General features: G+C 44.9%; 5 protein-coding genes across 10 annotated transcripts; 1 reads left to right on the top strand and 4 right to left on the bottom strand.

The window, feature by feature from the left end:
* Nucleotides 1-31,935: 31,935 nt before the first annotated feature.
* Nucleotides 31,936-39,936, bottom strand: trmt11 (tRNA methyltransferase 11 homolog). Of its 2 annotated transcripts, none has more exons than XM_029130317.3 (13): nt 39,781-39,936; nt 39,040-39,105; nt 38,801-38,874; nt 38,543-38,624; nt 38,349-38,441; nt 38,081-38,215; nt 37,756-37,912; nt 37,560-37,640; nt 37,302-37,466; nt 37,109-37,181; nt 36,838-36,972; nt 34,022-34,142; nt 31,936-32,303 (listed from the first exon to the last, which is right to left on the bottom strand). In XM_029130317.3, the coding sequence occupies exons 3-13, from the start codon at nt 38,821-38,823 to the stop codon at nt 32,163-32,165; spliced, it is 1,206 nt and encodes a 401-aa protein (XP_028986150.1). In that variant the 5' UTR covers nt 38,824-38,874; nt 39,040-39,105; nt 39,781-39,936; the 3' UTR covers nt 31,936-32,162. The 2 variants fall into 2 exon arrangements, with proteins under 2 accessions (XP_028986150.1, XP_028986149.1); XM_029130316.3 differs by lacking the exon at nt 39,781-39,936 and adding an exon at nt 39,495-39,616.
* Nucleotides 39,937-40,016: 80 nt separating this feature from the next.
* si:dkey-29b11.3 (actin-binding Rho-activating protein-like) lies at nt 40,017-41,355 on the top strand. 3 transcript variants are annotated; one of them, XM_029130281.3, is made up of 2 exons: nt 40,017-40,361; nt 40,496-41,355. In XM_029130281.3, exon 2 carries the CDS (start codon nt 40,534-40,536, stop codon nt 41,035-41,037), a length of 504 nt encoding a protein of 167 aa, XP_028986114.1. In that variant the 5' UTR covers nt 40,017-40,361; nt 40,496-40,533; the 3' UTR covers nt 41,038-41,355. The 3 variants fall into 3 exon arrangements, with proteins under 3 accessions (XP_028986114.1, XP_028986116.1, XP_028986115.1); XM_029130283.3 differs by having other exon boundaries at nt 40,017-40,214; XM_029130282.3 differs by having other exon boundaries at nt 40,017-40,200.
* On the bottom strand, nt 41,296-43,675 carry hint3 (histidine triad nucleotide binding protein 3). Of its 2 annotated transcripts, none has more exons than XM_029130284.2 (5): nt 43,482-43,675; nt 43,078-43,195; nt 42,917-42,986; nt 42,381-42,507; nt 41,296-42,119 (listed from the first exon to the last, which is right to left on the bottom strand). In XM_029130284.2, exons 1-5 carry the CDS (start codon nt 43,617-43,619, stop codon nt 42,072-42,074), a joined length of 501 nt encoding a protein of 166 aa, XP_028986117.1. In that variant the 5' UTR covers nt 43,620-43,675; the 3' UTR covers nt 41,296-42,071. The 2 variants fall into 2 exon arrangements, with proteins under 2 accessions (XP_028986117.1, XP_028986118.1); XM_029130285.2 differs by having other exon boundaries at nt 43,471-43,610.
* A 1,084-nt stretch (nt 43,676-44,759) lies between these two features.
* LOC114843650 (nuclear receptor coactivator 7) lies at nt 44,760-48,388 on the bottom strand. Of its 2 annotated transcripts, XM_029130440.3 has the most exons (7): nt 48,230-48,388; nt 47,495-47,690; nt 46,616-46,762; nt 46,385-46,537; nt 46,183-46,278; nt 45,993-46,066; nt 44,760-45,811 (listed from the first exon to the last, which is right to left on the bottom strand). In XM_029130440.3, exons 1-7 carry the CDS (start codon nt 48,253-48,255, stop codon nt 45,673-45,675), a joined length of 831 nt encoding a protein of 276 aa, XP_028986273.1. In that variant the 5' UTR covers nt 48,256-48,388; the 3' UTR covers nt 44,760-45,672. The 2 variants fall into 2 exon arrangements, with proteins under 2 accessions (XP_028986273.1, XP_028986274.1); XM_029130441.3 differs by lacking the exons at nt 47,495-47,690; nt 48,230-48,388 and adding an exon at nt 46,933-47,040 and having other exon boundaries at nt 44,761-45,811.
* A 2,599-nt stretch (nt 48,389-50,987) lies between these two features.
* Nucleotides 50,988-57,145, bottom strand: cmtm8b (CKLF-like MARVEL transmembrane domain containing 8b). The gene is made up of 4 exons (XM_029129397.3): nt 55,789-57,145; nt 54,650-54,823; nt 54,386-54,505; nt 50,988-54,012 (listed from the first exon to the last, which is right to left on the bottom strand). The coding sequence occupies exons 1-4, from the start codon at nt 55,912-55,914 to the stop codon at nt 53,926-53,928; spliced, it is 507 nt and encodes a 168-aa protein (XP_028985230.1). The 5' UTR covers nt 55,915-57,145; the 3' UTR covers nt 50,988-53,925.
* Nucleotides 57,146-69,165: the final 12,020 nt, after the last annotated feature.

Genomic DNA, 69,165 nt, shown 5'->3' on the forward strand with positions numbered 1-69,165 from the left:
CTTTTACTGTCTTGTTTATGCTTTCATGATGTCATCTCCTATGAAACTGAGGTAAATTGAGGTGAACATTACTGTTGCTCATTCATTCATGTGTTACAGTAGCTACTACACAGGAATATTTGAAAATTGCAAAAAAAAAGTGCACACAATTCTTAGCAAACGTTTGATGGAATGTAATGACTTCATCATCATATTTGTATTTACTGTATCAGTCTAACCATCTTTGGTCTGTGGGAGGACATCAGAGGAAACACATGCAGAAAACTGACTTAGAATCGCACCCAGGTCATCAATCCGTGCAAAACCTTAAGGTAAAATCCTGTGTGATATTTTAAATATGTCCTCACACTGTCACATGCACCAATTGGCTAATGAAGAACTTGACCTTTGTTCCCTTTGCTCTCTGACCAGCTGTGGGCAAAGGGCAAATGTCAAAGCTATGGGAAGGAGAATCAGGTCATCGGCTGTCAAGTCGGTAAATTCTCATGAGATGTAAAGGAAAACTCCTTTAATCATCTCTGGTTGTAAATAAGAACATTTTGCTGGTCTGTGAAAGGAGCCTAACATAAACTCTGGACGTTTTTTCTAAACTACGATTATAAATGTAAGTGGATGTAGTTTGAATTTAGTTTCAAATTTAATCATTATTCCAACTCAGCAGCTCCGTTCTGACCCCTAAAGCAGCTGGTGAACTCATGCTGTCCATTTCAGCCTCCAGTATTATTTAATCCTTTACTGTGAGCTCTTTGTGATGTCTGGTCCATAGCGGTGTAATGTAAATACATGCAACTTACTTGCTCTGTTTTGCTTCCTCCACCTAATCCTCCTTGTTCTTTCCTCCTACCAAACCTCTATGTCGGCGTGTTATGAATCTGAAGAAGCTATAAAAAAGGAAACACGGCGCTCTCAGCCATAGCAGCAATGCATCCCTGTGAAATCCTAGATGGCCATTAAGCTAATGGGGCACTCTGGCCCAGCCGGTGGTATAACTCAGCTCGCGAGCTCCAGGGCCGGGACCAGCCACAATGGGGCCCCGTGTTCCAGTGTGTTGGTGTAAACACTGCACAACGTGTCAACTTCAGAGAGCATAAAAAAGACTCGAATGGGCAACTCTCACGTAAACAGAATGAAACACAGGTGCGGCTCCAAGGCTCGCCACAAAATTATTCGCAAATATAAATTTACTACATTTCCTATGAGGAGCAATTTGTGCTGAGACTCCCCACAAATGCTGGAAGGAATGAACCATGAGATGGGAAGAGCCCATCCAGGACACTCAGCATCCACGCTCATCCCCATCCATCCTTGGGTGAGTTGTGATTTCCCAGTGTCCGTCTGAGTCCTGCTCGCTCCCTCCTCGTGAGAAAAGGCAGCTTTTATAGACAGGACCGTTTACTGTGTTTACCCAGGGTTAGCAGGCCAGCACACACACACACACACACACACACACACGCACGCACGCACGCACGCACGCACGCACGCACGCACGCACGCACGCACGCACACACACACACACGCACGCACGCACGCACGCACGCACGCACACACACACACACACACACACACACACACACAGACGCACAAAGTTCAGGTGATAGCAGAGCACCCCCCCCCCCACACACACACACACGCTGTCTGCCTGCTCAGATTGTTTTTAACGGGAGGAGAGGGGATGATACCATCCTCAATTACAGGGGAAGTGCTTTTTTATGGGCCTCTCTGGCAACACACGCAGACGCACAATGTGAGTGTGAACTCGTAAATTGAAAACAATGAAGAGTTCTTTACAAAGGCATTTACAATTTTCAGGGGTCAGTAGAGGTGCTCTGCTGGTCACCTCCACTGACCCCAGTACACTGACAACCAATGATGGGGTTCATCCTATTTCCAAGAGTATGGGTACAGGGGTTATTATGGGTAAAGCCAGGGGTGTGAAGCATTCAGAGAATTCTAAAGGTAGAAAAAAAACATTTTGTTTAAAGATGAGAAATAGAAGGTTTCTCCTTTTCCTTGGCAGCATCCAGACTGGGGGGAGTCAGTTTAATTTCTCCTCTTGTGTTCTCCCCCGTCCCCTTCTCGCGTGTTGGCGTACTGCTCCCATCCTCCTCCTCAACAATGGGAGAGTGGAGGAGTGTGGATCCTGTCTGTTCTCAGGGCCTGGAGTGTAAATTCCAGCGAAGCCCCAGGGCTCCGGATAGAAGGGGAGATTGAGCTCCGTCTGCCCCCACCTCCTCATGGCCCTCAGGGGACTGGAAGGTAATGAAGACTAGGCAGCAGGGGCCCGTAGATCTGGAGACGCTACAAGAGGGAGAGTGTGTGTGGTGTGTGTGTGTGTGTGTGTGTGTGTGTGTGTGTGTGTGTGTGTGTGTGTGTGTATTAGGGGTTTTGTTATTTCTTTGCAGAGCTGAGGGAGGGGATTCCAAGGCCTGCTCTTCTCATCACCTCTAGTGACCATGGGCTAATTACACAGCATGCTACACATGCTCACACACACACACACACACACACACACACACACACACACGCACGCACAAACGCACGCAGGCACGCACGCACGCACGCACGCACGCACGCACGCACGCACACATGCACACAGTGTTTGTGTCTAGAGTTTTCACCTGATGCCATATTTTAATGCCTAAATTGCTGACCTGATGCTTCCCACAATATTAGTTCTACATCATAATTGCACGGATGAGTGATAGCAAACAATAAATAATGCACCACACACACACACACACACACACACACACACACACACACACACACACACACACACACACACACACACACACACACACACACACACACAGAGTCACAATAATATCCCTGCTTCCATAAAATCGCATTAACCCTAATATTGTGCTAACATGCTAGCCTCCATAGGTGGCCTTTGCATTGTTAGGGGGTGGCAGAGCAGAACCAGCAGCTTTAAATGCATTTAATTACTACTCACACAACTGTTTACTAGCAGGGAGCAGCACCTCAGGCCATCGCCAGCATGTAGACAGACAGACATGCTGCACACATTTGCGCATTAACTCATTGCAGTCAGAGTGAACGTGCAGCGTTCGGCTGTACTGCGGCTGCATCTCTGTTCGTCCACGCGCAGACAGAAGCCCACACACAACCCCCACACGTTGGGCCTACAAGGCTACAAAGCAGCAGGAAGGGCACTTTTACATCTTTAACGTGATTAGCCCATGAGGGTGTTTGTGGCCTGGGAACACCTACAGTACGAACCTTTACAAGCCCTGATGCGTCACTGTGGAACAGTAGGTCAACCTACAGTACATGTAAGTGGAAGACAAATGTGTCCTGTCCATAGAAATGATACCTGTGTATCAGCGCTGAAGGTCATTTTTTTGGAATAGCTGCTGCTTAAAGAACACGTACACTATTTATGTACAGATTATATACTGTATCAAGAAAGTATTTATTTTTTAGCTTTATTGGCTGATTGAGCCTTTTTTATCTTAATGAAAAAAAGGGTTCACTTGCTGTTTTCATCAAGTAGTTCGCAAAAAAGTAATAAAGATTTATATATTTATTCAAAAACCTTTCCTTATTCCAGCTTCATAAAATGCAGTTTGCTGGATTTTCTTCCTTTTGTGGATGATTTTGAACTCATACCGTACCTGAAAACCATAAATATCGGGCCAAAGAATTCGTCCTGTGCTACGGACCGACATCTGTGATCCATATAGATAGCGTCCGGTGAGTACGTGAGCGGGGTAGTCATGCCGTGTGGTGGGGCCGCCCATGTGAACAGGATGAAGGCGAGGCGACGGGCAGGAGGAAGTGGACCTGCGGTCGCGCCCGCATGTTGCCGTGCTGCAACTCATTTGTCCCTCACAGTTTAAAGCTCTTCTTTAAAATGGTCACGCACGGCCTGAGGTGAAATCAAACCCCCCATTTATAAACACGTGCGATCATCGGCGATGATCCGAGCGCCTACGACCTGGAGCAATAAACCGCTGCCTGTAAAATTTGTTCTGCTGTGAGTGGTAGGAGGTGTCTCTGCTCAGGGAAGGGGGGGGGGGGGGGGGGGGGGGGGGGGGCAGTTTCACACACACTGGAGTTAAAGCATTTTCTAGCGTGTGGTACAACCACGGAACACGTGTGTGGCCGTCACGCTCATACAGTCACATGCCCTACAGCTGACAAGCATACGACCATCGAGCTCTTAATTTTGCCCACGTATCTGTGCCTATGTACATGCAGCATCACTTCCATTTTGCCTTTAAAAACATGATGAGCGCCAGAGGCTCTGATGGATGAGGTGGAGGCCGGCGGAGAAATCCCCCGCCTTTTCACTCAGGTGTTTATTTTTCTTCCAACGTCTGGGGAGAAAACAGGAAACAGGTACCGAGCATCTTGTGAAATCCTGTGTTTCCTGCGCGGGGAGCGGAGCCGGTCACAGCGTTCGACTGTGATGCTGACACTGACACTTTTAGCTCAGTTCATACACACTGGACTGCCCTCAAACACCACCACAGACCAGATGAAACGGCGTGTGTCAGACGCAGACACAAACACACTGTCTGGATAGACAGAGTGGACAAACATGGATGCAGATTGTTGGACAGACAAGTGCAAGCTGAGAACCAGATGTACAGATGTAGGTGCATACACACATGCACCTACAGCATGTGTGTATGCAGGAACAAGCAAATTAGGCTATACTACTCATAGAAGCACAACAGCGTCAATACTTCAAGTGTAACATGGATTTTGACCATAAACCAAGCTAATAAACCTGCTGTGGTTTGTATTAGGAGAACACTTTACTGAGGCGGGTGGGTTCAGAGTCACTGCAACCCGGAGGGAAAAACCACCGGCGATGAGGCAGGATAATATCTGAGTAATAAACGTAGCATAAAGACGAGGCGAGCGGAGGAATTTGAGGGGAGGCAGCAGCGAGGAGCCCTTGAAAGGCGAAGCTGGGCCCGTCTCTGTGACCACGCAAGCCATCGACGACAAGGCCCAGATGGCACCTGCTGATAGAGGCTCATGAGCACCTTTTATTGAATGGGCCACAGATAAGGGGGGGGGGGGGGGGGGGGGGGGGGGGGGGGGGGGGGGGGGGGGGGGGGGGGGGGGGGGGGGTGTATGAGGGGCTAGCTTGAAAAAGTTTACTGTCCATCCATTATCAGCTGATCTGAGTTTAGCCACACACACTGATCAGTGAAGTGAAGTTAGTATGAGGCAAGAGGACATTGGGGCGTTCGTTATTAATCAAATTAAATGGTAATCCAATCTGCAGCCCTTCGTTTTGCCTTTAATACCACATTAATACATCATCGAGAACAAGTGCAAGTACAAGTGTTTAAGAGGACGTTAATAATCCCAGGGGGTTAAAGAGAGAGGCAATAAATTACACCCGGTTGACAGACGAGGGTGGACAGGCCTACAGATAATGTATGGGATGAAGGAGCAGCTGGTTGGTCATTAAGTGGTCATGTCTGAAGTTTACAAAATGCTCGTCCGAGTGGTCAAGCCACATTTTAATACCTGCAGGATTCTCTCTTTCATTTATATTTTATATATATTTACTGTATATACATTTATATTCATTTATATCTTATTTGCATCCCCATTTCTCTGTCTTACCCGTCATCTCACTGACACATCTGCCAGCTGTGCCTTCAGACAGTTTCTCCACACGCAAATACAATTTGCATTGGTGAATACTTTAAAAGACAACATCTTTTTTTTTTAGTCTGGATGTGAGCTGGGAAACGTCTGCTGAGTTGGTGCAAACAAAGTGTCCACAATAAACAATACCATCGTGGGCAAGAATAAAACATGACTTATGCTTAAACACACACAACAAAACCCACTGTGGCGCTCTGAAGGCTGGAGTCCTCCAGTGTGCTCTGCTATTGCACATTACAAATCAAAATTCCCTGGCGCGCCGCTGGAAGGCTGCTTTCTACACGCGGTTTAAACAAACATGACTAATGCTTGCTCGAATGGAAGGCGACCAAGAGCATCTTTCGCAGTGTAGGTGTAGTTCAGAGCAGCATGTTTCCCAAATGCTGACGAAGCGCATGGGACACACACACACACACACACACACACACACACACACACACACACACACACACACACACACACACACACACACGCTAAACCAACTCAGCAGTTGTGTGTCCAGCAGTGATCGACTGAGCCTTCAAAGCAAACCAGGATGATGATCTCAGATACAGCTACTCGTTTTTATCATACTTTGTTTTTTATGGTATATGAGGTTCTATGTTCATACTTTTCCAAGACCAGAATCTCTCTCTCTCTTGCTCTCTCTCTCTCTCTCTCTCTCTCTCTCTCTCTCTCCCTCTAACCCTTTCTCCATTTTCCCTTAAAATAGTTTTTTTAAACAAGTGGTTCTCTCACACAGCCAACATCAACATCTAATAAAGCCCAAAGATAAACACGGACTTCGGTCTTCAGCGGAGTTGATTTCATCCCCGGGGACCGTCAGCCAACTCCCGTCCATCTGCCCAAACACAAACCTGCTGCTTTTTACAGGGAAAAGCAGAGGAACATCAAAACAATGCTGTCAGATCAGGAGCAGTCCAGCTCTTTAGGAATACGATTACGCAGCCGTTTGTGAGTATCAACCACCAGGGCCTCTCCTCCACGTTTTACCTCAAGGAGACGTCGTCACATTTATTCCTGGACATGATACGTTTTACAGCAGTCAAACAAATCGGGTAAAAAACGGACAGTAGCCAGGAACAGACACAGGATTTCAGTGAAGTCATCTCTAACACAGTCCTTGACTCTTTAAGAATAAGAACAGGAAAAACCTTCCTGTTGGACTGGACCACAGCGCAGCGCGTGGACAGCAGGTGTTCCGTGTCATCCCCAACAGTGGAAAACGGTTTAGTCAAAGATATACAACATTCACAAAAGAAAAGCATGGGTTGAAAAGAAAAACATGAGTGGGAGAGGCTTAATAACATATTTAGTCCTGCGGGTGGGCGCCAACTGGATCAGTATCACAGCTAAAACAATCACATCTGGGTCCTGGAAATTACGTGATAACCTTTCGCTTGATTTGTGGTCTTTCTAACCCGGCGTTGCTTTCGCGTTTTGGCGTCGTAGTTCCAGAGAAAGAGCAACTTTCCGACAGTGTTTGTTGTGCTTGGATTCGCCGTTTTCTTTCTATCAGGCAGTTCTAGCGCGGGCCAGCGGTGGACGGGGGGGCGAGCGTGACTCTCAGCATGCTCTTCCAGTTTACACCTCACCGCGTCTGGCTTGACTTACAGCGCTGAGCACCTGCCGCGTGCACGGCGGCGAGTGTTCCTGAGCGGACTCGTGTCACTGCATGCGACCATGCACACACACATGTTGTGCAACTTAAACCTTTGTCTGTCTCAAATGCGCTGCCAGTGGGGCCTGTGTGTTCTCGCTGCACTTTTACTAATGCGCAACAGGCCTGTTGCCGCTCGGTGCCAGCGCACGCATGCACGGCCACTGTCCTCACAGAGGTTTGGCTGGAGGCTGCAAAGACAAGCAGAGAGAAGCGTCGGCGCAGAACGACAAGCGCGTGTCGTCAGAGAGACGAAAAGAGTCTCCCTCGCGACTTTTACCTGTATCATCACAGTATATGAAGTGGAGGCATTCCAGCCTAAGCGCAAAACCAGTGTAATTCACCATTAGGCCTTTCAGGGGAAAAAGCTATTCACAGCTACTATATTAAACAGTTCAGTGTACTGGTTGAATAAGTAAAACTACAGCCACTAATACTTAGAGAATGACCTCTTACTATTATAGACTGTCGTCTATATTCTGTGTTACAGTATAGTAGATTGACTGGAAAAAGCTGGTAAAATCCTCACAAGACTAAACAGCACCAATATCAAAACATCATCCACCCATTTATTTTTTACTCGCTCTCTTCTTGTATTCTCTGACATGTCCACGTCACATACACATTAATGGGAATCCGTGATGACAGGCGGGATAATGAGGACCATTACTTGTGATTGAATGCAGGATTGATGAAAATAAATTGGAGATTGTCGCATGCTAGCGCTGCCTTAGAGCCAACCTGGAAGAAGGAAAACAGATGGAAACCGAAACGCCGCTGACTTCGTCTAAGGCAAATGTCTCGAGGTGTCATAGTTCCCTCAAACCCAACTTTACAAAAACACCCTAATTATGTTGAACGCACACAGGTCATAGCCTGGACAGGCTGCAAGTCCATCACAGAGCCAACATTGAGGAAAGATGAGTGTCCGGTTAACCTTCTGTAACTAGTCACAGTACGGCACCAAACCCTCCCCCTGAATGTTAAGCTTCATAACGAGCAGGCGACACCAACTTCAACACATTTTCAAACACTGCTGTTGCAACTTGGGAGGAATTCTAGTCATGAGTCTAGTGATTTTGTATTACATTTGGTCAGACAGACTCAGTGGCATGAGCCAACGTGGCACCAGTAGCCTACAGACACCCCTAGTGACTGCCAGGGTAGAGTTAAGTATGCCATCTCCACTTTTCACCTTCTCCCCCCTTTTCCTTCCCACTTTCTCATTGCCGCTCTCAGTGTGAGGTGCATTGTTGTGTTGAGCTCATGCGGTGCCAAGGACCAAGCGGCCCTCCTTGTAAAACCCCATGTCCAATTTCAATTCTCCAGCTCCTTCCACCTTTTGCCTTATCTAATTAAATCTGCACTCAGTGGGTCTTGAGGACTGGAAACTGCATTGTGGGGTCCCAGGACAAGCAAAACAAATGGAGACCCCAGCGTTTGGAGATTAGAAGCAGACCCTCCATGTGGCTTTTGTGTGTACGAAGAAAAAGCAAGATGGAGGGTGAAAACTGCACGGGAGGAGGACTGAGGCAGACAAGAGGTGGAAAACTTCAGCATGATAGAAAGAAAGAGAGCGAGAGAGAGAGAGAGAGAGAGAGAAAGAGGGGGAGAGAGAGGGAGAAAGAAAGAGAGAAAGAAAGAGAGAAAGAAAGAAAGAAAGAAAGAAAGAAAGAAAGAAAGAAAGAAAGAAAGAAAGAAAGAAAGAAAGAAAGAAAGAAAGAAAGAAAGAAAGAAAGAAAGAAAGAAAGAAAGAAAGAAAGAAAGAACATTAACATTAATCTGCTTCAACACAAGCGTTTCCCTATCAGTTCATATCCAGCTGTGTAAATATGTGGATGTTAAATGAAGCACAAGCAAAGTGCCCTGCATAAGGGTATCTGCTGAGCAAACAAATAAACACAGGCACTCCGACCTCATAACCTGCTGTTATGTTATGGTGAGCACACACACACACACACACATACACACACACACACACACACACACACACGCACACACACGCACACACACACGCCCACACACACGCACACACACACACACACACACGCACACACACGCACGCACACACACACACACACACACACACACACACACACACACACACACACACACACACACACACTGTACTGTGTGAACAAGCATCCCAGCACTCGCGTTCACATTCACAAACAAAACAACTCGGGCCTGTTGGTACCAAACAGAGGCAGACACCGGTGCAGGGACACACGTGCGCACACACACGCACACAGCCGTGCTATGCGTGTGTAACCAGATCAGGCGGAACCGTGGTTTCTGTGGTCGTGTTTCTCTCAGCCCATTACCTGTCTAAACAACAGCTCTCTGTACGAACTCACAGCAGTCTGTCATTCCAGAGAAGATTTTCTAAATGTGTTCAATCCTTAAAATTGCTGGAAATAATAGATTTTGGATGTTTTTCTAACTAATCTGACAAATAGTTACAGTAGCAAAATATCCTAATTCATTATAGATGTGAAAACACTTTTATCTTCTCTGCAAGCAATTACAAGAAACCTGCTTATTTGTTGTGTCTGTGTGTAAAATCTAGGTTCACCGGCATTTTTGCTCATGTTTGTGTATAATAGAACATCAGCCACAACAACCAGCTCACCTGTTGGAGCTCAGCGAGGCTCTGATGAGGCTGTGAACGGGGCTGTGATACTCTGACCCCTGTCCACCTCCATGCTAAAGCCACCAGCTGGTGCTAATGTTATGATCGAGTGCCGCATGTCTCATCTTTCCCGGGCAGAACCCAAACAGGTCTCTAAAAGCCAATGAAATGTTTCACTAAACCCCTGATGTCATAAAAAAACGTAGGGCCGCTCTTAGCGGAGTTTACAACTTAGCTTGAACAGGAATCAAATAAAAAGGGAGAGGAAATAATTGAAATGTATTAGCGAGAGAGTAATTAAACAAACGAACATGAAATGGTCGTATCCTGTTTTGGTGGCGAGCGCGGCCTTCCTGAGGTTTATGGCAGGACGAGCTGCTGTTCCCTGGCCAGGCTGTGAAAAAGGGATTAAATCCTTACAAATGGCAAAAAGGGGAGAAAGAAAAGCAGGAAAAAACACATGTGGTGGAATTTGCTGGTTTTGATGAATGTCTCTGGCAATTTGCAGCGCCAAGTCTGGTTAGTTTCACCCACATGTTCACTTTTTCATTCATTACTCTTTTTGTTTCTTGTACTATCTTTCCTGAAGCCTTTCACCTCTAAACACACATAATTCAGGCTGAGACACAGACACTTCCTTCCCAAAAAGATGATTGGCAGCCCAGGGATTGATCTTATCAGCATTTCTAAATTACTCATAGATAGCTCATTTTTCAGGATAATTAAGAGACACATTGCATTGTTGCATTTGTAGTTTCCTCTTTTGTTTAACAACTTAAAGATTTGGTCCTACTGTGATCTTCATGAAACAAAGAGACTGGATGTGTTCGTCTGCTGAAGGATTTACTGTAGGAGGACATCGGTCACCGTAGTGTTTGCTGTATCGCCCTCTACTGGTCAAATGCAAAACACTTTTTCTATGATGGGGCACAAATCAAAGTAAAAAAGACTCAGAAGACACAGAGAGCAATAGTTTGAAGTAATTCTAATTTGTTCAGTGTTAAACCTTTGTTTTCCTGTGAGAGCCACACGTTTTGTCACAGTATGAAAAGAATAATTAAAAATAAAGTTCAGCTGCTGTGATGATTTCTAGGAGTTTGTCTTTAAATAAACTGGAGTCAAGAGGCCATATCAGTGACACACGCATGCATCCATCCTCAGAGGGCGCAGCAGATCCATCCCCTCCTGCCCAATTAGTCCTGACATTAGGATTAAGGAAGGCTGCCTCCCTCGGTCACGTGAGCCCGTTGTCTGATACAGTTTCCCTCCAGAGACGCGAACAGCGCTGATAGCGCTGAAAGGAGCGTGTGCGTGCTTACTGTCGGTATGTGTGTGTGTGCGTGTGTGTGTGTAGACGAAGCATTTGTTTTAACTGTGTGGATCTGCAGACAAACCCTTCTCATGCATGTGCACCGGTGCGTGGAGAAAACATGCATACGTTACCCCCCTACTGAGTCCTCCAGACCCCTTCTGAGCATTAAATTACCACGTCATCCATCATCACATCAATACAATGCATTGGTGCGACAACGTTCTTCACGTCTGCAATGTTCAATATTTCAAATAATTGCTAGAAAGTGTGTTACAACTTTCCAAAATGTGGTTGTGATTGTACTCGTAGCCACGGTGCATTGGTAACACACTATCCATATTTCATTTCCACGTGGGTCAAGTTATTCAATACCTAATACCTGGTCAGGTCCGGGCCTCGCTGGACTTCCCTCATTTCAAAGCTGCCTCGGCGCGCATGCAGCAGATAATGGCTCTCAGTGTTGTCTGTGGCCGAGCGCCAACTATTTTGTTTTTCCATAACTGGAGAGGTGAGGGAGAGAAAGTCAAGGTGGTTACTCAACTATGTGTCAGGATGTAATGTATTACCTCCGTTAAGTGGCATAAATTGTTTATTAGAAGATAGTAAGTAATAGCAAAATCCAAATAGACGGGGGCACGGGGGGCGGCCTTCAGATACACAAAGCTGCCTGTCAGGAGGTACATGGACCCGCGCAAACAGTCGCTAATGTTGCTAGGCTGCAGGCGGGCAGGTGTGAATTTGAGCATCAAGCGTGTTCATAATAGTCACAGACTCGTTATGCGACTTTGAAGCTGAGAAACACCAGCGCCAGCTCACACATCTGCGCCAGGCAGCGTTTAACCCGATCGCGCCGGGGTCCGAACATGCAGAACGAGGAGGCACTCAGTCAAACAACTTTCATCAGAGATAAAAGGATTGAGTCAAACACTGGTCAGAGTGAGTGAGTGTCAGGTGCACGGGCGACTGGGTGATGGAAGACGTGTTCTCACTTCTCGCAGCTCGTAAATAAAATGCACCAGGAAAAACAAATTCTCCAAAGAAAACGGCGTGCGATAAAACAATCGCGGCGCTCTGACTGAACGCCGATGACATCGGGACATATGTTTGCATATGTGAGCATCGGTGCGCTCTTGTATGTGCTCCACATGTACAAGCGCTGTATGCAAATGCGTTCCACATTCAGCGGCGCATCTGAAGCCTGAGCACATGCAGGAATGCTTCTCCGTGTGTGTTTCGCATGGGGCGTGTGCGTGTCTGCTCTATGTGTCTGTCTGGGTTTATTCCAGGAGTCACAGGAGACTCCATTACAATCAGCCGCAGCACGGACATAAACACCATCCATTTCTCAGGCCCTTCAGCAAACGTGAGATCGTGTTTCTTATTTTAGTATGAAATCTCCCATGTGATGTGAAACACCCCCCGAGCTCCCTGAGCACCAGCCAGCACCGGAGCTGGACGGCGGCTAGCTGAGCATAAGGCCCGCTCCCTGAACCGTTCCCTGACCCTGACAGTTCGCTAATGAGGCTATTGATTGACTGTGTCAATGGGCCAGGCGTCGCACGGTGACATCTGTTAACAATGCTCCGTGATTAAATTATTATGTGGCTTGGAAACACAATCTCGTTCTCTTGGACCAATCACTCTGGACGTAGCTCTAATTGAAAAGGAAATGAACGCTCGCCGACTCTGACGAGATGCAACATGTTCAACTTGAGCATAAGTGAAGCAGAGGGTGAGAAATGAGAGAAGGAAATGGGCATTTAATGACCTCACAGTTAAATCTTTTTTCTTTTTTTTTTGCTTTGAACATATTGGGCTGTACATTACACTGTTACACTGGATGCTGATAACCTACAATAAACTCAGAAATAGGTGTTATTTTAACATCTGGGGTGTTTTAAACATCTGCTGCCAGTTACACCTCTGGGTCTCAAACAGCATTTTTCTACCAAATGGTAGCTGTTGGACCGGCTCTTGTCTCCTCATTCTTTACCTCTGACTTAGATTAAACCAGGAAATTGTTTTGTTTCCAGGATCTCATCCATCTTACTGTGCCTCATCAAGTGGCTGAGCTGGGGGTCCACACCAGAAACAAACGAGACCCGTCCTAAGACCAGTCCACTCAATACCTGTTTACAACAGAAACCTGCATGACTTCAGTTATGAAAGCACAGTATTTGTAACAGTATTGATCTGTAGACATAAAAATGTTTACTTACTTCATTGAAGCTGAACTAGGGTAGGGAGCGGATTGACAAAAACCAAAAGTACCCAATGACCAGTCTGAATTCTTAAATACTGCATAACGTTAAAGATGTTTTCAGTTTATCATTGGGGGTATTTGATACAGACTCAGGTCATTTCAACTTTAACCTGCTGTTTAATGAAATGTGCAAAAAGCGAGAGCGGCGTGACTCTTTCTGAAGCCACAGACCTCCCTCCTGTTTTGAGATCTGCCACACACCAGCACAGATTGCCCATGACATTAACTTGGAAACAGACTCTGTGCCAGATATTTGTCAAAGTGAGCATCAAGATGTTAGATACTAAAAATATGGACACACACACACACACACACACACACACAGACACACACACACACACACACACACACACACACACACACACACACACACACTGCAAATGTCCAAAACACCTCTGAACCTCATCCAAGGAAATTTTGCAAACTCTACTAATGATTTCGACGGAAAGAAAAAACAAACATGTTTTTTTCCTCGTGTGCCTCAGTGACAGACATTTGGGTGCAATTTTGAGCTATTAATACTTCATTTTCATAATTGTGGAGTCATCTCTGGGGTGTCTGGATATTTCTCAAACAGCTGGCTGCGACACAGAGTTTAGTCTGCTTTGCTGAGACAATCAAACCTCTGAGTCTGGTTAGAGTTACACCACCAATTCAAAGGTGATTTTTTGGCACCTATTTTAATAAAGTATACATAAAGACTGACAAGTGAGACGGAAGCGACAAAAGTAATTGTAATCTACTGAATCAAAGCCCATGTTGTTTATAGTGCAGGAGGAATTCTCTCTCAGTGAAAGTACAGCTTTTAGCTGCACTTTATTCTGACAGTTTAATTTATATTTAAAACAGAACATATATGAGAAATAAAGCATCAGCGTCCAACAGCAGCAACCAGATTGATTGTAAGGAAAGTCATGTGCTCTCCTTTGAATATAAAGGGTTTTTTTTTTAAATAAGAAAAGGTAGGAAATCTAAACCAAACCACCAAATCATCAAAACACTGGTTGTTTTCCACTCGGGGCTCCGTTCGGAGAGAGTAAACAAGCACACAGGCCTCGGTAAACTCTCATTAACCTGAGTGTGACTGATGACCCGCGGAGAGAGAAGGAGGACTGAATGTGAGAAATCCTGAAAAGCAGACAGACTCGTATTTCCCCGAACCCCATTTACAACTCAGCACGTCTCTACTAGTTGTCAGCATGGGATTGTTAAGTTTAGAGTGGCGAGGCCTGAAGGATCATCTGTCTGTCCGCCGCTGTCAGTCCGGGCTGGATGGATGACGGCGGACTGACAGCTCCACGGCTTCCTCGCAGAATGCGGCCGAGTGTTTTTGGGGTTCAATCAACCATCAAACACGGCCAAAGCCGAGCCGGTGCGGACGGAAAAACGAGCCGGCGAGCCCAAAGCCGGCGCTGCCACCCTGTAAGCCGCGCGTGTGTAAACACCGGGCAGGCCTCGTGACCCCGATGAAAGGCCGCTGTGAAGGTGGCACCATGACATGTGCTCGTTCGCAGACGCCAGCGTCTCCTCACGCCGCGATGCGCCGCCGCTCGTGCTTCGCATTCGTAATTTAGATTAGGATTACGTTCATTTATCCCGACCTGACCAGGCAAAAGGTGAAGAAATCCAACAGAGCCGTTATTCATTTCGACTGCACATATTACAAATCTCATAACTCCCAGTATAAAACCTGGAGGCAAATAAACGGCAATTAAATCACGGAAAAATCTTTTTACGGTACCAGGAAAGAGAGAGGGGGCTGATGTAAAAGAACACTCAGTGTTTCTTTCTTTCCTGCCTTTATTGCTGAATTAGAGCGCTGTAAAACGCTGTACCTTGCAGACAGGGTCTGCTTTTATATGTAACAAGTGTCCCCGACCTTAAGGCCTATAAAGTGCAAAGCAGTTGGCCTGCACTGACTTTAGCTCATTACTACAGAGAAGAAGAAAGAGAGCGAGGGCTCCCCAGGTAAATGATGAGCAAGTCTCACTAACTCCATTCCAATAAGCGCTATGATTTTCTGCACTTAACAAGCTAAAGTAGCGCTCAGAGCTATAGCATAGATGCAGACGTTTGCATTGTGGCCTGAGTTTAAACAACCTTCTAATCATCCGTCCACTGTGGGTGTGACCGGCCACCACTTCCAGTAAGAAAAGGAGGCCATTGCCGGAAAGTGGACGCACATTTACGCACGCGTTCAGACCGAGGCCCATTTTCACCGCGTTAGGAATATGGACACGGCGTCTCATACAGTAACAGTTATTGCTGCTCCTCACACCCCGCAGGCGTGGTTTCGTTCCTCCTGCAGCACCGAAGGAGAGAGGAGGAAGGGTTTGGGAGAGCACCTGTTTATTGCAATCATTAGCGAGCTATCTGAACATAATTCGTTGGGTTAAGTGCATCTGGCACGGCTTAATATAGCACGCAAACTACTGCGAATGCAAGTAACCATAAAACCACACATGTAGTAGTTAATATCCACCTCACTCCGTACCATTAAAAACTGATTACGGACTTCAAACGGCCTCGGATGCAGAAGCGGTCTTCTGCTCCGCGATGGGGGGAAAACACCGAGGTCTCTATAAACAGTTCTGGTTTGGACTGTTGTGGTCTGATTGGTGTTCTACAGAATTAATGTGGCCAGAGCCACTCATTATGACGGAGCTGTGCCTCGGCTGGAGTTCTGGGTGCTCGTATAGGAAGTATATGCCTTTAATGTGTTTCTCTCTTGTATATAAGCACACTGAGCGCACCACCGGATGGGTTTTATAGAGCCACGCCAGCGTTTGCAGGGGAGCGAGACGGTGACACAACTTTTAGTCACACACGGTCTAATACGATGTTGGCCGGCTTTTTAAGTCCTAAAACCACTAAGAACTGTCCTTCAAACCAGAACGGTAACAGGCGCCCTGTGTTTGTCAGCGTCCACGTCCAAGGCGTGAGTCTGAATCATTCATGGTTGCTCACTAAGATCAGAACAAATTCTGCCGTCCACGAGCCCAGATGGTACGTGGCGATTCCACACGTGCACCTGAAAATAAACGGAAACAGGCTTTAAAAGCTGCTGGATTCTAGGTGAAGCCAGGAGGGGCTCCGTGAACACGTGCTGGGTACCACTGCTGTTCTTCCAAAAGAACCTGCCCGTGCGGCATGCGAGACATCTGTAAGGCATTAGCAAAATTAAAAATAAATTAATAAATAATAACGGACGTCTGGGCCTCTGCCAGGGTTTTTAGTCCAGTTTAATGGCACATGGCTTCATGGTTTGGATTCGTTTAAGCAGGGCGTTTGGAAATGAGCTGAGATGAAAGGGGCTATGAATGAGTATCGCATATTTACCAATAAAAGGACATATCGAGGCTGGAGAGTGCTTCTGCTTCACTCTGGCCTCTCTATTTGAAGTGCAAGTGTATGCGCCAGGTTGGAGGTTGATGCACTCAGTTACCGCAGATGGGATCACATGCTGAAACATATTCCTGATAAAGGGTTGTGGAAATGTTCAAAAATAGTTTTTTCTCTGCTCAGTGTCGGTAGCAGCTGCCCTTTGTGCTTAATCTGCAACATAAATCAAATAGTGGCTAAAAGCTTTAGCAGTAAACTATAGTGATAAAAGTGGAAATTAAGAAAAGATCAAAACCCTCAGACAGGGTTTTTTAAAAGACTGTTAGAGTTGAATGTGTGTGTGTGTGTGTGAATGTTTGGACACAAGCTGTTGGACACAAGCGATTTAAAACTCATTTCCCACCATGCAAAAGGGCATTTTTGGTAATTAGCAACTCATTTGCTGGCCTCAACACATTTTTCTACTTGCTGCTTTGCTGTGATGGTGGCTTACGGCTCTGAACGCCGATCAAAGGCCCTTCATACACCATTAACCAGGAAGTGCTGCCATAACGACCCTAGGCCGTTGCCAGTTTTGACACCCTTTCATTCCTCCTACTGGAAGTTTGCCCTCTTTCCTTCCCTGACCTGCATAGACTGTAAGCAATAGAAACGAGTGGGATTAAATAAGCACAGCATGGTTATACTAAAAAGTTAAAAAGGTCCCTACTGGATCTGAAAGGGATCAGAACTGAGTTTCCTCCTCAGAGGGGTGAGTGCAGCTCTGTCACGCGGGAGGAGCCGCTCGGGGAGGAGCCAGCTGAGGTGGCGTCCCTGTTGGCCCTCCTGGACGTTTCCCTGGGGAGGTGTTCCAGCCATGTCCCATCCGTAGGAGGTCTCTCAGCTGGCCTGGCAACGCCTTGGGGTCCCACCAGTAGAGCTGGAGGAAGTGCTGGGGACAGGGAAGAGTTCTGCATGGATGGCACCTGAAATTATTATAAAATTTACCCCTCACATGTTATTCATAGTTTAAATGGTTTATTAAAGGTCAGAGTTCAAAATAAACTTGGTACAGTGGGCAGTTAATTATTCTAAATTCAATTCTGTTATTGGTTCTATGGGTCAGAAGAGTCTGTGCTCACACTGGTTTGCAGACAGTGGATTTACAGATTACAGCGTGACTGTAAAGTCCCATTGATGAATCACTTTTGTTTGCATGTTTGTTTTTTGTCAAACTATGAAATACTGCACGACTGCTACTGCTGCTACATTTTGACAGCCTTTATTCTCAAGGCCCAGAGTAAATGCACTTCATCAAACGCTGCGTTAATTACAAGCCCAATTAATCAGCGACGTTGCTATTTGAAAGGTTGTTGCTGGGTTTGGCAGCTTTGAAATAGAGAAGTTAAGGAAATGAGCTCCAAGAAAATGACCTTCCATGAAGAGGTTTGCTGAAAGAGAAAGAGAACTAGCGAGGGGGTTTGTTTGCATTCCCACATGGTGTTTATATTATCATGTGCCATGCAGTGCAGCCCTGCTCTCTAGGACCGTGTGTGTGCGTGTGTGTTTAAATCATGCATCATTCTCTTTAGGACTTGACGCGAAGTGAAACCATTAGACCTGTTGATCATGTGGATCAAGGGCTCGTCCTTCAGAAGGTTGATGTTTCTGCACATTCTCCTGGTAATGGGAAAGATTCATCAGCACTTCTCAAGGTCAGCGTCAGCAAAAGTACATTCTAACTATTCTTTGAAATATGTAGAAATACCCCCGGTTGGAGAATAATATGAAAAACCCCCCAAATCTGTCAAAGGTGGTCAAAAAGCGTCAGACACTTCTTTTTCCTCAGATGAACCACATCCACGCACCTATAAATCATGTATAACCCGCTTTAACTACCAGCCTACAACAACACAGCTGCAATAGCAAAGGCCAGTCCATTCCTACGGCGTCAGGGTCCCGGGGTGTCAAGAGAGCTGACCCCCAACACACAGGAAGTAAAAGTGATTTACTGCCGCTCGGCTGGCTGCAGCACACTTTATAAAACTGTCCTGGGCAGAGTTATGACCCAGGGGAGCAAATACATAGACACACATTAACAGGCTCATGCAGAGCACGCAAACACGCACCCAGAGCACGCTCGCCTCCGGCCTCGGGCTTCACACCGAGCTTGGAAACGATACGATTGTAAAAGCGATCGGACAGAGGGGCAGATGCATTGGAACGAGGCGAGACATGCGTGGGTGTCGCCGCTCGGCAGTGCCATGCTCCAGGGAAGGGAAGGGATGTACCACAGCGGAGGAGCAGCGTGTCAGGACAGCCTTTCTATTCATTTATTGAGCTGAAATATCGTCACAACTGTAAAATGTCACAGTTTGACGTCTGTTTCACCCGCTGCAGTGAATGACATTCACTTCCTGGAGGCTTTTACTTTCATTCTAACCAGAACGGCTACTTGCCGAAGCCTAATCCCCAACCTACCACAACCTCAACCAAGCCATCGCTCGTCACCGCGGTGATTTACATGTTCTCCTCCTGACTCCGCGTTGTTTTAACAACGTAATGGCTCCCATCACATTTTGCTGAAGCTGACCACCAAATACTAACAGATATACTGCAGCGCTTTGCTCAAGAGGACGATTCGGGTCGTGGAGGAAGGCAAATACGAGAAAGTCTCTGTTGAACCTTCTCCAAAACCAATAACCCACCGGTGAGGAGAGATTTAGTGCAATTAGTCCTAATGACACATGATAAACGTATGGGCTGACGATGCAGCTTCTGGGTTGTCGGTCCCACTGTTCTGCGTCAACGTGTGACGGAGCCATTCAGATGTGCATAGAAAACACACAAGCATCTCCTTCAACCACTGGAGAGCTGAAAATGAACTGAACACTATGTTTAGTAACACTTGCACATAATAAACACACAAGCAGCCATTCAACAAACCCCCTTTTTTCCACGATCCCCTTCCCCAAAAGAGCCAAAGCAAAGGCATCAGCTCATGAGTTTAAATCACCCACCATTCACACTCCCCTCAGCCGGCGCATCGCTCCACCCTCTGCATCGGTGGACGGCTGACACTGAGCAGATGTGCTGTGTTTTATCTTGTCATGACACAGAGCTACTGAAGGAAACCCATCTGGCTCAGAGGTTTCTGCCCGAATTTGATTTTCAGGACTACTTGATACGTCATCGTCTTCAGCATCGCGTGTAATGGAAATATAATAACCTGACGACAAAATGCCAGCAGTTTGACGTTGAGCAGACGACCGCTGGACGTGCGTCCGCCTCCTCGCTGTTAACGTGGAGGCACTGCATGGTCTAGAGAAGGCCAGACTCCCTCTGCTGCAGCACCGTCCCCTCTTTGCCACACTGACACTATTATACGACGAGGGCCTGAAACCCGCCAGCTGGTGGTTGACCGTGCTGATGAGTGCTGAGCCTGAGCGCAGGCGATGTGCTGCAGGTCAACCACACACTGGCCCTCACTACTTCCATGGCCCTGGCTGCCGGCTGCCCGCCGTGGGCCTCTGATGCCGCTAACAGTTTGCTGATTAATAGCACCTGTCAGTGCAGTAGGGAGCCGGCCAGACCCATTATTGTCCATTAACTCTTTCTTGCAGCGCTACTTAGAGAGAGACGAATTTACTGCTTAGAGCTGCTTACATATACATACAGTATGTTCAGGTATTTGATGCCTACAGCACATTTAATTATCGACCATGCAAACAAAAACAGATCCCACTGTCTGTCTATGAGAAGTGATCATGGTTAATTACTGACTGTTGTTTAACAGCCATCACCTTGGAGGTCTGCAGAGTTCATGCAAGCAGATAATTCTTCTACTTACGTCTGTTTAAATTGTAAGTTATGGTCCCATTTGTTTGTTCCGTCAACTTCACCATCAGTTTATTTGCATTTCCCTGGACGACAACCCTCCAAAACACTGTCCTCTGCTTCAATTACAAGTTTCCCAGAAGCTTTGGTGAATTCCCTTGGGAAGACGTTGCAACAACAGTGAAAGGCCACTGGTGAAAGGAGGAACTGAGAAGGTTTTCATGGAATGAAAACGCAGCCAAAGCTTCTGCAAAAACACAAGTAGTGACACTGGACTGACTGCTTTTACCATCAGGTTTACTGTGGAGGTTTGGACCTTCCCGCAAGGATGAACACATTTACACAAACCGCTATAACGCCATTTAAACATTTACACATCTGAAAAGCATCGTAAATTTCCCTGCTCGTAAATGAAAGAGGTCTGTGATCTTCTCTGGACATTGACGTTCGGGATACTAGAGTAGAAGTGCTTGGGACCTCTCCTCTCTCACAGGTGCAGCACCTATTCTGTTTCAGACAGAGGTCATTGTCACCCCCTCTGAGGGGGGTGGGGGGGGGGGGGTGAAGGGAGGAATGAAGCCACCAGAGGACAGAGCCCTTCAGCGCCTCTTTGGCTGGATAATGGCTCGCTTCTGCCCGGCTAAACTGGAGTGTGTGTGGAGGATGGTGCATCTATGAGGTAACAACACACACACACACACACACACACCCACACACACACACAACCGCACAGAGATCCCTTCAGCAGCTCTGTGCTTTGACCTTGTCCTGACCTGAGCCAGTATCTGGTTCACCTGTCCACACGGGAGCCTCTCATCCTGCTGTCAGCTCATCGCTCCATGTCCCACCTTTATCCCTCTGTGGCTGCAGACTAGTTATTGGCTTGCAAAATCCGTCAGACTTTCAAATAAACGTCCCAGTGAAGGATTTAACTAGACACATTTAAGGGAAAATGGAACTCTTCAGGTGTGAAACATACCAGGATGAAATTAAAGTGAGAACAATGAGAAATGGCCCTTTTGCTCCCTCCTGTGGGCAAAGAGGTCACTAATTACCGCCTGTCAATCTGGTTCCGTTGCCTTGTGCAAACGCAGATATAGTGTGACACAAACAGTCCATAAAACCCCCGAACGTGCCATAAAATGTAAAAGACTGTGCTCGTGCGTTTTAACGCGCAGCAACACCTGCTGGATGAAACGCCGAAAGGAGGCACCTGCTGTAAAAGCAGCTTCTCCCGCCCAGAACTCCACTTTAACGCAAAGTGAAGAATTTAAGGGCGACTGTGCGAAGAATAGCGCTGTGAAAGTAATAGTGTTGTGCAGAGTATTCAGTGACTCCGGCAGTGAAGGATGAGCGTCAGGGGGGGGGGGGGGGGGGGGGGGGGGCACGGCCTTCACCTCTGCCTGACACCCATCCGTCCCCTGTCAGCCCGCATTAGGCCCGAGCCGGTCCGAGCGCGCACTCACCACAATAAAGGCCGCGCAGAATCGTCTCTGCCGGCGCTGCGTGACAGAGACGTCCGCGGCCCGGTCTACTCAGCCTCTGTCCCACCATCAAAGGGCACAGGTGAGAGCGGCATTGTGGCTCCTGACGTCTCGTGTTACCCTTTCAACTCGGGGAGGACACATCAAAGAGGATACGGAATCCGTGCACACACGCAAGCGCACGTGTGCGTGGGAAAATCAGGGCGAGGATTATCAATTATGTAACGTCCTCCCATGTGTTGTTCCCACCACTTTGACTGAGCTGACCTGCATCACTGGAGCATTATCACGGCATCGCTCGAGTCACTATCATATTCCACGCGGACCCGTTGAAATAACGTGTGATACATATGCAACACGCATGTTGGCCTGTGACAATCAAAACAAATGGAAGCAACCAAAGCGTTTAAGTTCTGCCCTTTGGCCCGGCTCTGATATCGGGATCACATGGACCCTCAGCCACCAGCTCCAGCTTTTCCTGTTCTGACATGACAACACATTTTGCTGCCTTTTATGAGTGGGTACGAGATATTATAACGCAGCAAAGCTCCACCGCACGTCAGCCTCGTCGGAGAAATACTGATGGACCAAATAGCAACAGGGACAGGAATGCGGAGGAAGACTGGGCTCACTTCAAGCGGGCGCGCTGACTTTTAGCACTAAACTCAATCTGAGAGTCCCAACGAGTGCAAAACACCCTGTGAAGCAAAACACCTGCACTACAACTGACTGCAAAAATGATAACACATCACATTAAACAGGAGCAGCATTTGAAGCATCCAGGCTGCAGAAAAGAACAAGTCAATATTAGACAAGATTATATTTTACGCAGTGGGATCAGCGCTCCTGGCTGCTTCCTACTGCATGTGCCCACAGCGCGCTGTGTTTTCGCGGCCCTCCGTCATGTGAGCACCTGTGGAGGCGGTTGACAGCCTGATGGGCTCTTTGTGGTACAACCTGTCTGCTTTAATAAATGTTGCTCTTCGCTGTGATTCGAAACATAACGTAACAGAGGTAATGTTTTCCACTCGGTGGTGGAGTTGGTCCCGGCAGATCCAGACTTTTGAGTCAGAGCCTCATCTGATCCAACTTTAGTTGTCCGTGGCATCGTCAGCTCTCAAATATGCATTTGGAACGAGATGATTTATCGCTGCTGGAGGTAACGGCTATTAAACTATAAACAGGTGCCTTTTATTGTTCAAATACTAATGGTGCTTTCATTCCAATATTCTGGGTTCTATTGTTCTTCGTTTCTAATAGCTGAGCTTCTGGATCCTAAAACACTTTTTAAAGAAGTATCTTAATCCTCTAAAAATAATATAAAGTGTTCATAAGTGTGAAAAAACACACAAATTACAACTAGCTCAGAATGAAGTCACTGTATAAATATTCAGTACAGTAGACGTTCATGATTTACGTGGTGTGTTTTTCAGTCTAATAATTGTTCTCCTGCACATTCCTGAGTCAGTCTGAAGCCACGTGAAGAGAACAGCAGAAGGCACGGCTGAATTTACCAACTGTACATTTCTTATGCTCCATATATTCAGAATGCCTTTATTAGTCCCACAGCGGGGAAATTCTTCGTTTATATAACATATATAACATGCATGATCAGCTGCCAACTACAACCATCAACTGAATGTTGAAAGCTGATTTAAACCCTAAAGAGGGAATCAAAAGGAACACAGCACAGTAGTTTGTTCCCTGACTTCAAAGTCTTTGCTGTATAACATTAAGCCCGATGTGGTTTGAGGCCGTGTTTATCTCAGTGTGTTTCACAAAGCCAACCCTGTTTTGTAATATAAAATAGGTGAAAACAGTACATGACCATAATAACTTTTCATTTGTTATTTGAAGAGGGTTTATCACACTGTTTCATCTTAACTCCTACTTTGTCTTCTCCACTGCTCACCTGTTCAGGATTATTAGAGTAATGGAGATAAACAAAGGCACAAGGAAGTGCTCTACAAAGACATGTAAGAGAGGAGCGCCACCGTACATTTGTTATTATGAAACATCTTTCTGCATATACATGCCTGGATTACTCTGGATAAGTAAAACAGCAATGTTAGTTGTACTGTATTATTACTGAAATTTACCTTCAGCAACACAGCAACTCATGCTGTTATCATTCATTTCTCTTTTTGCAAATGCAAAAGCTAATAGAAAGTGAAAATACAGTAAATAAAAACACTACCTTTGTACTGTAACAGTGAGTTTATACAGTCTGCAGACTTGTAGAAGTACATAGTGAAGCAGAAACTGTTGCCACACTGAACAGCAGCCAACATTTAAGGTTTAACGGTCTTCTAACACACGATTCACATGTTCCATCAGACCCTTTCTGCTTCCTCTACCTAACAACCTGTTTTCCAGAGACATCTGCCTTGTGCTGGGCACACGGCGCCGACGTTTGTTTGGTGACATCCCAAGCGCGGAAAAATGTACCTCAGTTCTGGGAACACGGCAGTCGGCAGCGACGCCGTTGTACAAGAGCATTGAGCTATTAAGAGGCAGCACCGATGCGTCTGGTTCTGCAGGCTCATAAAAGCAGAGAGCATCTAAAGCTCCTTGGCTTCATCCAAACCTTAATTCGTTCCTTATAATGTAACGTTTCCCCCACCATCACCACCACCACCTTGGGGAGCGCTGGCAGCGAATGAAACGTCACCTCCTCGCCTTCAACATGGCACGCCTGGTTTTTATTACAATTTTTGGGGGTAATTTTTCCCCTCGGAGCTTTCATTACGACTGCTCCTTTTTTTTTTTGGATGTAGGAATCTGATGATGAATGACTGTTGGAGGCACACATGGTGTTACAGTGCAGGCATATGCACCTTTGATGAGGAATGGTGGGAGCGATGAGAGGTACATGTATGAGGCTGGCGAGGCGGAAGAAGCTGAAGAAAAATCAAAATAATGGTTCCCTCATCTCAACTAGTCACAAATTGGGTAAATCGCTCCATTTGTTTCGTTGAATGAGTTCAATAAAAGAGAAGGATCTGAAGTTTAAGCAGTTTTCCTCCCATGAAAGCAACTGTGTGCATCACACGTGGCTGTGGACTGTGGAGCAAACCTGGAGCGATCTGCGCTTCCACCGGAGTTTATCCAGACTCGCGTTAAACATCTGATACCGGCAGAAGTGGAGCTTGGCTGCACAGCGACGCAGAAATCTCTTAATCTGCGTAAAAGCACTAAGCATTGAGATCAACCACTCAGATCCAGTGCACACTTCAGTGCAGGGCACTTTGAAAACAGACGCAGTCTGTTTCCAGTCTAGTCTTCCAGTTTCTACCGGGAAACACCGCCAGTGGAACCGCCCACCGACACCTGCCATTCATGCTCTGTGGCTGCTGGTTGGCAGGTTTCCAGTCATCCTTTCTTCCAACAATTCTCTCTGGAAACCTCTGATGAGGTGCTAAGTGTCTAATAAGGGGGTGAGATGAAACTGTTTAAACCAGGACAGGACTTCTCCCATACACTCTGCTACCAGTCTCTTTGTCATCCACCCTGTTGTTCTAACTGGCAACACAGTCGATCCCAGTGTATTACTATATATATATATATATATATATATATATATATATATATATATAGTATATAGTATATATATATATATATATATATATATATATATATATATATATATATATATATATATATATATATATATAGAAACCATTCTAAAACCTGTCTCCCGCACAGCGTCCTGCTGCGCGACTGGAATTCAGAGGCATCTGGTTCAATTCTCAAAGGAAACGCCGCCAACTTTCATTCAATGACCTCAAGTGTTGAGGTCATTGAATGTCTTCAAACTATACGATAACTCCCCATTACCGTCAGCTTGCAAACAGGTGAAATTTGCTCAACTTTACAGTGACATGAACCTTTAATCATTTTGTCACGTCAGACAAAAACAAAAAACGTAAAACAGTGTCACAGAAAGAATTTTGTACTTAAAATAGAATAAATAAAAATGTTTAAAGTCAAAACAAGGATGTAAATGAAATGACTGCCGTCAGTGTGTTTTCCCATTCTCCGCTATCACAGAAGCATTGCGAGGAAAAGTCTTTTAAATTGGCACAAATCGTTCAAGGGTGAACAGATTAGATTCCGATGGCCACTGTGACCTTTCGCCCGGCACGTTCTTGTGAGCGCGATGTGAGGAAGTAATCTGATTTCATCTGGAACAGCATCCTCTCGGACCCACGGATAAACTGATTAGAACGACGACTCCAGACAGACGCGCATGCAGATGGCAACTTAAACCGGCTGACGGAGGCAAGCAGCCGTGAGTAACTCCAGTGTTTGATCTGTTTTACCTGAAAGGTTGTTGTTTGGCATTTGGGAAAACCCTGGACTGTGGAAAATGACACTGTCACACCTTGATTGAAATCAAATCCAAATCAAACAGTGCGCTGATTGGAGGCTACCAGGCTCTGTGTCTGAATCAGGTGTGAGGCAGGAGGCATCACAGGAAGAGACAGGAAGAGAGTTGTTATGGAACCCCCCCCCCCCCCCCGGACTGAGCATGAGAAACCATCTTCATATTACAAACTATATTTAATAGCATGCGGTGTATTCACTTCTCCTCTGAGCTGCATAGTTTTTGCAGCAGCCTGGAAGTCCAACAAACGCACAAGCCCTCATCCACCAGCACGCTCTGTGGTTAGAGCCTTTACAGTAAAAAGAGACTGCACAGCATCACACAGCAAACACAGACCTGAACATACACACACAAACGGATGCTTGTTTATTTTTTAATCTGCCCATCACACTTTATTTTATATTAAAACATATATACAAAATGCATTAACACTTATCCTCGCTAGTATGAAAATACAGTTGAAGCTCACAGGGATCTGAAATTCTTCATACATATACGTTTTCTCTCTACTTTGCGATATGAAATAAAGTCATTCTAAGTCGTGAGAGCTGGATGTAAGTCAGTGTCGGAATCTGCCTGTGCCAAGTCAAAAAGCTGTAACAACAAGAAGCAGCGCTCAGTCAAACCTGCAGGTTTATTTTGTTTGAGTTCCCCACTGCTGGAAAAGCTGCTTTTGGGGAATGACGTCAGAGAAGTGCTTCAGCCATGAACTGATTTATGTGATGCATTCATGATTTATCAGATCAGGAGACTAAAAAGAAAATATGCAATTAAATACTAAACACTTAACTCCAGTTATTGTTCTGACAATATTTACTTTCTGCCTTTATTTACTCTTTTGTACCAACTTCAGAATCATTTGATGTGCCACATACTGTAGCGAGGCCTTGAGACAGATCCAGGCTGATATATAAAAGTGAGACTCACTACTGGCTTTGTTCTCAGATCTGGTGTTAGGATGCATGTACTTTAGCAAAGGCAGAGTGACACAGGCAGCCATGCAGGTGAGCGGGGTTCAGCTGGACGTCAGCAGGCTCACCTGTGCTCAAAGGACAGGTGTGCGAGTGTGAGGAGCCAAGAGGCACCTCACGCATTCATCCCACAGCGATAGGGGTGCGATGGCCCCCACGAGTCCCCGAGGAGGAAACATCTGAGCGGCTCTCATGTATTTAGGCCCTGACTAACGCGCGCCACCATGGATAACACATTCCACCCAGCTAAACAGCCGTGAGGCCGGTCGCAGCAGACGCAAAGCTCACTGGGATGCTCACAGACGCACAGCTGCCTGTAGGACACACACACACACACACACACACACACACACACACACACTGCCCCTACACTTCAATCAGACCCTCCCAAGAGGCACCGAGGTGCATCACTGAAACTCAAACCCTGTGCACACAGCGTTGTGCTGTCGAGAGGCAGAGCAGCTCATCCTGAAAGATGTAATTTCTCTGGGGGAGGTGTGTGTGTGCGTGTGTGTGTGTGTGTGTGTGTGTGTGTGTGTGTGTGTGTGTGTGTGTGTGTGTGTGTGTGTGTGTGTGTGTGTGTGCAAAGTGGGCTGGGGGTGGAAGAGATAAAAAAAACAGACAATCCAGAAGGGGGTTCCTGAAGTGAAGTCCTTTTCAAACTGGCTACAATGTTAGAAAGAGAAGAATATCGGCATCTGTTCACAGATATTTCCTTTGGCAGCTCCAGTTTCCTCCCACTAGGCGAATACATGGCACGTCTGGAGAGACTGGAAACCCGACTTTGCTCATTAGTGCTAATGTCAGCGCATGGGCGTGTGCGAATCCAGGTTGTTTCCCCGTCCTGATCCCAGCGCAGCGCCCCAGAACAGATAGCTATGGAAAACGTATGAATGGGCATAAACGGGTCTGGTACCGGTTACATCCTCAGCGGTGTTTTATATCAGAACCATTAGCGCTTTATGATCCTTGCAAGATTACGAGAGGAAGTGTGTCACAGCCACCGCGTTTGCCATCTTGGCCCTGCGTGTGTGTGTGTGTGTGTGTGTGTGTGTGTGTGTGTGTGTGTGTGTGTGTGTGTGTGTGTGTGTGTGTGCCCACTTGGCAGTTCAGAGTCATTAAAAAAGGGTGTGAGGGAGCCATCCAGCGGTTTTCTGTCATTAATGAAGAACAGCGCTGACAACCGCAGGGACCCACACGTCCACACAAACACTGTAAACACAAAATCAAGCCCATATGCGCACACCCAATACACCCATTGACTGTTTGGTCCTGGCTCTTTAGTGCCTTCTGTCTCCGACTACGCCCGCCCTCCTCTTCATCTCTCGGGTCGAATTAAGTGTCACGACCCCATAAACACAGATCAAGACATCCACAACAAGACAAACACGCAATTTCACAAAAACAACAATGCATGTGTGAAGTGCTCTGGAGGACTTTAGGGGCGTGTGGATGAGGAATAACAGGAAAGGAAGGAGCTGCATAAACCACAGAGTGTTTGTGCTGGTTTATTTGAACGGAGCCAGTGTTATTTTGCACAAAGCTGCGCTCTGATAAAGCCTGGCATATTGTAACGATAACAGAGCAGTCGCCGCCGGTCATTAGGAGCGGGCCGCGAATAGGTGGAAGACGGATGAGGAAGTTGTGTGACAAGGAGTTCAGTCACCCCCCTCCACTTCCTGGGCCAACAACCCCTCACCACTTCCAAGCGAGTGTCTTAAAGAGGATGTTGTGTGTTCAGAGCTGCTCTGCACTTTCTCAACCGCAGCTCCATCCCTTCAAAAGCCGAGCCCCCCGAACTGTTTGTTTACACGCTGCTCAGCATTGATTGTATGACAAACAGTCGCTAGGCTGGAGCATACGTGCACACGAGGCACAAATATTTTTATATCTCATATATATATATATAATTTTATGTCTTTTTCTCTGCTCAAGGCTGTCATTTAGTGGAACTGGCTCCAAGACAGACGAACAGGATGCAGCAAGAGCTGCTTCATCGTTGATGATAAAATAATCAGACGACCTTGAATGACCTCCGGGACATTCAATCTCCTCGCCTTCTCGTCTTTTGCGAGTTGTGCTCGACACGAGGCTCTTGCGGTGATTTGTAGCATTAGAGCTGCTCTCCCTCCCAGACACCGGCCGCACCGCTCTCACTTTACCTCCATCAAACGCTCCGCAGGCCGTGGAGGGCTCCTCGGGGGTGGATGGGGGCGTCGGGGGGACCTGAGGGCGAGCGAGGTAAGGTGAGACGGGGTGGAGGCCTCGCAGGTGTCCCGGCTCCCCTGGCTACAGACAGGTGCACTGCACCTGTGGCACATATGTTGAGACCCCCACGCGTGTGCGTGTGAAGCGTGGGCACATTTGAACGCCAGCTGTGATCTGTGAAGTCTCCTTCTATATTCCCTCTACATGTGTTTACCCTCGCCTCTTAAAACACACCGCGCCCATGGAGACATCTGCAAAGATCAGGTCAGTAGGTGTGTAATCACTATACATGACTGACTCACAGGTGTGTGGGGCGTCCATCCATCAGACTTAACCAGAACTGATAAGCACAGAGTGACACATACAGGCATCTCCACTAAGCACAGGGTGTGTGTGTGTGTGTGTGTGTGTGTGTGTGTGTGTGTGTGTGTGTGTGTGTGTGTGTGTGTGTGTGTGTGTGTGTGTGTGTGTGTATACGTTGCTTCTAGTATTTACACCATAGCTGCTAAAGAAAACTGATGAAGACATATATAATAATTCACTTCATATTTACGCTGCAAACTACTGTTAGCAGGTTGTTACATGTTAAAACGTTCGGCAGGGAAACAACTAGACTCTGTGGCATTGATGCTGTTCACTAGTTAGGGTTAAGGTTTACAGTGGTTATGTACAATGAGCAAAATAAATAGCTACTTCTCCTCGTGGTACAAATCTGTTTCCAGTCTCCCATGGCCAAGTAATCCAAGGTGAACTGTATTCATGTGAATACATGAAGGGAGAGTAATTAAAAACACAACTATTTCTTGACAGATTAAGTTAAATTGAGGCTTTGTACGGTTTAAATCTTCATTGAATATATTGTATATTGTAAGAGGGTACAGGCCTTGTTCGTTGTGGTCTTGAAGTGTGATGTAGGCTCTGCTTACAGTGTGTGTGTGTGTGTGTGTGTGTGTGTGTGTGCTGCTGATTTAGCCGTGTGAAGCTAAGGTGAAGCGGGGAGGGTAATGAGAAGCCACTGTTCCAAAACAGCGACCCTCTCCTCCTAAAGGGAGTTCCCCCGCTGGACGGGAGGGAGAAGGTGAATTATGAACCTAACAAATACCCGGGACATGAATCACAGGTCAGGTTTCAAACATTGGGGCTGAATTACATCAGGAAACGGCTGTGTTGCAGTTAGCAACCAGCATGAAGCAAAAACAAATCTGACAAGTACACACATGCACACACAAACAGAATTTCCTCAGTGTCTGGACAGCATTACGTGGCGTAGAGAGGAACCCCCTACCCGATCACCCTCCATAATTATAGTCTGCATCACTGGTAGAGTGAGGGCTCCTGAGAACACAGTGCTGCATTGTGGCTACACACACACACTAATAGACAGCAGCTGCATTAAAGCTACAATCTTCAGCAGAGGGGTCTCCTCCTGTGGCAAACACACAGGAGCCACATTAAGACTAAAGGAGCGACAGCTACAAGGCTGATGTCTCTGTCTGTGTTGGGAAGTCGTTTGATTACTGCCTGATGATGTCGGACAACACAGGGGCACTGTGGGAACCGTAAACAACGCACACCGCAAACGATGGCGAGCCGGGTATCATGTGTTGGTGCCTGGAAGTCCGCCTGTGAAACGGAGAGAACGGGGAAGTGTGGTGGAGCGGCAGAGGCCCAAATGATAAACAGAGCGGAGGGGTAGTGTACATAAAGGCCCGCTGCACGGCTCAGCATGGCATGAGCCAAGCAGCATGTAAACTGTGGTCGGAAAACAACAAAAGCTGCTGACTAACTGTAGCGGTGTGTGGCGAGGTGGGGACGCCCTGTCATTTGGACGCCCGCCTTCGCAGGGAGGCCTCGCTCACTCAAACATGCTCCTTTTGTTGGAATCAAACAGATCTGCGGCTCTAAATGGAGTTTGGAATCTGTTTTTAGTGTTTAGGCTCTGTAACCAAGTACAGGACCTTTTTTAAACTTACTAAAAATACCGGATAACCCAGTCAGTCAGTGGCTGAACACAAAGCCTGGCAACAAATAATCACTTAGACATAAACCGTCACTTAGGTGCAATGAAACAAACTAACCAGTTGTATTGTAGTGTGAAAGAGCTAAATCTTTATCAGAACAATATCTGAATCTTGGTCTTTTATGCTTGAATTGGACCTGTTCCCATGGCAAACCAACTTTATACAGTACAAGACAAGTGGCTTTTTTAGGGCTACACATTTTATTCATTTATTTATTACATTGCAAAGAAATAAGTATGGCATAGAATCCATCTCAATAATTATAAAATAGTGAAAGAGATTAAAAAACATTATCAAATAGTCCTCCACTGACCGAAATGTGTGATACAGTAGGTTGTGTGTTTTGTTTCTTCACTGGAATAAAGTCACCAAGGAGGTTTCGTCTGATCCGATAGTCTCACTGTCTTCCTACTCCCCATTCACAGCTGATTTGTGGTCCTCTTTGCTGCCTCTCTTGTTCAGTCCACTGAAGTACTTCTCTCTGAAGGCATTGTGGCCTTGGTAGGGTCTGAAGCGTGGGTCTGCTAGATGAGCCAGGGTGTCCAGCTCCTGCACAGAGACACGTACAGGTTCTCATGAGCTCTCTTAACCATTAGACATGGCTTTGGGCCTAATCATTCTGCTACCACACACATCGTTGTACCCACATTTAGACAGTGGCTTGTTAAAGCTATGGCCTGAAATCCCCTGAATACCAGGCTGTTGCAACATGTGCATTTTTTCCTTGAATTAGCAGCACACATTTAACATCTGATCTGAAATCTGATAAAACAGGTTTTACTTTTTCCAGTCAGTGAAGCAACTACTATTAAATGTCAACATAACACAAGGTAGAGATGTGTTCCTGTGCATATTAATATTATCCAGTGTGTGTAATGTTATGAACACACATAGTTAAACAGTTTGTCTTTTTAGGTGAGCCGAGTTGTGATGATTCCAGTGCCAGGCCTGTAATTTGTCAGCAACACCTCTCCTTTACTTGCAGATGCTGCCAAGCGTCCTGGAAATGGTTTCCATGACCATCAGCGGTGGTTATGGAAACTCTGGGTAACAAGAGCAACGACTAGGCCCAAATTAATAAGGATAGAGGAACATGACTGCAAACAAGTGGAAACTGTGGAATTACGCATGCAGCCATTGCCAACAACCATACAGGTGGAGGACTACATACATTGAAGTTCAAACATGTCTCGCGCCATAAGACAACAAATAGGAGGGTTTCAGAGACGTTTCCTGCTCTCGTTTAACATAAAACGGTTACAGCAGTTTGGCCCCTTATCATCAAAACCTAGAGACTGTGGACACAGTCATGCACACACATTTAAGCGTTCACACACACCAAGGTGAACGGGTCCAGATAGGTATGGGACCAAGGCCTAGTTGGAAAGAAAAAATCCTACGACTTGAGATAGATACCAGTCAGATAAGATCAAACAAGCAAGTGTTTGTGTGTGTGTGTGTGTGTGTGTGTCATATGGGGCTCTTTATGGGAGCAATTTGGGGTTTTGAAGTGGAATGGATGACAGATCCAAAGATGGATAGTTTTCCATACGATGTGTGATTAAGCCATTTAGGGTTCCAGTATAAAAGAAATGAGCCAACCATAGCCAGATGGTGAGGATTTACTAAAGCCAGACAGAGAGACACCATCACTTCTATTGGGATGACAAGTAAAATATATGCACATCCTACATCCATGTACATGAAGCATACTTATGTGGTTACATATCCAAACAAAGTCTGTGAAATACACATTAAAAACATGCAGCACTCACACACATGCTCTCGTTTTACATAAACTAAGTCATATCAGTGTTGCTGCTCATGCTCACACATACAATAACGGCAGCGCACTCGCAGGTTGGCACTGTGCACACATGGTCCCGTTTAGAAGTGTGCATTTTCAAATGCATAACCTAAAGCAAGACATGTGAAATGCTGTGCCTCCAATCAGAGGATGAACAGAGTCCGATCACACGCTCAACTTCGCAGTAGAGCAGTACAGAAGAGAGAAACTGCACCTTGCAAAGTGAAAGTAAATATTTACGCGCTACAACGGCAAATATCATATTTGTGATCAGTTGCAGAGGATCTTAATGTGAAACCTGACAATTACATTCAGCTGCCAAAGTAAAGCAGCAGTCATCTGATTAAATATACTACCTGCCATCATATGAGTAATGAGGATTAAAGAGAAATGAATGTTTGAACTTGTTAATCATTAACTGCTGTTTACTTTTCTGACAAATAAAATAATTCGCACATACCTCTGGCTCCTTGATCTTCTCCATTGTGATGAGGCGTCGTGACGTATGACTGGAGAGCATCTGCTCACAGTTACTGATGAGCCGGAGACATGGATGAAGAGGAACCATCTCCTCGCAGTACCTGAATAGGACAAACACACACTGTATAATAAAGGAAAAACACAAACGGAGAGAAAGCCAGAGGTGGACGGCTCATCTGAAAACAATAAACTAACTGTGCAACCGGAAGAACTGATTCAGAGGATGGCAGATCTCTCAGCCATCCACTACATTTTCACTCAGCTTCTTTCTGTTCCTTCTTTAATAATCACTGAATATTTGACCAGTGGTGCTTAAATCGAAGACATCTAACTTTCAGCAAAGATGAAGTTCGAAAACCTGACTCTGACCTGACAGGTCGACTGCTGGCTCTGTCATCACCAGCCAGGCCAGGTCATGGCCTATTAACAGCAACATGTGTGTGCATAGTTGTGCCTGTAGCACTTTCTCCTTCTACCACCATGACAGTACCAACAGCTCAGATTCAAAGCCAGATGTGCATGTCACTGTTTATCTGTCCTGTTGCCATAGCCACGCGGAGGCCTCTGCTGTGTCGGGGTGTTTGGTCGTCAGGGTGACTGGCGCTGATGCAGCCAGGTGATAATTTTGTCCTGCCCTTCGAATGTTGTTAACGATGGGCTGGACTTGTTGAGGTGTTTACATCTAAGCGAAGACAGAAGCTGTGATTCTAAACTGAGCATATGCTAAGGAAAAAAACAGAAGAGACCCAGACACAAACCTAGCTTTATTATATAAGTATAAATTATGCTTACGTTAGTTTTACATTTGTGTGGCTTCAACTGAATTTGCTGTTGCTACTAAACGATTTACAAAAATTGACCAAAAATGTAAACTCAAGTTAAAAATTGTGAGCAGTAAATGAAAACATGGATCTCACATAACCTATTGCTGACCCAGGTACGGCTCTAACAATAGTCGCTTTATGCGCTTGCATCACTTGTTTAGGTTCTAATCAGGTAACTTTATGGCTGCGATGACTGATTTTCCATCATCTGTCTTGATACGTTTTCTTTCTTCATTTTATTTTATGTCAAGAAAAGGAAGAGAGTTCGGGGTTCTGACCTTGTCTAGACGCCGTCTACTGCTGACAGGATTTTGTGTCACCTGTCATCTTTCACACACACGCGGGCTCACGCACGCACACACACACACACACACACACACACACACACACACACACACACACACACACACACACACACACACAAGCTTCCTATGTTCACAGACACACACAGTCCCCACTGTTTCTATCATGGTCATCGCTGCAGATACACATATAAGTGGGGGTGACAGAAATCTGATCTCTCCCCTGTAGAGCCGCAGATTAGGCCCAGGAGACAGGCAACGTCTGGTCTTACACACACACACAGACATCAAAAACATGAATGCCATCAAACTGAAACACACACACACACACACACACACACACACACACACACACACACACACACACACACACACACACACACACACACACACACACACACACACACACACAGACAGAGCCGCCTGCGGACCCCAGAGACAGATAGTTCACATATCTGACTTGCCTGGCCTCAGACGTTTATTTTGGCATAGTGCTCAGTGCTCTCACAGGCACACAGTCAAGCACTGGTAGATGAGCAGCAAAGACAAATGTGTGAACATGATGACACACATGAATGCATGTGCTTGGACGCAAGACCCCACACATTCACGCACATTCACAGACAAATGTACAAAGGTGTTCATTCAAGGGCCTGTGTTCTGTGCTTTTCCTCTGGCAAACACTAACCCTTCAAAAAAAGAGCACGCATAATTATCTCAACTCTTTTCTGGCTCTATAATAAGTGACCTGAAGTAACTTCAACCCCCTGAGGGTTTTCGTTTCCCTAACGTCCATAGCTGCTGGTCTGTTGTGGTTCATACTTTCACGGTTCAACACCTGAAACTGCAGTCAGGACTTGGCTTTCTGTTAACGCACAGAACATTTAACAATGGCCAACTTTGTCTGAGAAGATCTGCCTTATATGTGGCCAACGTATAATGGCGCTGAGCACTGTCAGTTGTGGTTTACCGGGACCCAGCTGTATGGGAAGGAAAACCTCAACACACCTGTATACCAACCTGTATAAACACGGTCATTCATACAGGTGGTTACACACACAGGATGTTTCACAGGAGCAGGAGCAGCAGAAATGCTGGAAGGTGGAAAATCGAGAGGAAAGACATGGCAGAAAGTTTTCTGTGTGTTTACCAGACACAAAGGGAAAGAGCTGCTAACACAAGTCTGGGTTTAAAAGCTTGTTAGAGGAATTGTGATTACTAAGCTACCATCACTTAGCTGTTTAAAACAACAATCAGAACAACAACAGATTTAAAACATCTGACGTTTTGCCCATGGCAGACCTGTGCTGTGGTCTGATGTTTTTTGGTAAAAGCCTGCCCCCTGTCTGTAGAAATAATATTTACAGAATACGATCGTTACAGCTAAGAGACGGCTCACAGCCGACCTGTTCAATGGTTCTCCATGTAACACTTTGATTGTGGTTAGATGAAAAAAGAATTATTTTTCCACCAAGTAGTGTTTTAAAACAAAATCATATTTGGCGGCATGTGAATTGTTGAAATGACGGTCACGGGACTCAACGTTTACAGTGTGGATTGTACTTGGAAAGGATCAAGAGGTCAAGTAAACTAGGTCAGACTACAGCAAAGGGGAGTGTAGTAGCAAGCTGATCCTTTTCATTACTGGCTGACACCATAACTGCACTTACTCTGGCCAGTAGACAGGCAGCCAATAGACGAGCCTCCCGCCCATGACCAGGTGGTGAGCAGAGAAGTTTAACAAGTCTGTGAAGATGTCACTGAGGTGGTACGCCTGTGATACAGGAACATGAGACTCTACATAGCTGGGCAGAAAGGCACAGAATAATAAACATAAATTAAAATGAATGATCTGAAATAGTTAATAGGTTTTCTCAGTTGTCCTAGTCTCAGATTTTTTAAATTCAACAGTGGTATTGATAGAATATCAGATGAGCTTACAGGCCATCAGCAGGTTTAGAAATGTCTTTGTGGGAGCCTGTTCTTCTTGTGGACTCACGGATACCATATGGAGCTGCAAAAAACAGAACATGCAGGAATTACAAAACAACACAAGTTTTTGTGTTGTCAGTTGTGTGAGGAACCCAAGGCCTATGTAGCTGTAGTGTTGTAGTAACAGCAGTGTGGGACATACGATCAGTAATAATGGCATCAAACAGAGCAGTCTCCCTCCACACCGGCTTGGAAGCATCAGACACCATTACATCCAAATACATCTTCTCTGTTCCATACTGGCGAAGGTTGGCTCGAATGTTCTCATCAGGTCCTCGCCACTTGTGGTTTCTACGGCTTGAACGACCTGGAAATATTAAACAAAACCTCTTAGCAAATTTGGATATTAAAAAAAAGCTGAATTTATTTCATTTTATGTGGCATGTTAAAGCAAACTTACCTCTGCCATGAATAGTGTTGTAATCAATATCTGTTCCACAAACATAAGCTCCAAAATGAGAACATGCAACCAGCAGGCTTCCTAAAACACATAACAATGGAAAATAATATTCTGAACATTTAAAAGCCATACTTAAAAATATATATATATGTTTATGGGGATTTGTTTGCTAGAAACAGTGGCACAGTCTCCTCACCTGTACCAACAAAGGGGTCAAACACAAGGTCATTCTCTTTGACCTTAGCATGGTTTGCCATTATGAATGAGAGACCAGCATCCATACTGGTGTTTCCAATGAAGTGTCTGTTCTTCACGCTGTAGGAGCGAATCAACTCACGCTGACCATCAGCAATCTGCAGGGTGTAGTTTTAAAATTCGAATTCATCTTCTGTATTATGTATACTTCATGTTTCTGTATGTAATATAGCATATATCTTTATATCTTTGAAGCAGCATTTGCCCCTGACACCAAGACAAATTCCTAGCATTACATTACAGCATATAAACAATCTGTATCTCACCCATCTACCAAAGTAGATGTATTCTGGATGCTCTGGGATGTTGTTGGGGTCAGTGCCGTAGTCTTCCAACAAACAAAAGACGTGCTGAGGACTCTTCAAACTCACTGTACCCTTAAAAGGAAGATACTCCATAGCCTGATACAAAAATATTTAAAAACAATTACAGGAACTAATGTTAAATTGTTTTATCTCTTACACAGCATTATTATATTGATGAAATCCTACCTAAATTAAAGCACAATTGACACACAAACACCTAAATACTCACATCGATCCTTTTTATTCTCTCTGTAAATTCTAGAGTTTTGTTGAAAGTGTAGACGTTGATTCTGTAGGTGGAGTCTTTGTGCATGAAGGAGCTCTGTTGGGGGAAAGTTAAATTAGTAGTAGAAGTTGACTTAGTGTATGGAAGGATTTTAAAATGTTAAAAAGCTTTTGTCAGTACAATATAGAATTCCCAACCATATTCTCTGATGGGAAGTTCAAGAGTGAGGTTCTAAGTTCGCTGTGTGTTCGTCCATGGCCCCATAACTCAAACGCAGACCTAGAAGAACAACAGAATTAAATCCACATTCACACTATAGCTATGTAGATCACAAAATAAGGCAACACGATTAGTGAAAAGAAAATGGGTGGTAGCAGATCAAAAGTGTGAGATAATTCTGTTGGCATGGCATGAACAATTGCACAGTTGAAAAGTAATTGCTAAGTTAAACTTACTTTGTACAAACAGATCTGGCCATGACACCGCGAACATCTTCCTCAGCCAAATCTTCAAGACACCAGAAAGGACACTAGAGAGAAGGATGACAAGAGGATTGGTTACATTGTGTAATAGGGTTTACATAGCAGAAGACTTCTGCTAAGCATGGCTACAGACCATGGGTCTGTAGAAAAATGAAATAGAAATGAAGACATGAACTATTACACAAGGACATTAAATTTATAAAAATAAATACCTTCTCTTTGAAGTTTTCACAAGGACGGAATGGTTTTCCTCTGAGGGCAAGAAGGGCCTTGATTTCCTGCAAGCAAGCACAAAGAAACCTTAAACTCTCAAGTAATAACAAAACAAAATCTATGGAGATTTACTAAATTATTGACTTCTGTTTGAATGCTTCTCTCCCAAGCTGTGCACAGTGACTTTATTATGATGGGTTGTAACTCTTCAGTGTCTACTTTAAGTCAGATTTAAATGTTAATGTATAGTTCGTTTAAAACAAGTAACCACACTAGAATATATTGACCATGATCATGATTCGGCTTCACAGAAACTTGCATACATTTAGCACGTTGCTATAAAGACATTAACATGTGACTTTTTTTTGACTAATTCTGCTCATTACACTGACGCGTGAAACTTAATCAACTGTATTCAGAGCTTGATGTCAATTATTAAACACCAGACGGTTACCGGTAACCTGAAGTCCAAATTATCTTGGGCAAGATGTAAAAGATACTGTACGCATGAACGTCTATTGGCAGTCGCCATTTTGATAGTGTGGATACAAAATACGTCCGGCTAGAAACCGGCGTACAACGCAAAGTACCGCCTGTGGGCATAAACACCATAAATGGCAGTAGAACAACGGGGTTTCTTTCCGTATATTATGTTAACGACATACGTGGACTTATTTGCACCAATTTTACGTACAGTGTGAAAACGTGTAAATAAAGTGTTGTTTCGAGTCATCAATTACCTTAATCTGTAGCAGTGTACCACATTGGTCGTTTTCAAATATGTATATTATACTAATTACATAAACATAAACATAAATTAATTTATAAATTTCGTTATGGGGCCTTTGTGCCTACGCGCAAAAGATTAAATTGCTCATTCCGTTGTAATCTGCTTTACTTCAAAACTAATTTAGAATCCCCGCCCCTTCCAAACATTGATTGGCTACTTGGATATTTACTGACAGGCCAGTGGCAGATACAGATGTCCATCACGGTAGTTTCGATTAGGGACAGAAACACAGCCGCAGTCCTGCTACTGTCAGCGGCACTGCATTGTTGTTGAATCGTGTAGTTTAAGGTTAACCATAGGATTGTTTTTACTCTGGCTGCGATGAAATATCACTACAGATGAACATGAAGATCGACTCAGGGTGTGGCCTGTAAATTGGAAAATGTTTGTTAACTTTTCATACCAACTCTCGAAATCATTGCACAGATTACGGGCAGTTGTGTAGTGTTTAATAATAAGTGATAATCTGTTTCCGCGACGTTTTAAATTCTGGACTAAATCATTAAATCCACCTGAGGATCTACAGTCTAGGTAATAGTTGAGGCATTAATGTACATAATTACTCGTTTTTTTATATAGGTGTTGGATATAGCAGTTAGCCAGTAGCACAGTGTAGTATTTGTGTGTAAGAATGACAATTTACAGATATGCGATCTTCTCTACAGAGGAAAAAGAAGGGACAAACAGCCAGAACAGCACCACCATGGAAACTGAAGACAACAGATCTACTCAGCTCAGTAAGGACACTACAGTGGCTTGTGCTTCTGTGAAGGGCTTGAAGAAGAACTGGCAGAAGTGGTCCAGTGACCACCAGGAGTATCAGAAGCACAACCCCTTCAGTCATGACACCAGAGGAAATGTGGAGGTCCCCCAGAAAGGGATCGGGGAGTATGGGAGACCCCTGCAGGGCTCCATGACAGAGCAACGAGGCAAGGATGCTCACACACACATCAGCAGAGAGGTTCAGGAGTTGTGTGATGTGATAAAGACCATTGGAGAGCTGAGAGAGGAAGATGAAGTTGGACACAACAGCAGAGGAAAAGTGATCACTGTACAGTTTGGGAAGCTCTTTAACCATTATGTGACTGTCTCAAATAAACTGGTGGGGATTCTTCTGCGAGCGAGGAAGCAGAGGCTGGTTGAGTTTGACGGGGAAATGCTGTGGCAAGGGAAGGATGACCTTGTAGTTATCAGCCTGTTGCTGTGACCAGAATCATATGTATTTTACATGTGCACTTCATGACACATTCACCATCACAACAGTTACGCTAAACTAAAATGTGAACAAAGTTCATTTTGCAAATTAGGTACTTCAAAAATAAAAAAATTGGCTCAGTTAACTCAACTACAACTGGTGTGAACAGTGACATGTGACTCATATATATGAGATATAATATATGATGTAAGCAGGTTAAGTTAGTGGTTAATAACACTCAAGCATAGTCAAACATGATCAGAAACCATATAGAGAAGAGCCAATATATTATTTATTTGAAATCTCTATTTTTGTGCATTTAAATGCATATACAGTACATATAGCATTATATAATTTTATTACATTCCATTTGTACAGTATACAGTATAATAGTATTTAATTCCAACACAATTCAGTTTGATTGTTAAATACTTTGTATAGGATAATCACAAAGCATCACTGTGCAAATAACTTCCTGTACTTCAGTGCTTGTTGAGCCCCTTAGGAGCACTACATTGTAAGTGAGTACCATAGTGCTTCCTCTGTAAAACAACCCTTTAAATAGTTGATGATCCACGTAAGCTATACCTCCAAATGCTTTCTACTCAAACTAAGGAACTTGTGGCATACTCTGCTGTCAAATGTCAAAGGCTGTGGCACATTGGGTTTATTTTCACATTGACAATAAAAATCACACTTGTGCCACATTAAAACTGTTGTTCAACTCTACCTTTCTATTAACAGGAAGAGGCTATGTGTGTTTAGTACTTTCTTTGGCAGTTAATGTATTTGGTGAATGAACATACATGTAGGTTTAATTAGTTGTTTTTAACATCAGGTTTTAATACTTCTGTGTGTTATTTTTCCAGCAATAAGAAACCAAACTTTGAAGCAATGTCTTCATTGTAAAACTAAAAATCCAAGTGTTCCTACAGTATTTACAGCCAACGAAACCCTCAATATACATTTTATGCTTCCATCCAACCTGACATGAATGCAGTGTTTGATTACTTCATGAAAGCACTGCATGAATTGGATCACAGTGATCAGTTGGTATCTGCTTTAGAGTTGAGAAGGTCAATCAGCTGGTCTGCCTGCAAATAATTAACAAATATAGACACAGGTGAAAAAGTGAGAACATAAATAAGGTTATACAACACCCAGAAAGTGCAAAAGGGTGTTATGTTACTACAATAATAAATTGAGGGTCATGTGTGGAATATGCCAAGCTACAAACAACAGTTCTCTGTTCATGTACTTTATAATACCAACACTAATCCCTAACACAGCTTTGTACAGGAGGAACAACATAGTGGCTTAAAATAATAAGACAGGGTTACAAAATAGGAGTTTACCGTAATAAACCAATAGGAGTTAAGTCTGTAGAAAAGCCGGGACATGAAGCTCATTTGACTGGCAGGAGCCAAAACGTGAAGATGCAAGTGTGTGACCGAACAAAATGGAGGCCAGTGGAAACCAAACCTGCAGACAAGTGGGAGTTTAGTGTACATGGGCTTACTGGACATATTTAATCTTATTTGCCATCTCAAATAAGGGGTAAATGGTTAATTTGTCAAAACAAAGTAAGAAATACAGTAAGAGTTAGCAAATGGAGAAACTACTACAAATTAGTATAGACCACATGCAGCCAATTCTGGTCATCGAGTTTCACAGTTGGAAAACAAGCCGTGTCCTTGCAAATTTTTTTTTTAATAATCCTTGATTACCTGAGTGTAGAGAATGTTAAAGTAAATATCCTGTTGCTAATTGATTATTGTTTATTGCTCTGTGAATTAGCTTGTTTGTCACCGAGCTAATGTTGATAATTACATTTACTTCATTTATGTTCATTTTGTTTTTCTACAAAAATGCACTTCAAAATGTAGCCCACCTGACATCATTGAGATCTGTTACATTGTTCTTCTGCAGCATCTCTTTCCCAGTCTCAACCATCCTCTTCACTGGTGATGACAACAAAACATTATCATTACGAAACATTATCTTTCTTTTTAAAGCACACACTGATTGATAATTAAGCACATAACATCTCACCTAAAGGTACATGTTCTTTATTGAGTGATTTACAGTTGCCCACATGTTTTGTTGGTACAACAAGGTAATGGTAGGGAGCTCCAGGCCTGATGTCAGAGAAACATGAGATTTCCTCATCCTGCAACAAACAGAAATAAACAGAGGTTTCAAAGGAGAAAAGAAAACAACGGGCCTCTGAACTACACTGAAACTAGACTTTCTTCACATTTTAACAAATAAAAAACTGTTCATAATAATCGTCCTACTGCAATGGCTGGGAGTGTTTCAGTGAAAAACTATTTTCAACCACGACACTAAATAAAATGTAGGTATAAGTAGCATAAATCACTTGAACGCAGGTGAATAGATTCTAGCTAGCTAGCTATAGCACATCGTAGTATTTATTATATATACAGTCATCTCACACGATGAAGAAGCTCCGTGTCCACTTCCTTGTTTACAATTTTGCAGAAAATGCATTTCTTATCATATCCTTCAGCTGTCACGCTACTGGGTGTGGAAACATCAACCTGAGGAGCTTGTGTATCCTCGACTCCTGCCATTGCTGCACAATAGGCTGGTAATGAGTAAGACCAGGTCAGTCGATCCCAGATGTCACGAAGCAAGGGGAGACTGAATGATTGTCGATCCGATGTAAAGTAGGTATAACAATAATCCACCAGAGGGCGATGCGTTACTGAAACTTGAACCTGTTTCACATAAAAAAGAAATCTTAACAGTATCTAACTGTTAACCACAGACTTTTCTCCTATTTTGACCTCTCACCATTCAATTACATGCAGTCAGGTTGATAAGTACCTCTAATTGCTTGTTGAATATCTGTTGAATAGGTTATATTTTCATATAAACCTAGAGAATCCTGTCACTTTGTAGATGCTAGAGAGAAACTGAATTCATCTTTAATGATTAGTTAGGAGTCTATTTTGCTCATATATAATTCAAATTAGTGGGAGAGCTGGCAACAGCTCCCACCCTATTGAGATCTTCTTTTTTCTTTTTTATTATTTTTTATAATACCTTTTCCTGTTTTTCAGCAATGTTTATTGTCTATTTCTTTGTTGTATAAACGTCATTCAACTTTCTATTTCAAGGTGCTTTTTATCAACCACAGCAAATCTTCTCTGAGTGTCTGTGGGAAGAAAGATTCCTTCCTGTATAGTACCTGCAAAAGAACCCACATATATGTGTCACTGAAGATTATTGTGGGTTTCTGTTGTCTTACAGATCAACCCCCAGACTTAAAAGTTCCATCGTTGCTTTGGTGTTTTTGCTGTAACTAAGAAGATGTGGATATCAATTTAAATATTAAATCATGCAATGCAAAATGAAAGAAAGAAATAAGTTTTTCAAATAAAAAAATATATCATCACAGTAGGCTGTGTGTGTGTGTGTGTGTGTGTGTGTGTGTGTGTGTGTGTGTGTGTGTGTGTGTGTGTGTGTGTGTGTGTGTGTGTGTGTGTGTGTGTGTGGCAGCACACCACAGCGTAAAACACTAACTGGCCACCACAGACTCATGGAACTTCCTCAACATGGAACTGCAGACGTTAAAGGACCCGAGCCTCCTCAGGAAGTACATCCTGCCCTATGCCTTGTAGTAGTTCTCATGTGAATATTGTGATTACAGTATGATAATAATAACCATCAATATGCAGTTTTTACATTATATGTAAACACACACACACACACACACACACACAAAGTTGTGTTGTTTTAGGCTTTATTTGTAAAAAAGGAAACAGAGACAAAATTTAAATGTGTTTCCACAGAGAAAGGCAGCGCCAGCACTGCCAGCACACATAAAAAAAACCAAAAAAAAAAAAAAACCCAACAGTATAGAACAGCAGGTTTCCTGTTGTTCCCTGGAGCAGATGCAAAAGTACTTTCAAAAAGCAGAAATGAAAGTTAATGGCTGAGATTCATTGCCTCCATACATTGCCATCGTGGCAATGTATGGAGTGTTAGTGCAACACTCGGGTCTTTTCACAGCAGACCTAGACTAGGGGAAAAATTCACACATTCGATTCTATGTACTGTAGTCCATTCTGGACCGCTTGTGCTTCAGTGTTTTTCAAATAATTTAAACTTTAAAATGTAAAGCTTCTGATCTTTGTGTAAATAAAAATAAATACACGAAAGCAATCAATCAGTAAAAATACATTTAAAATTTTCAGTAGCTGTTAGACAGCATAAAAAAATAAATATAGTTTATATCTTTATAACACGCAGTCCTGATGTCATGAAGAGCTTAAAGCTTTAGAGGCCAGTAAATTACTGGCTTTTATTGCTGAACTACTTTTACGCAGCCAGTAGTAGTTTAGAGTAACCTGGATCACAGGATTGCATCTAGACCCTGTTTGTTAGCGACCACAGGAAAACCAGTGGGAGGACAATGTCCAGCCTGAGAACCACTGAGCCAGGCACTGTGCTGTGCGTGGGCTCATCTTAGCCAGGGGCACGGAGGATACAGTGGGAGCTGCTCCATCAGGATTTGCACGGCCGTGACCACACGGTCTCATTGGACTCCTGATGGTCCGCTGATGCCGGCAGGACTGTGGGACGTCCAGCGATTTTATCCCATCTTTCACACGTCTCTCTTCAATTCTGCACAGTCCACACTTCGAGGTCTTGCACGATGAAGTCTTCCTCGGTGGACAGAGGTGCATTGTGGAAGGTGGGGCAGGAGAAGCTCGCGCCATGGTACAAGTCAGCATCCAGCCACAGGGCGAAGCCGCCTCTACAGAGACAGGAAAGCAGCACTTTAGCGTCTCATACGAGCTATCAGCGCTAATGTATTACAAGTAGTTATAGCGTTTTACCGCCATCCTTTATGGTTATTGTTATTGCTTTATGACAGCGACAGGTGTCCTGTAACTGCTGCTTTTTTACTATGGCGACATCAAAAGTCACACACGTACCCTCCTCCGCCGATCTGCAGAGATTTCAGGTCGCCACTCACAAAGTATGAGTTCTCGCCACTCCACCTGTACACCTGAAAGAATGCCAAACGCAAGATATAAGTGACAATGCCAACAAACATTCAAGAGAATTTGTATTGTTGGATTTTGTCACACAGACTGAGAAAGGAAACGTCATTTCCCCTCTTACCTGGAAGTCAGGGTTGAAGCTGAACAGGAAGGTTTCTCCCGTACCGTAGCAGTAGTTACTGACTCTGAATGAATCAGAAGAAAATGCGCCAAACACCTGAAAACAAAAAAGGAAACGGTTTATTAAAAAGGCATGGACAGATATCATGTTAATAATTTTTCTGTACTGCAGAGTCTTTTGCAGCCCGCAAACACACACCTACCTTTTTGTGCATGTCTTTGATGATGAGCAGCACCGGACTGTCCAGATCTGCCATCTTCCTGTACAGCGTCCTCAGGCTGCTCCCGTGGATGGCCGTGCTGTACACCAGCTGCCACGAGTAGCCCTGAGTCCTCTGCGGCAGCTGGGTCGCCAGCTGTCACGCAAGGAGATGGCGATCAATGCGTGTGATCGAAAACCTTGTGATGTGCAGTCGGCGGAATGGCAAACCTACTCGCTGCAGGTGGAGCTCGTCCAGCAGCTGGCTGTCGCCGCTCAGCACCAGGGCCGCGTCTTCCTCCTGGTACTCGGGCTCCTCGGCCTCAGAGTCCTCGGAGCTGGACAGGCTCAGGCGCCGCTTGCAGTTCTTCACCGTGATGATCTGGAAGAGGCAACAGATGAGTCATAAAAAACACACACACACGCACGCATCCCTGCAACTGTACAAACAGCCTGCTGTGGTTGAATGAGCGTTCTACAGAAAGTGCACACACGAGTTCTGTGTTGTTGATCATAAAATTGCAATAATTCAGAGTCATGGTTTTACTGTACCTCCACATATGGCTCCACACAATCCCTAGCAATGTACAGCACTTTTATATTGTCAGGCAGCATGGTCTGTCTCTGTGAACCTCTTCAAGGGTTGTGGAGCAGACCCGCCATCATCCCTCCCTTTTATAATCTCTGCCCCCCCCCACTTTCTCTTAGTGCATAGCCATTGGTTAGACACACGAGTGGAGGACTCTCCTATTGGTGCGCGCGGCTGTGGAATAGTTTCTCACTAAACAGGAAAGCGCTAGAAACAGGATGTCCATACATGGAGAGTCTGGGATTTCCCGCTATCGCTGAGTAACAGTGGAAGGCAGGAGTTACTGTAACTTGAGGTCTTAATGCTTTCTGGTGAAATTAAAGAATGAGAGTGAGCTCTGTGTTTCACCAAATGTCTACAAGACACTGCATTCAGTTTTATTTCATTTAGTTTATTTCTGTTTCCGTATTCTTTCAGCTGTGATTTCTATTTTACCTCTATAAATGAAAATGCATCTTTATTATTGTCGTTGCATACAGTACATCTGCTATCAACCCCACAGCTCATAATGTGTGCAGTCCTCACCCCCCATTTTTCAGCACTGTTCTTCACTGGGCTGCTCAGGAGCTGGTTGAGCACAGCCACTCCGCCCTCCTTCACCACCAAGTAGTGCTTCTGCTGTTCCTCCCCCATGAGGTAGTGCGGCTGACCGTCCTCCTGGCTGCCTTTCCTGTACATCTCTGGAGACCACTGCACGAAGAATGTGTAGAGGTGGTCAACCCTGTGGAGGCAGAGCCACAAAGCGGATGTGAGGTTATAAACACCCGGCTGCAGCTGATCGAGTAGCGTAGTCAACCTGACCCAGTGTATCGCACATTAGGAGGTGGAATGTTGGATCTTGTATGGAATCCTTGCAAACAGGCCGTGACAAGAGGCTCGCGCACCATTCATTCTGCAGCTTGACGTGTTCGTCTTGGCTCCTGTTTTCATTTTCCCGGCAACCTTTCAGGCAGTTCCAAGACTGGAATTTACAGTACTTTGTATGGATATTTACATCCTGTGTTTCGTCCTCGCTCGCTCCCTGTGGGACACCAGCCACCTTTTTTTGCCCCCGTGTATCAATTTGCACCAAGCACTCATTTCCACCACTGAATGACAAACGCGCTTCGTCCGCACACATGCGCAGAGAAGCACAACCAACACAGTCAAAGATCCTTCAGAACGTTTTCGTCCTCTGCATTATGAAAAGTACACTTAGGAGTCTGCGTTCGAAGTTCTGTTACTGTAGAATTAAATGCAAATAATAATAATTTCACTTACTCTCCGACGCTGTAGGCGACTCCCATGGTTGAGTGAAGAGGAATGTCTGGATCACACGCGTCGCGCACCCAGGGGGACTACAGGCTCCGTGCTGAAGCAGCGTGTCCTCGCTTGAGTCTCTGCCATCGCCTGCATTTTATACCAGCAGATCAATTCTTGAGATAAGCTCCTTTGACCATTAACCCCCCTTTCTCCCTTAACAGCTTTACATGGTCTGCACGTATTCACACAATGATTTCACAATGGTGGTAGGAAGCCAAAATTGGTGGAACATTAACTTGACCTGCTCCGGGTCCGTGTCCTTGCGTTTGACTGCAGTTCACTGTGTCAAGGTAGTGACTTAGTGACTGAATGAGGCACTTTGATGGGAAGATAAAGGCCTCCGTGTCTGTGCTACATGCATTTATCTGTGCATGTTGTCTGCTTTATTTCTTTCTCGATTTCCATCACGTTAGTGGTAAAAATGTAAAGCATTCCTTAATAAGTAAGTGAATTTTCAGATACTTTCTGTGACTTTGACCACTTTTTGGGGAATTTACTGCTTTTTATTCCTCCAGTATATTTTTTTCATGCAGCTACTGGTTATTATAAGTATTTCCTTTCTCTTCTCAGGCCTACAGGATTGGTGCCAGCGTTCCATACTTCTTGTGAATGTGCACGGAGCACTTGCAGTCTGATATAGACTAGCCTCCGGGCTGTGTGGAACTGTGGAATTCCAGAAAGTGACGCAACATCTGGGAAGGTCCCAGTTCTCCTGTTACACCCTGCTGGATGCAGGAGCGCCACAAGCTCGCTGTTGGTTCTTATTTATAAAAAAGACATATACTATGGGACTGAATTAATCTGCCACTTTAAGCCTTTATCCAAACACTGTCCACTCTGTCAGGATTAGCAGGTTTGCACTAATTATCAAGATTTAATCAAAGTAAACGCTGATTGCAGGGTTGACTACTCATAAGTGATCAATATCCAATGCTAACCATTCAGACTGGATCAATTTCCAGTGTAGGCTGTTATCGCTCTGCACTGCAGCTGTTTGTTTCTTTTATCTGTGTATTGGGATTACTGAGTAAACACACATCAGTGGTTCTCTAGTCCAGATTATCCGATGTTGCTGAGCTGTTGAAGCAGTGCATGTGTTTTTTTGTAACAAAATGGGAGAAAGGTGCCTTTAATTTCAAATCAGATGACTAGAGGTACAACATCTGATCTTAGACAGACAGATCATGTCCAGTTTATTCACCAGGGGTTGTCACTGCTTGAACACAGGTGTGGTCGCGTCCAGGCGTCATGTCTGAAGCTACCACAGGGCTCCGGGCCTCCTGAGGGCTACTGACGTCTCCTTCTGATGCCGGGAAGGGATCAAACAGGAAATCAATTTGAGATAATGGCTGGTCTAACGCAGAGGCAGCAGTGGGTAAACACACAGGCATCTATGATACGCAAGCACCGCCGTGCGTGCTCGGCCGCTCGTGGCCGATGACTGATGCGGGCTTTTCACGCGTCTTCCCCGCACGTGTCCCGACCCAAGCCATTGTTGGGAGGTTGGTTCCTGGACGCGCATCCTGCCTGCTCGTCAGTTTCCCTGCTCCCGGAGGAGCCCCGTCAGCCGCTGCGCTGCAGGGTTTGCCTGGGGAACGCATTAACGTGTTCCTGCGTAACTGCGCAGCGCAACGGGGCCGCGCACCGCAGGCGCACGCGCGAGCGGGTTCGCCGCGACGTAGAATTTGTAATCCGAGTAATTAATAACTTCCAATAAAAACCAGAGTCTTGTGAAATCTATAGTAAATGTGTGCAAGACTCCGCGACTGCCGCTTGATTGATCGGCTCATCGACTGACTGCTCCCCGCGGGTCGGACAGCGGCTACGTGACCTCACCGGCGTTGCCCACACTTTGAACGCCCAAATCACATTTGCATAATCGATTTCAAGGGAATATCCCGCGTCTGCTCGTTCTTACGTCGCTGTGTTCACATGTAATTAACACCAACAAACGCGCTTATCGCCAGTCGCACTACGCACACCAATAGATGGACAGGGCGCTAGTTCATTTCCACAGCGAACACGCCCGCAGTGTTCATCGACACATTCCTACGGTTTGTCACTGACATCATTAATAATAAAAAATAGACACATTTTCATAAGAATTTTCAAATAAAATTGCTGAAACCAGGATAAATTCATCAAATTCAGTTATTAATATTCTTGCTTCTTTCTAAAAATTCCAAAACAATAAAGATCCAACTGTTGACCGTCCATTACTAGCGTCTGCTTAAAGAGAGGGGTTTTTTTTATATGTTTTTCCAACATGTGCCTCCACACTACACAGCCGCAATAATCTGTTTGTCTGTGCAAACATTTCAAAAATGGATTCAAACAGCACACTGGGCCTTTTTCATACTCTTTGTAATAAGGTTTTGGCATCTGCTGCTGCAGAGCTGTTTCTGAATTACCTCTCCTCCAATTCCCACAAATCCCCTCTGCACGGAGAAACAGTTACAAGGAAGCTTGGGGAAAAAAAGGCATGAGCTACACGGACTCTTCTGGGAACGGCACACAGCCGTGCACGCAGACACGCATGCACACAGACTGACATATTTGGTCTTATTTGCACTGCAAACATTAGATCTGCCAGATTTGTGCTCTGTACTCTGTACCCTGTGCCCTGTGCAAGCATACAGTATGTGGCCATCTGTATGTGGCCAGTTTTTCATAATTAAATGCAGATATTGTTTGATTTAAGAGTGTGTCGAAATGGTTATTTATTTATTTATTTATTTATTTATTTATTTATTTATTTAAGAAACATTCAGCATTCAAGTCAAAATGACAAACGTGTTTTCTACACAGGACCTTGCTTTCAGGCAAGTTGTGATCCCAGTTGTGAAAGCATGAAAAGTGACAGTTGAAATAAAGCAGGTATAAATTAAACAAAGGTTCAAAGGTTTCAGTGTGCTGTAGATTTGGTTTATTAAATATCTGTTCATTCGGCTGAAGCAGGTTCTAAAACCTGCTGCTTGCGTTTCCACGTGCTTCCCTGGTGTCATTCAGCATTAATTCAGCGCTCGTGGGTCACACATCAATGTCCAATTAGCTGAAGTTGGACTTTCAATCCTCGTTAGGAAGCAATTTAAAAAAGCAGGTTAACGCAGTTAAGCGTTTGTTCTGCATTTTGCAGCAGGCTGCGAAAGTAAATCTTGGAGCTCAGAGAACTGGTTTGGACTGGATGAAACACCTGTGTCATACAGCGAGAGTGGGTACGTGTGGAAATTACAGCTGCCATCAAACCGTTAGCGAAACACTACGTTTAATGGAGAGTGTAAACCCACATACAGTAACTATATATGGCATCACTGCTACGCATTGCTCTCCCTCCTCCTCTCTCCTCCAGCTGTAACCTTCCTGAGGGAAACTGCTTCGCTCACATTGGCTTCCCAGATACCTTTAACTACAAATGACGTAATGCAACAGATTTAAATCTGATGACAATGGAGCTTTGACTGAGCTCTGTGCATCAGGGTTAATGTGTGAAGTTACAGTGAGAGTAGCTTTCCATTGACCTATTTACTGTGAAGCCCAAATTCTTTGCAGGAGACAGTGGTTGAATCACAAGGTGGGTGTTATTTCCAACAAGGTCAACGTTTAAAAAGATCCTTCCATTGTAAGAAAAAACAAATATTATTTGTTAAAGTTTACAATATTACAACTATGTGACCCGATCCAATGAATCATGTCTTTGAATCCTACTATACCTTGATCTTTTCTGTGGATCCACCAGAAAGAGTCATTTCATGCAGGACTGCTGACTGTGGAAACTTGATTGTGTGACTTTGTCCATGACACACTTGACACACTTCGGTGGCACGTAGCTCATTTTCAGTAGCTTTGTATATTTGCAGAAGCATCTGATTAAAGGCCTTTGATAAGAGGCCAAAGCCATCCTGACTCCTAGCCACAGTCAGCGCTGCACTTTAGACCAGTATGGACTTTTCAAAGCACCAGTCAAGTCCAGTGTCACGGCCCTTTGCCTGTTCAGCTGTAGCTGTGTGGTGTTTTGTGGAGTGAACTGGAGTGACTGTGGTTAGAAGAAACTAGATCACACCATCCTACAGCAACCAGTTTTCATAAATGATAATTACTACTTTAACGAGTCTGACAGTGATCAGTTAAACAAACAGCAGAGCAAGCGCACGACGCCTATTAAAGCACGTAGAAAGCTCTTTTCCCTCTTAAAGCCCTGTCATCACTTTGTTTCTGTCACTGAGCCAGACGACCTTCGGTTCGCACTTGAACTTGCCCGGTTTATCTTTAATTTTGAGGACAAATGAACAACTTTGTCACCGGCGCTGTGGCACGGGGCCAAACGGCCAATACGACGGACAACGAAGAGATTAGCTGACGCAGTTTGTGCGCTGGAGACATAGTAACTGGCCCAGAACAGCTGAGGAAGTCGCCTTGTCTCTCATTACACGAGCATTCTGCTGAATGTTGTGTTGAGTGGTTTTAATGGCAGTAATGTCTTATGAAACGCTGCTCAGAATTAGGCAACGATTATGAGAAAGAGGACTTCTCTCTTTTGTAACTGAGGCTCACATTTAGACTTTCTAAACAGGTTCGGTAATGTGATTAGTGGAGCGGTTCTGGTGACCTGTAATTGTGCCAGTTACCAGAGCTGCTGCCAGGGTCAGGGAGGGTTAGTGGACGTGTAAATTAAATCCATAGCAAACAAAACAAATAGGTGCCAAATTAGGACGGATTTAAGATTACATCTTAAGAATTCTCTACATTAGGACTTTTAATAAAATAATAATGCAATTCCAGTGAAGTGAAAACTGTTGCGCCTGACTTTCTAGAGCTCAGGTGATGTTCAGAATCTCAAGCAGGACATCTGCTGGGGAGATGAGGTGGGACATAATTTAACAGTCACATTTCATCATAACTATGATCCACATTATGTATTTACTGAAATCAATAATCAATATGTCCTTTGCAGCAGGCTTTGGTTTTTTGAACTGCATGACACTGCGTTCGTGTGTCTCTGTCACCATTAAACGTCATGCACAGACTGGCTAGGTGCGGAGCCTGCTTCTCATCTGTTTGTCACTGACTAAGCTGTTGAGGGTACTTGATGCACGCACACCTGCACCCTGCAGGCATCCAGTCATCTTGAGACCACTTTCAGAGTCATGGCCTGTGGTTGGATCCTACTGTAACTTATTTTTTCTACTTGTGCAATTGAAGTCGGAGCAAATAAACATGCACACATGTATGGGAGTAGCGTGGTTCAAAGTTGTATAATGTTCAATTTGCAAAGCCCAAGGATAGATGTGTGTTAATGATCATTGTGCCACCATAAAAGCATTAATTTGACTGCACTCAATGATGGAAGAAATCGATGCAGATGAGGATGATGTTAGAGTTGTTTACATTTCCATGTCAGTTTGTCCTTAAACATACAGTATTTCCCATTCCATCTGAGGGTTAAACAGATATATACAATATATATATATCCAGAACCGTATTATAATTGGGTCATCGTGGAATGGAGATAACAGTCATATCACAATAAAATCATAAAATGAATCCTTTAAAAATATTTTCATTTGACCGAAGCCTTGTCTTGTCTGAAGTCCTAAATATCCATGTGTGAGACAGCAGGTTTGACCAATGGTGCCATGAAGCCAGATAGAACGAGCCTACTGTTCCTCTTCTGGGGTTTTCCAGGCAAGGTAGCTGAAGTAGCTGCTTCCTGCATAGCACAAAGTGGTCAGAAATGCAAAGAACTGGGACGAGGGAGAGATGGAGGAGAGAATGGAAGAAAACAAATTTTGAGGGAGATGAAAGCAGTCAAGGGGGGATAAAGGTCAGAGTTGATATCTTAAAGCCATGAGTTGGGTCACAGATTATCTGCTCCCTCGATCCTGTTCCCTCATGTGTCAACATAGCACAATACATGCTGTGCATGTGGATGGTCTGACGCCATCTGATGTGTGGTTATCACACACCCAAAATCAATTGTACAAAACTATCTTTGCAACTACTCTGTTCTTATTACACAATTACTGTGGTGAATTTTGAAAATGAATCTTTATTTAAATATTCAATTTCATAAATCTTCTGATAATTAAGTTTAAATTTATTGTTGAGAGCTCTTACTGCAGACGCTGCCCAGCAGTTGTAGTTATGTCGCCCCCTGGTGGCCTGGTTGACGGAGAGCGCGTCTGTTATTGCTGTTAGCAGGTAGAGAACTGTGGCACTGCAGTTCACACACAGTGACTAGAGAAGATGAGGAAATGAAGACAAGCAGTGAATAGACGATTAAAATGACAATAATCAAACCAAACATTCTTAGAAATTGCTCTCAAATATTTCTTTTTCTCAATCCTATGTATGGGTGCATCTTGTGTGCATCTGTGTTACCAGTTTGGTCCAGGGAACTTGTGGGATCCTGTGCTGGGCTCCAGTGAGGTAAATTACAAACAGACATATGGTCAGAACCCAGCAGAAGACGGCAACAAACATGACCCAGCAGAGAGCAGACAGGTGAAAGTAGTCTGTTCCCCCGATCAGAATCCAGACTAACATACCACACACCTGGAAGGAGAGGAGAGGAGAGGTTAATGTGAGCTCATAATTAAGTTACGCTGCATGAAATGTAAGGCGATCAAAGCTAAATGAACATTCAAATCAATTCAACAAAACAATCTGTGCTTCTTTTGTTTTCATTTGTTTCTACTATGTAGCTGCTTGAATGTTCCAAATGAATAGGTCCAACATCGTCTCCACCGAATCACAGTGGTGGTGATAAGCAGCCAAATATCTTCCCCACCCTTCCTGCTGCTTCATGGAACAGGAAGAAAACGGTTTTCGATGCGTAACATGACCTTGATTCATGCTTATTAAATATGTTCAATTTACTTCAGCATATTCGTTAAAAAATGTATTAGGCATCTGTTAAAATAATGTGAAATAAAGCTGAAAATTGCAGCTTAGAGTCATATTAACAAGTTTTGCCTGTATGGTTTCTAAAATAAAGCCACTGAGTCAATTGCAATCAGGTTACGTCAGCTGCAGCGTGCAGGCCAGCGTGGCAGCCAGCCAGGCTGTATTTAGAGGGAGGCTGCCCTGTCTCTTTCCTTCAGCTGATAGGAAACGGAAGACAGACAATGAGGCAGCGAGAGGAGGCAGCGTTGACCTGTTTGGTGTGTTTTCTGTGAACTTCCCATTTCTATTGAAAGGCACAATCTTGAGTTTTGACTTTTGTTCAACACAGTTCAAGAATGTGACGTTTGTCCATCTTGAATTATTGCTGTCATAAATTTCCCAAATTTTAGAAAGATACTATTAAAACTGTGCTAAAGGAACATAAACTGTCTGTAAATAAAGTTCTCTTAACATGTGACAATTAAATGAATGACAATTGAATGATGAATACAATTCCAGTAATTTAAAACAGTAACTTTCTGTTCAGTTTGAAAGAGATGGTCAAATCCTGACCTTCTAATGATGCTGCGGTTGAATCCTAAACGCTAAAGCTTCACACGGGTACTGACACTTACTATCTCAGCCAGGAGCAGTATTCCTTTGGCAGTCGTGGTGAAGTGCTGGTCGAAGGCCAAGGTGGAGGTGGAGACGCTGTACTCTGGGGGACTCCTGCGGGCCGACACCACCACGGTTCTCTCCATGGTGCACTGGAGCAGACATGCAGGCGCTGGGCACGTCCAGAGAGGCTGCTACCGGAGCAGAGGAAGTTGTTTTCCTGTGCCGGAACCCGACCAGGAAACCCTTCACTGAAATGACAAATGCAAATTGCACGTTAACGACAATTTTGTCCACTGGGGGTTTAGGACTTGTCCATTCAACTGATGCAGCTCATGCGCTGTCCTGAAAACCACTGAATTCAGAGCAGATGCTAGATAACGAGCGCAGCTCTGATAAAAAGCATGACATCACAGGGTAACGATGACAGCACGCGCGAAAGCGTGAGGGAGGAAGAATGTGTTGTTTTTGTAACGAGGAGGCAGATGTGGTGCAGGAGGAAGCATCTGTGACGACAAGAGCGGGGATTTAGAAAATGTTTAGTCTCTCTGTTGAACACAGCTTTTATACGTTCTCACAGATTATGAAAAAGTGATTCACTGGTTCAATCTAAGTGGCAGCATTAAGACCAGTGCTTGACCTGTGGAGCAGCAGGAGTTTGGTAGTTTCGTAGAGAAAGCTCCAGCTCAGCTGTATTTTCATGACGCGTGCTACAGTCGGCTCATTTGTCAGCACACACGGTGCAGTAGTGCACAGAAATTCACAAAGTCAAGGTCAAACATTAAAGTCAGTTATACGCAAGAAACCTCCATAGGTGGAGAAGACAAATTCAAAGTGTTAGTCTGGTCTGAGGAGCATCTGAGTGGAGGCAGTGAGCGGTTTTCACCACTGGGGGGCAGAAGTTCCACGTTGATGGAAAACAGACCTGCGAACAGCAGAGCACAAGGACAAAAGATACTGTACGAGGTGGAGGCCGGCAAGGTTAAGAAAAGTATACATGATCAATAAATACAGCCTTTATTTATTATCAAAGTAATGATGAAGAAGGACTCTGGCACATTGGCTCTGGCACCAAGCGTGACTGCGGGAAGCGGCTATAAATCCGGTCCGGTGAATAACTCATGCGGAGACGAAGCCAGCGAGGGTCTTGAGTGAAATCAAAAATCAGATTGAGTAAATGACTAACGCTGCGCTGGGTCCCAGCAGCTCTGCCTCAGCACAATCAAAGCAGACAAACAGGCCAATATCCCTCACATGGAGATGCTTTGTGGCGCCGGGCTGCTCCCCGCGTCCTGGGCCATGCATTATCTAACTAGATGTTTTACATGTTTTATGTTCTGCTACCTGATAGACTATTTCTGCCCTGCTGAGCACATTCTGCTCAGTGCAGCAATACGTCTACGGCAGCGATCTATATTCTGCATTGCTCTCCCTCTCTCGCCCCGTGTCTCTCTCTCTCTCTCTCTCTCTTGCTCTTTCCATTTACACATCTAGCCAATACAATAAAAACCAAATGGCCAACCAGGGTATTTCCATGTATTGGATTGGAAGCACATTCAGACTTTTCTTTGTGGCCAATAGATTTTCTATATGAGTTGTCTAACAGCTAATTATCAGAGCAGGAGCGGGGTCATTTCCCTTTTGTGGTATTAATTAAAATCAGAAACACAATCTCAGTGTCATTTACTAAAGCCTAATTATGTCTTGTTTGACGGAACGCGAACACCTTGTGAATGCTTCCGAATAGAAAACCCACGTTTTAACTGGTGCGTTTTAGCGACGGCGTCCTCAGAAGGGTCTCCGTACAGAAACCCGTGAATAATGGGAGCCTATTAGACTTTTCCTTCGGCCGTACACATGGGACGCCAGTGGAAACACAGTCCATTGGAGCTGCTCCAAAGTTATTGAAGCTCAGTCTCCAGCCATTTCCTCCTCCTCGTCCTCAGGTTCCTCCCACTGTCTCTTCAGCACTTGTGCTGTTCTTGGTCTCCACTGTGTTACGGCTGCAGGACTGAAGCAGTTTCAAACATTTGTCCGCCATACGTCATTCATTTCATTAGCAGCTGACGACGCGTGTGCATCACAGATCAGGAGGATGAGCCTGTGAATTGATAGGGACCCTTCTATTGCCTGGGAATCCTCTCATCATGAATGAACACGCAGGTATTAGTGTGTGGGACCGTTTGAGTGTGTACACTGGCCCTCGTCGTAATTAGCGGGAACAGAGCAGGCTTTTCTGCTCATCAGTGACCTTGGGTTTCCTGTAGCCTGTAGTTACACTCTCCCATGCAGCTGTCAATTAAATGTTGGTATCCTCTAATTTCCTAAAATACCTACGAATTGTATTGTCACGCAGGTGATTAGTGGTTATTTCACTGCAGTGCAGGCATGCACGCTCGCACTATTGGCTTCAATTTATTTCCAATAGTTATGATGAGGAACAAAAGGCGGCTGAGTGAAAAAGCTGCTTTCCTCAGATCAGCGTCACCTCCGTCGCCGGTGCCTCATTTGAATGGGAGCCTCAGTAAACACATGGCCGCTTGTCGCCCGCAACGCTCCAGTCAGCCACACAGCAGAGCAATCACGGAGCTCGGAGTGATTGGGCCGAGGAGCGCGGAAGTAAAATAAATAGAATTAGTTTTGCTCCGACTCCAGGGGGAATTATGCAATAGCCTAAAAAAGTGCCGAGTTGTACCTTTTGTTGCTGGGGTTGTACTTTCAGCGAGTACCTACTTTCCAGAGCGAGCGGAGTGTGGAGCGAGGCTTCACATCTCCGCAGGAAATGACAGAGCTTTTATTTAGTGTTTCTCCTCTACCCTCTGTTCCTATAAATGTCTTTTCCAATCTCACTATTGTCTTCGTGGCTCCACTATTTACTCTTCTATCCCTCTAATTCTCTCTCCTCTGTTCCGGCTGCCTCTTCGTGGCGCGCGTGTAGATTTTGCCGCTGTGACACGAAGCCTCATCATCATCGTGACACGCGCAGACGCCACGTACACGCTAGGATGTAAGCAACCTGAACTCCACCTGAACCTACACACACACACACACACACGCTAATAAACGCGTCCTAGCCCAGATGCTGCGCCGTAATTGGCCAGTGCGGCTTCCTGCTGTGGTGAAGATATTTTTAATGCACATACTTAAACGCTCGCACACGACTAATCCCTGCCTCTACAACATCTGCCACCTCCCCCAACACATGTGCCGCTCAAATGTGACCACGTAACTCGCACAATGTGCACGCTCCCCGCGCACAGCAGCTCCACGCGCGGCCCCTCCCTGTTCCAGCAGCAGCAGCCCTGACATCAGTTCTAAATAAAATGATGCGGTCGCGCGCTGCCTCGCCCTCTGGGACTGCAACCGCTGGTTTTTCTTCTTCACTGGTGTTGCCCTTGGACCGTTTCCTCGGCGGGGACTCGCTTCTGGATCGCTGTTCGGATCACGTGACACTTCAGCTTTCGGGTGTGACCTTTGAGTCCGCCTTAAATGATTGTAGTTATGTTTATTTGCCATTGGGCACCAACATCTGCCAGCTTCTTCTAGGATCCATTCAGTGTTTGCTTAACAGACATTTCAGTCTCCTCCAACATCAGCTTTATATCCAGCAGCATAATGAAGCCCACAGAGTGTTTATGAATGTGCTGCTGAAGTTCAGGCTTTGACAGTAATTATTCAATCACAAACAGAGATGTGATGCTAAAGTTGTTTGAGGCTGGAGTTCAGCTGGTTCTTGATCGTTTCTACTCAGAGTTTAACAGGGTGATGTTTTCATTCACACGCGTTTGTTCTGGTTTTGGTGATAGTGTCCAAAAAAAGTTTGTTATCGTACAGTAAGTCATTTCATTGACTTCGACAATGTGACCTGAAACGAAATCAAACAACTTGTGAGTAACTTGGGTAAGATTCTGTTTAGAAGTGAGTTGACAGTGTTATATCACATGTTGAGGGGCATCATTCTGCACAATGATTTGTTGCACGTGTAATAGAGCATGAACGAAGTGAGGATTCATGATGTTATTTTAACACCTGCCCTCAGCAGCAGGGTTGTGCAAAGCAAGAGGCGCAATGTGCAATGAAGAAAAGTGTGTTAATGGCAGAATTGGTTTTTACTGCAGCGTGTTTATGTCCAGCGGGCTGGGCTGTTTGTCCAGGCTGGGAGAGAGAGAGAGAGAGAGAGAGAGAGGCGCGATGCCTCAACGAGCATTTATTATCTACTAACCTTACTAGTTAAGAGAGACAGAGGGAGGGTGCGGGGAAGGGAGGGAAGAGGGGGCGAGAAAAAAGACAGGGAGAAAGATAGAGAGAGAATGTGTGTGAGAGAGAGAGAGAGAGAGAGAGAGAGAGAGGGAGAGAGAGAGAGAGAGCGCGATGGATGTATCAAACAGCAGCACCCTGCTGAGCAGGGAATGGAAAAGCTGCTGGCACCAACATGAATATTTCAGCAGATAGCTACAGCTCTCTGTACCCCACCCCCACCCCCACCCATCCCTCCTCTCTCCCAGTCTGTCACTCTCTCTGTGTCTCACCTTTTCCATCTCCCCCCCCCCCCTTAACCCCTCCGCCCCCCTCCCTCCCCAGCTTCTCCCCCTTCACTCTCTCGTGGAGTGGACAGTGATAATGATAGAGACGGAGAGACCCGCTTGGACCGAATTCTGGGAAGCTGAATCCGAAAATGGCTCCTGAATGTAAATCTGGGAAGGCGGCGGCGGAGTGTTGCCTCAACTTGGCTGCTTCCCCAGCCCCCCCCTGCCAGACACTTGTGATGGTTTGGCCCGGGGTAGTTAGACAATAAAAACACAACGAATAGAATAAAACAAATATCAGCAGGCAGGGAGTTTCTCAGGAGACCTAAATAGATTTTTAACAGTCTGCTTATTTTGCAATAATGAAACAACTGCTTTGCTTAAGTGCTGTTTATTTCTAACTGTATTATAATTTGTCAGTTTGGAGTATGTGCATATGTGCTTTGTGTTATAATGGAAACCACTGATTGATCCATACACATTCCTTGATTAGTAATAACCAACATTTCATTTCAGCTAAGATGCAGCATTTGAATGCACAACACACAATAAAGGTGAGCCGTTGCCTGGAGGAGCAGTCTGTGTGATCTGAACCTGTTTTGTTTCTCCCCCAAAAAAAAATAAAAAATAAAAATGAAGCGCTGTAAATTTGTCTAGAAAGTGTATGTTTCAAGCTTGAGTAAAACAAGTCACTTGAGATTGGGAAATGTATTTGAATAATATTCAGACTAGCTCTTATTTTTGGCATCATACCGAAAATAAACAAAACCCTTGGGTTACCGGGAGTTTGTCATCAGAAACTTTGAGGGAATAGGGAATTCAGTGTGTCTCATGCATCACATTTAAAAAGCTCCTACAATTGATTCAATTGTTTTACAAGTTAAACTATCACCTAAAAACAGAATCGCAAACGCGCTCTTAAAAACATCTCTAAAATGACTATTTTGGGCGACGGAGACTGTGGAAAGCACACTTTCTCTCTGTGGTTGATCTGAAAGGGAAAATGATTTTGATAAATAAGCTTCGTCTTTTGCTTTTTCAAGTCTCGCGTTCGGAGAGAACTGACACCCTCAAAGACGTAAACCTATAAGGAGAGTCACTTTAGGGCAATAATGATGATATAGAACATAATAAACGGTGCATCTAAATCCCTGCTCAGCCCGTTCTGCTATATCACCCTAATGGAGGGGCTAATTCGGTCTGTTTCTGCTGGGAACAGATAGAAGCGTTGTTGATAGTGCCAATATAAGCAGCCAGCCAAATAGCCTCCAACCTAGATATACTATACACATACAGCCTCACTATTTATTTATTTCTCTCCTTCAGTTTTCGTGCCAAGGCCTCTGCAGGTGGCTGACACTTCTTTGGATAGCAGCGTTAATAGCATTACTTTATTCAAACAGGTGCCCTGTATAGCGTTTCCCATCAGGAGATTTGAAAAAATCCAAATGGAAGCAGCGGAGGTCATTGTACTGTGGCTTTTATTACCTGCCGCAGTTCAAGCGGCGGACATGAATCCTCCATGGTTGATGCCCACGCCCACAAACCTGTGGTGAGCACGGCCAAGACTGTGACGCGTGCAATGCTTCTCATGACGAGTCAAAAACCCGACTAACATTGGGAGCGTCCTCTGATTCATAGCTAATAACACGTTGAGCTCGCGTCGTGCAAAATGAAAAGGCCCAAATGCAGATGTGCCACGAAACGCGCCGCTTCAGTAATGCGTAATTACAGTTTCGGCAATTACAGTTTGAGAGAAGCTTGGAATTAAACAGGAAATCAATGAGCAGCGACGCGCCGATCACACTGTGAGCAGCCTGATGAACATATGGTGGAACGGACCCCCGGCCCCCGGTGCTGTCTGCAGGTCAGGCCTCCGACCTGCCTGGTGCAGGGCCTGGGCTCAGTGTGTCTTCAAAAGCCCAGTCTCACGTAAGTGCTGCGTGTTAAGTGTGCAGCGCGAGGTTGAGTGGTGGGTCAGCGGCTGGTTAGTCTACCATCTGTAGATATGCCTGTCATCATACGGGCCTGAGTGCTCGCCCCGGGCCACGATATGGACCAATCGTGAACTCTGATAAGGCCACCGCTAAATATGATGCGGTGCAGGCATGTGTGGCGTGTGTGTGTGGCCGAGCGGATAAGAAGTATGTGTATATCGGTAAAGTATTTCAGTGTGTGTGTGTGTGTGTGTGTGTGTGTGTGTGTGTGTGTGTGTGTGTGTGTGTGTGTGTGTGTGTATGTTTAATGGTCTGCTTAGTGTTTCATGGTGGTAAATCATTCGTTCTGTCTCATCTCACACACCACTGGACAGCAGCGTCTGCAGTGCCCTGATAACACACACATGCACGCACAATACAACAGACCGTCTCACCCTCGTGCGCACACATTTCTACACCCGCACGCACGTGGACCAAGGCGAAGCGCGGTCCGTCTCCCACCTCGACTCCACAGACCGGTAAATACTGCAGCCCGTGTCGCTCCGTTGGTCCGAGCGGCGGCTGTCCGTCCCCCGTCGCCGAGGTCAGCGCTGAAGGAGGAGCCTGTGTGTTCTGAGTGGGAAAAGCTCTGTGCTACAGTGGGATGAGTCTGTTCACGCGCAACAGGGAGGTGAAAAACACAACTAATCTGTCTGAAATTAAAAGGGGAAAGAAACCCGATCAATCAAAAATGGCCAAACATCTCAGGATGTCCGGTTAAACGCTGGTTTATGCTCTTGCTCCGCGTTTCACCGAGCGAGATTCAACTTTAATTAAGTGGAGAACTAAGTCAAGAAGGAGACAGCTCGAGCGGGGAGATGGAGCGAGATGGATAAAGATGAGATGGCGGCGGGAACAAAAAATGGCGATAAGGAAATGGAAGAGGTGGGACGACTGATAAGAAGTGGAGGTGAACATGGAGGAGATCGCCCGGCTGCCGGGTGGAGGCGAAACGGAGGCAGAGCAGATGAGAGAGGCGCCGATTCGCCAGCGGAAGAGAGAGAGCCATCACATCCTCCCCACACAGAAGTTATTAAGCTATTGAACTCCCGGTAATAGATGGCGATGAACTGCAGAGAGCGTGTGGTGTATGTAAAACGCAGGGTTAACGCCGCTGCCTCTTAATGGTAATTTTGGCCTGTCAGTCTTCTAAAGGCCATCTCTGTGGGCCATCAGGCAGCCGCACACAACCACCGGCACGCTGCAAATGTCACCATTATCACAGTGGGCCGTGTGTGTGTGTGTGTGTGTGTGTCTGCGTGGGCGTACGAATTACTCTCCTGTTTTGTCCAATTTCCCATTTCTCGCTCTCCGTGCTGCTCATTGTCCTCCCCATTCACCCTCTCCTGCCCTGGACCCATTGGCAGCCTGTAAATATTTACATGGACCGAAGCCCCATACATCGATCTGTGTCCGTTCCGATACCCCCCTACCCCCCTCCCCCCCGGCAGGGATCACTTACATTCCTGGCTTTCTCGATAATTGGCTCTTTCTTCCAGACGCCGTTCATTATTTATATTATCTGTGTCTTCAAGAGGCATAGCACCAATTTGAACATGTCTTTTAAATAACTGACAGCCAAGATTGTCTCTCATGTGTAGAAAATGTTTTATCACCACGAGGCCGAGCTCAACCATTGATAATGCATGGGAACATGCTTGTCAGGAGACAATTCTGTATTTTTGGAGGGTGTTTTGAAGATCCACGGTATCTGCACTTAATGTATGTTACACAGATGTTACTGATGTCTTCTCTCCAAGTGGAAACATATATTTTTGGCATAGCGTTTTTCCATTCCCTTTAGCGCGTGTGATTTTAGTTCTGTTTGGCATTCGTCGTGGAGCCCTGCCATGTGTCACAAAGCCCGGGCTCCGCAACATGAAATGTTTTAAACAGCGTGTGTTGCCACTTTGCTGGGTTTTCTTAAAGTAATGTAAATGAGCCTCGTTGCTTTGGCTGAAACTTAATACTTGATTTCAATTTGTACACAAGGAAACACTCCCACATGCGGTTCAAGCGCGCAGACCTTCAGCGCAGGCAAAGCTTTTAATCAAATAAGGCTGCACACAACTGCAACAAGTGTCTAGTGCGGCGGCGTCTCGTCTGAACGTTTGAATGTGTCGTAACCTTTCCCACCGATTGTCAGATAATTAATTGGATGTTAAACTCAGTTAACAAAGTTAAAAGCTGTCATTTTGCTCCAATGTTGTGGCATTTAATGACTGAAAAAAAGTCGTAAAAATATAAACGATGTAAACATTGCACTTGTTTTTGTTTTGAACTGTCAGTCTTTAGTCGTGAAATAACAACGGAAATTGGAGAAACGTGTCCCATGTAACGAGGCCTGTTTAACAGCAGATCATTTAATCTGCAGCAGTCGAAGGAAAGCAACAGTTCGTCTGTTCGGCCTCTTTCTTGTGTATTTGCAACAGTCAGAGCAACAGCAGGTAGGGGCGTCTTCCTCCACTAATTTTCCTTAGTGCATTCACTGAACGCTTTTTCAGTTAAAGTGTTAAGTATGTTATTTGGCTCAGCGTTGCCACAGACACAGCGTAAACACACAGGATGCCAGCTTTTAGTTTACAGGCCTGCAGGTCATTTGGGTAATTTCTTCAATCATAACACTGAAGTCCTGAGTGGTCGCTGACATCGAACACAGCCTGCAGTTGTGGCTTATTAAAGTGAAAGTGGTTTTTGCTGCAGCCTGATGTGGTCTGAGGCATGCTGGGTAATACTTCCTGACAATGACTCTCAATAGACTTAGACGGCTTCCAACTGACTGAATAGGACTTAGGCTGCATTCAGCACCACACCCAAACGTCTGACCCCCGCGCGTGTGTGTGTGTGTGTGTGTGTGTGTGTGTGTGTGTGTGTGTGTGTGTGCGGTTACTGGTGGTAACATTTCAGAGGGCCCAGTATTGTATTGTCCTCTGGGAGATCAATGACATTCCCCCCTTTGAGTCTGCAGATTATCTGTCTGCCTGCCTGTCTGAAAGTCTGTCTCTCTGTTGCTAAGTTTTCTATACACTCCTCCGTCCTTCATTCTGTTTTGTTTCCTTGCGAGTTGCAATATTTTCTTGTTGATATTATCAGACCACTCGCTGTTACTTAAAAACGACTTGTACACGTGATGAAGCTGCAAATCTTTTGTAGACATAAACAAGCTTAAGCTTAAATAAACGGACATGTTTAATCAGCTATTTGCATTGATTTTTTATCTAAGGTGCTCTGTTTTAAGGTTTTCCTTTTTTGTTTTCTTTTGATGCTGATGATGAAACAACTTCCAACCTCCTCCTCGCCTCTATGAAACATACACCAAATAAGATAAAGGAAGGACACCACAGGCTACAGACCTCAAGTCATACACAGTTAACTCTCCATCCATCGTTTCTACCATAGTAAAGAGTAGAAATGGTAAAGATGTGAAAATGACCCAGTCATCATAAAAGTAGACCAAAGGTTCTTTGAATAATAATGCTCACATTCTGCTAGTTACAATTTAAAGCCATAACATTGACTGTATGACTGAGCTGATGGTTCTTACATTACACAATATTAAGATTATTAAGGTGTTCTGTTCTTTATCACAAGCCACATGTTCAGTCACTTCTCATAATGGCTTATGGCAAAAAGTAACCAGGAGAATCAGGTTTAGTTAGAGGCAGAGCCCATTAAGGAGAGTGACTTTTTTAACCTGTCTTCTGTTCGTTACCTGTTTATGAGGAGGTGATTTATTAAAGCTTTGTTTAAAATTGTGTCAGTTTGTACCAATAAAGCATCTGTGTAGCCGTCCATATATGGTTTCCAAACCTCTGTCACACTGGGAGAGTTAGCATCGTGAAATTTCCATGGTTCCTCACATTTGCACATTTCTGCCGCCGTAACATGGCAATAACCCCACAGTGGGAGCAATAAAGGTTCATCTTATCTAAATAACACACAGTGGCATCATGCGCTTTTGATGTAGGAAGAGCAGGCATGTATGTTTAATGACATTAACTTAAAGGAAAAGCCGAAAGGCTTTTAAGAAGCAGCACTCAGTCTCATCACACTTCTCTCATGTTGGCGTGTATATGTATATGTATATGTATATGTATATGTATATGTATATGTATATGTATATGTATATGTATATGTATATGTATATGTATATGTATATGTATATGTATATGTATATGTATATGCATATGTATATGTATATGTATATGTACAAAGCACATTCAGCATTATCATAATGAAAGATCTGGACTGTCTTGTCATAAAGGTCATCTCACGCTGCTGCTATGATGAAGCAAGAGAAACACAAAGCTGGAGAATAAGGCAGTGAGGGATTGAATGATGAGAGCATGAAGGTGCTCAAATGCGGCCTTGTTTATTCCAGGAGGTGCTATCACAATCTGTGCGTCTGTCACAGACATGAACAAAGCTTTGCCGTTGTGCGACGTGCACTGCCAGAACACTCTTCTGTGTGTTGATGTGCCTTTGGGCAACAAAGACTTCTTAGTGTTGGTGATGAAGACACCTTTTCATTGACATCCCGGTGCCTTTTTTTGGCCTTTTCCACTCCCAAAATGCAGAAGGTAGTGTTTTGCACGTTACAGGGTGCCCACTGTTAAACTTGTTCACTAACACAAAACGAGGACTGTAATATATTAAGGCACATACTGTATGTGTGTGGAAGGGCTTAAAGTGGGACTAATACAAGATTGACGGACGAAGGCCAAGTTAAAGAGGTGATTTAAAGAAAAAAGATGGAGAAAGAAAATCAGGAGAAGATGAGAACGAGCAGGGAGAGAGGGCGCGTTCACAGCTGATGCTGCTCTCAGCCGGAGGGCTGCAGGAAAGTGCACAACGAAGCCCCTGCACAGACACACACGCACACACACATACGCGCATACAGTCCGTATCCACTCCACACAATAACAAACACACACAGGTGGGACTAGAAGTGTAGTGTGCCAATTTGTTGTGCCCCTGGTCCCCTCTCAGGAGGCTCACAGGCAGGCATCCAGCCATGCCAAGATTGGCACCGGTCCCGCTAACACACACACACACACACACACGCACACACACACACACACACACACACACACACACACACACACACACACACACACACACACACACACACACACACACACACGCACACACACACTCTTACTACACTGTGGCTGCAGGCATTGCAGTAGCAGGGTTGTGCGTGTGTTCCAGCATGAGTGTGTGTGTGTGTGTGTGTGTGTGTGTGTGTGTGTGCGTGCGTGCGTGCGTGCGTGTTTGTGTGCGTGTGCGCGTGTGTGTGTGTTTGCCTTCACTTTTCTCCATTTTCACAGACCACCAGAGACAAATGCTGAAGAATAGGGAGCATGCGGAAGACGCTGTAGCCTGTTTCACACATGGAAGACGGACCATGTCTTACTACAAATATCTGTGTGAGGTTATCTCCCATACGTAACGATTCCATTTCAACTGTTTTCACACATGAACACTGTGGAAAAAGTAGATTTCTGTCTGCCTGTTCCGTGGTGATGGCCCCTGCCAGAGAGCAGCAGCGCGCTGTGAAGAAAAAAAAAACGACCTGCATGAAGAGGGCTGTCTCATTTCTGTCACATGTTGCCTCAGGGGTGAATTTGAGAAATTATTTTGCAGCTGCCTGTTTAAATGTCCTCATCTGCCCATGGAGGAGGCTCATCCCTGTTTCATCTGAACGGACGGTCGGCCTTTAACTAGAAAACAGCAAAGCGCTGCGTAGGTGGCGGCACGCTTTAGGTAACACTGAGGCATGAGTGCCCGTCACAGGATCTGACAGCAGAATGCAGCAGCAGCAACAGCTGGTGAGCGCTGGTGTTTATGACTCACAAAAACACCTTAAGGGGACTTATTCACATTCAGCTGACTTGAATGTAATGAGTCACTAATTTGATTTCAGAGTTCAAAGGTCAAGGTCACTGTCCCTCCCGCCTGTCTAAGAGAAATATCTTCAAATATGGATTCAGTGGTAAACTGATTGATTTTTGTTACTTGGGGTCTGACCTCAGGTCCATCTTGTTCTGGTAAACGTGGTGTCACAGTGATATCTTTAGGGAATTCCTTGAATGGATTATAATCTGGGTCAAAATGTCTCTGACCCTTCCTGTCCATCCATCATCCCCAAAATCACCTGGAGGTGATTTCATACAGTCGGTTGATTTTGGAAGATTTTCACATTAAATGTCATATTTCCTACTGATGTAAATGAAAGATGTGAAGTTTTCATACAGTCATATTTATTGAAAGTCACATTACACTGACTTCTTAGCAAAGTCCAAGGAAGATAAGATGATGAAAGTAAATGAAAACCTTGAAGCAGGTAATGGAATACTGATGTAGTGGAGATGGACTACGTCTGCCAAGCCACCTGAACGGCAGGTTAAGGTTGCAGGACATGCTCCCACCACGTTGATTTATTATTTAAAATACATCGCAGCGCCAACATGTCACACTGAGCAGGGAACTGAGAAAATGGATGGAGCAACACCGCTAGCAGCTGGTTCCTCCGTGTTCCAACCACCGCTTCACTTCTGAACGCATCATCGTTTTGTGCTTTGGGAGCACTCCATCCTCTGAGGACGCAGTCTGCTGATCCAACAAGACAGCCTTTTGCTGCTCAAATCTAATTTCTAAAACAAAAAGCATGAGCCCTGTGTTTCTGCTCTGCTCTCAGTGCTGCTAATGTCATTGTCGCTGTCCTCTGGGCCAATTATGCAGCGCGTATTGTCTCAGTGGACTACATATTGTTTCAACCATCAGAGCCACTGTGTGAATTTACGTCTAAAGGGTTGTGCATATGTGTGTAGGTGTGTTTGTGTGTGTGCGTGTGTCTTAATTTATTATCTAGTGTGATATATATCTACGCAGT

This window comes from Betta splendens, chromosome 16, assembly GCF_900634795.4.
Source record: "Betta splendens chromosome 16, fBetSpl5.4, whole genome shotgun sequence".
NCBI classification, from domain to species: Eukaryota; Metazoa; Chordata; class Actinopteri; order Anabantiformes; family Osphronemidae; genus Betta; species Betta splendens.

Bases quoted from the DNA above. Each gene is read 5' to 3' on its own strand.
- si:dkey-29b11.3 (XM_029130281.3), top strand. From the start codon at position 40,534: ATGGAAACTGAAGACAACAGATCTACTCAGCTCAGTAAGGACACTACA.
- cmtm8b (XM_029129397.3), bottom strand. From the start codon at position 55,914: ATGGAGAGAACCGTGGTGGTGTCGGCCCGCAGGAGTCCCCCAGAGTAC. The intron at 54,824-55,788 runs GTAAGTGTCAGT...CTCTCCTTCCAG, and splicing joins TACTGCTCCTGGCTGAGATA to GTGTGTGGTATGTTAGTCTG. The intron at 54,506-54,649 runs GTAACACAGATG...CATCTTCTCTAG, and splicing joins AAGTTCCCTGGACCAAACTG to TCACTGTGTGTGAACTGCAG.
- trmt11 (XM_029130316.3), bottom strand. From the start codon at position 39,572: ATGGCGACTGCCAATAGACGTTCATGCGTACAGTATCTTTTACATCTT. The intron at 38,442-38,542 runs GTTGGGAATTCT...TTCCCCCAACAG, and splicing joins ACTTCCCATCAGAGAATATG to AGCTCCTTCATGCACAAAGA. The intron at 38,216-38,348 runs GTGAGTATTTAG...TTTTTGTATCAG, and splicing joins AGAGAATAAAAAGGATCGAT to GCTATGGAGTATCTTCCTTT.
- LOC114843650 (XM_029130440.3), bottom strand. From the start codon at position 48,255: ATGGGAGTCGCCTACAGCGTCGGAGA. The intron at 46,763-47,494 runs GTGAGGACTGCA...TGCCTCTTCCAG, and splicing joins ACAGTGCTGAAAAATGGGGG to ATCATCACGGTGAAGAACTG. The intron at 46,279-46,384 runs GTAGGTGTGTGT...TTTTGTTTTCAG, and splicing joins TCAAAGACATGCACAAAAAG to GTGTTTGGCGCATTTTCTTC.
- hint3 (XM_029130284.2), bottom strand. From the start codon at position 43,619: ATGGCAGGAGTCGAGGATACACAAGCTCCTCAGGTTGATGTTTCCACA. The intron at 43,196-43,481 runs GTGAGATGACTG...TGTTTGTTGCAG, and splicing joins ACACGGAGCTTCTTCATCGT to GATGAGGAAATCTCATGTTT. The intron at 42,508-42,916 runs GTGGGCTACATT...ACTTGTCTGCAG, and splicing joins ACAGATCTCAATGATGTCAG to GTTTGGTTTCCACTGGCCTC.